General features: G+C 62.5%; 3 protein-coding genes across 8 annotated transcripts; 1 reads left to right on the top strand and 2 right to left on the bottom strand.

Moving 5' to 3' along the window:
• Positions 1-4,995: 4,995 nt before the first annotated feature.
• SLBP (stem-loop histone mRNA binding protein) lies at positions 4,996-16,039 on the bottom strand. 4 transcript variants are annotated; one of them, XM_067734839.1, is made up of 8 exons: positions 15,876-16,038; positions 15,654-15,770; positions 12,770-12,874; positions 10,349-10,408; positions 9,913-10,050; positions 9,201-9,350; positions 8,101-8,291; positions 4,996-5,930 (listed from the first exon to the last, which is right to left on the bottom strand). In XM_067734839.1, exons 1-7 carry the CDS (start codon positions 15,932-15,934, stop codon positions 8,129-8,131), a joined length of 792 nt encoding a protein of 263 aa, XP_067590940.1. In that variant the 5' UTR covers positions 15,935-16,038; the 3' UTR covers positions 4,996-5,930; positions 8,101-8,128. The 4 variants fall into 4 exon arrangements, with proteins under 4 accessions (XP_067590940.1, XP_067590939.1, XP_067590941.1 ...); XM_067734838.1 differs by having other exon boundaries at positions 8,101-8,182; positions 15,876-16,036; XM_067734840.1 differs by lacking the exon at positions 4,996-5,930 and adding an exon at positions 7,050-7,401 and having other exon boundaries at positions 15,876-16,039.
• Positions 16,040-17,497: 1,458 nt separating this feature from the next.
• Positions 17,498-22,924, bottom strand: TMEM129 (transmembrane protein 129, E3 ubiquitin ligase). Of its 2 annotated transcripts, XM_067734842.1 has the most exons (4): positions 22,297-22,917; positions 20,083-20,557; positions 19,225-19,384; positions 17,498-19,102 (listed from the first exon to the last, which is right to left on the bottom strand). In XM_067734842.1, exons 1-4 carry the CDS (start codon positions 22,499-22,501, stop codon positions 18,854-18,856), a joined length of 1,089 nt encoding a protein of 362 aa, XP_067590943.1. In that variant the 5' UTR covers positions 22,502-22,917; the 3' UTR covers positions 17,498-18,853. The 2 variants fall into 2 exon arrangements, with proteins under 2 accessions (XP_067590943.1, XP_067590944.1); XM_067734843.1 differs by lacking the exon at positions 19,225-19,384 and having other exon boundaries at positions 18,917-19,102; positions 22,297-22,924.
• Positions 22,925-23,037: 113 nt separating this feature from the next.
• Positions 23,038-34,664, top strand: TACC3 (transforming acidic coiled-coil containing protein 3). 2 transcript variants are annotated; one of them, XM_067734836.1, is made up of 16 exons: positions 23,038-23,196; positions 25,205-25,367; positions 25,529-25,671; positions 27,157-28,026; positions 28,567-28,642; positions 28,814-28,967; positions 30,818-30,870; positions 31,129-31,232; positions 31,394-31,619; positions 31,811-31,915; positions 32,522-32,598; positions 32,673-32,716; positions 33,210-33,370; positions 34,006-34,112; positions 34,200-34,320; positions 34,450-34,664. In XM_067734836.1, the coding sequence occupies exons 2-16, from the start codon at positions 25,206-25,208 to the stop codon at positions 34,513-34,515; spliced, it is 2,469 nt and encodes an 822-aa protein (XP_067590937.1). In that variant the 5' UTR covers positions 23,038-23,196; position 25,205; the 3' UTR covers positions 34,516-34,664. The 2 variants fall into 2 exon arrangements, with proteins under 2 accessions (XP_067590937.1, XP_067590938.1); XM_067734837.1 differs by having other exon boundaries at positions 31,532-31,619.
• The last annotated feature ends 32,572 nt before the right edge of the window (positions 34,665-67,236 follow it).

Consider the following 67,236-nt stretch of genomic DNA (forward strand, 5'->3'; position numbering starts at 1 on the left):
CTGTTACACACTCGACCGTTAGGAACATTCACACCCAGGTTTCTAGTGAACATCGTTTTCAGTTCTGGGATAAATGCCCAGGAGCAGTTACCGGCTCGGGTGGTAACTGTCCGAGTACCTTCCAGAGGGGCTGCGCCACCTCCCCGCCCGGTGTTCACCAGCCCTCGCTGTGTCCCCGCGCTGACGTCAGCACTGGTGGCTGGTTCTCAGCCACGTTTCCCTAACGAGCAGTCTCGCTGGACACCTTCTCACACATCCTCTGCCTGTGTCCTCTCCGTGACTTGCCTCCCTCCTCACGCCCCCTGCTCCTCCTCTAGCTGGACTGCTTTTCACTGTGACTTTGGAGAGTTCTCCTTTATCCCAGGCAAACCCCTGTCAGATACGTCCCCCGAGCCCACCGCCTGTCCTTCCGCCCTCTCAGCAGGGCCTTGCCCAGAGCAAGTCTTTGATTGTGATGAGGTCTTGTTTAACCATTTTCCCTTTTGCGGCGCATGCTTTTGGTGTCCAGTCTAAGCACTGCCTCGCCCTAGAGTCCAGTTTTCTACAAGTTTTATACTTTCGCACTTTACACTTAAGTCTGCGGTCCGTTTTAAGTTAACTTTCATGTAACAGGAGACTGAGGTGCCGGCAGACATCCAGCTGCCCAGCAGGGCCTCTCACGGCATGTCCCCAGGTGGCTCCAATGGCCCCTGTGCTTGAGGGTGGGCTGGCACCATAGCCCAAGACGGGAGCCCCGCCATACTGTGTCTGCTGGTACTCTCATCTGCTCTGGTGAAGCAAGCCCACCTGGCAAGGAGTGAGGGCGACCTCTGGCCCATGGGGCACACACTGACCACAGCAGTGGACATGGCTCCTCCCTGGTCGAGCCTTCAGATGACACCCCAGCCCCAGCCGAAGCCCTCTTTTTTTTAATATTTTATTTATTTGGCTGCGCCGGATCTTCTATATGGCACGTGGGATCTTTAGTTGTGGCAGGGGGCATCTAGTCCCCTGACCAGGGATCGAAGCCGGGCCCCCTGCACGGGGAGCATGGAGACTTAACCACTGGACCACCAGGGACGTCCCCCCCAGCCGACGCCTTGACTGCAGCCCCTTGAATGCAAGGACCCGACCGAGCCACAGAAGCTGGGGGATAAGTACCGTCTTGTAAGCCACAAGTTTGGGGTGACCTGTTCCACAGCAGCAGGTAACCAACACGGCTCGCGCCACCTGCCCACATCGGTGGCAAGGCCCTACTTGGCACTCCCGCCCAGGGAAGGGAAGGGGCTTCCTCTGCCTTCTTCCTAAGGAGCACAGCAAGTGCACCAATGGCCACCACACCTGGAAAGCCCCTCAAGATCGCACACGCCACATGCCCCTCGCAAGGCTTGGCATTCACGCAGGGGAGCGGCAAGCACTGGACTGGCTCCAGGGCCCCTCCCTGGGCAGACTGACCATCTCTGGGCCTCTGGGAAGCAGCTTCGATGCCCGTGTGCAGTGGGCGCCCACTTCCTAAGTGCCTGAGGCCCATCCCTGCCCTCCCGTCAGTGAAGGAGTTAATGGACGTGTGGGTTTTGTCGGCACCTTAAATGGGGCCTTCGGCAACCTCGACTGCTGCCGTCGCCCAGCATCATTAGCTCGCGGCATTCGTTCTCTCCTCTAATCCTCAGAGCCAGCCTAGGAGGTAGCTGCCACTACCCAGGTCTCATCCACGGGGACATGAAGGCCCCATCACACAGCCGGAAGAGGCAGAGCTGGCACCGCAGGGCAGGGCCGCATCCCACATGCCACACGTTGAATGCGCCTGCGATGTGCCAGGCGACAGGCTCTGGCTACACTGTAGAGTCGGTGCCTTTTGGAAGGTCAGTCACGGAGCCTCAGTGCCAGCGAGAGGCTTTGTTTCTTCCACCCTACACTGAGGGAGCATTTTTCCGGAAAACTTCATGTGCATCTTCGAAATGTGAGTTTTACAAAGTGGCTTTAATCCCATTAAAGCCTGCACGTTACAAAGCAAACGATGACAACAGAGCAACAAAACTCCAAAATAAAAAACCCTCAAGACTCCTTTGTTTTGTTTTGTTTTTTGGTCGCGCTGCGTGGCGTGCAGGATCTTCGTTCTCCAATCAGGGATCGAACCCGAGCCCCCTGCAGTGGAAGCACTGAGTCTTAACCACTGGACCGCCAGGGAAGTGCCCCCCTCAAGATGCTTAAACGTAAAATATACAGACTGACGATCGAAAAGGCACACGTCCCCCCTCCCCCCGACCCAGGTTCCAAGAAGACACATTAACTGCAAGGTACTTCCGGTTTGTCAAGGAGCGTCACATGACTCTACCTGAGCGGCTTTTCGAGTTTGCCTACAGGGGCAACCACGCCCCTGTAACCCCTCCGTTAACTAGAATAGCCACCCACACGGGTGGAAGAGCAGCCTTCTGCTTCAGGTGGCCTGCTGACTCACCTGGGAGGACCTGTCACCATCTTCCTCTCAGAGGCCGAGGGACCAGCCACCTGATGTCAGGATCCCGGCGGGCCGGCAGGAGAGGACGACATCACGGCACAGCAAGGAAGCGAGTTGGGGATGGAGGATGACAGCCCTGATAAGCTGCCCACGTCTGCACTCAGGAGACAGGAAAATGAACCTCCACTGGGAACGAGATCGCGACCAGCCTGGCACCGTGCAGAATTAATCATGCTGGACAAACGTAATGGAGTTCTGACACCTCTGGGTTCAATGTACGAGAGTCAAGAATAAAGACCCCTCAGTCCCAGCCGATGGGCTCCTTGTTACACTCACACGGAAGAACCAGCTTACACTAACAGCACTAAAGAGCAGGAACTCAAGTCTGAAGACCGATTTCCTTGGTGCTTAAGAGCATTGCAAGAATGTAGGTGTGAAGCAAAAGCCAGTAGCCGGGGTGATTCTTCTAGAACCTGAGTCAGATATCATGGCCCCTGCTCAAGAGCCCCTGGCTGCCCACCCCAGACTGCACCCATCACTCCCTGCTCCAGCCAGCAGAGCCTCCTCGCCCACTGCTTAGGGCCACCGCAGGCCACGCTCTGGCCACACATGATCTACGGCCTTCCCAAGGCCCCCAAGTCTCATTCTGCATCAGCACCAGCCCGACGTCCCGATCCCGTCACAGGAATAGGCTCTGATGGAGGAGTCCCCCAAACACAGCTCCTGGGGTGAAGGTCCTCTCAGTCTGGAGAGAGACGACTTACGTGCACTCTGTCCCCAGGACCCGCCACACACACACCAACATACGATGGGCCAAGCCTGGGGTAACTGCTTCGGCCGCTCCTGTAGGGGCGGGGGGTACGGGGGGAGGGCTGGTCAGGTCTCAGTCCTGCTGCATCGGTGACTCTCCACGCCTCTGGGATCCACCTGTGAATCACGCTCCCTTTTCCATGAAACGCAGCCTGTGTTCGCAGCTGTGTAGTTTCTTCAACCTGCTTCCTGACACTAGAATCTTGAGGCTCCAAAGGCCTCTTTTCATTCTATACTGCCCGTCCATTTCAGTCCCAGCTGGCAGTGTTTCTGCCAATACGATTCTTTCAAAAGCTTGAGTCTCCTGTGACTCTTACTGCGGTTCGATTCATTAGACAAGAGCCACACGCACAGGTCTCCTCAAAATAAGCCCTTCTCTGCCTTGGGCTACTGGGGGACATAAGCTTCTTAGACGTCCTGTTGTCTGATACAAAGGCTCTCGAACTTCCGAGGTCCTAACCAAGCATTTGACAGCCACGGCCTCAGCTTCACTGCAGACCCATCTCCCCCGGCATCCTCTGGGTTTGATCTTTGCTCTGAAGCCGTTTCTTCATGTTCACCTTGTTTGCCACCCAGGAAGGTGGACATAACTGAGACAACAAAGGGCTCCCCCCATCCCCGCAATTAAACAGCCCTTCCCTCTGTGTTCTCGCCTCTCGGAATGAGCCGTGGGAAGTCAGAGGCAGCTCCGAGGGTCTGCCTAGAAACCCTACCGGCCCATCCAGGCCATAGGTCAGTGTTTTCCACCACCCTGTGCGCAACAGGGCTGCCAGCGGTCACTACGCAGCAGGGGTCCACTTTGCTTCGGTTCCCAGTGTTCTCACCCGTCCTGGGCAGCCTCCTCCAGGCCCCGAGGCGTCCCCTGCCCCCCCCTCACAGCGCTTGTCTTTCTCAAACAGGCTCCAGCCCACACCAGCTGCCAAGCCTCTCCCATGTCTGAGCACTGCTGGGGTTCCGTACACCATATTCCTACCCCAGGGCCTTTGCACTTGCTGCCCTCTGGGGTGAATGCCCCTGCCCCACCCCGGCAGCACATCTCTGCTCACACACCACCTAATAGGGCATCTCCCAGCCGCCCCCTGCCCTGCTTCGCTGCCCTCCTACCCTGTAACCTGACACCATATTTGCTATCTTCTGTCCCCAAGAGCATGAGTGCAGACTTCGGGGCACCCTGTCTCCTGTGTCCCAACATCCACGAGGCTGCCTGACATACTACGAGCTCAACACATGTGTGAAGCCAACAGGAAGGGCTTCTGGCCTTTCAAAGCACCTTGGACAAAGTGACCGATGCCCACCCCTTGCTTAAAGGGAGCTCAGCATCACTTCAAGGGGGTGTCCACAGGGCACGAGCTGCCAGGGGCTATGTGCGCCGCTGTGGGTGGGGCAGCCCCTCAGGCGGGCCATCGGCCCTGGGCTGTCTCAGGACACAGGGAAAGGCCCTGTCACCCCAGCTGCCAACCAAGCAGCAAGCTGAGGCCCCTGGCTTCCTATAAGTCTGTGGGCACACACTCCCTTTAACCAGGAAGGCACATACCGGGCCCACCGCGGTCACAGGTCTGGACCCGGCTCCAGCCCAACCAAGACCCCAGGCCAGAGCTGCAAACCTATCACAATGTAGGGCTCCTCGCCGGGCAGGGCGGGGCCACAAGCCCGGGCACAACGCTCCCACCACTGCGTGCCACCCTCCCTGGGCACAAGCCAAGGGCAGGAATCACCACAGCAGGCAGCCTATCTGGCAAGGTAGTAAGTCAGTTAAAGAAGGTCCTTTTTATTTTTGCAATGTCATTCCATACAAAAGCAACAGAAACATAATAGTCTTAACAAGAAGTTTACAATTGAATATTTGAACAGAAAATCTGTACACATTATCATTTACAGCAATTGTACACAGTAAATTAACTGACTATAAAAAAATGTTCTTTCTAAATCCTTCTGCTGTCTTAACTCTTGGAGTAGTATAGGTAGAAGGGCTACTGAGTGCTATTTACAAGTACCTAATTAAGACCGTATAACTTACATAAACCCCATTAACCTACCAGCTCAATTTAATATCTGACTATTCAGTGCTCTGTACGAGGAAAAAAACCCATCTTGACATACTGACAAACGGCCCAAACCCTAACCCTTTCCATAGATATTAAAGGTATCTGATTATGAGAACACTCGGCCAGATACCAGTGAAGAAAGCCCCGTGAACATATGCTTAAACCCAAACCAGCCCTCTGACAAGCAGCAATTAACGCCTAAAAAACTCGTGGAAAACCAGTTACGGTACACTTGTCAGGCTAACCTCAAGGATGCGGAGATTAAGCAATTAAGATTGTTGCAAGACTGCCTCGAGCTCAATTTTCCTCGGATTTAGTTCCATTTACAATTTAAAACATGCAAAATGCATTCCCTATACACAAAATTAACGTTTCTTAAGAAAATAAGGCAAGAACATCAATTCACCAAGAGACTGTACACTGTGACAGAAACCCCCAGTTACAAAGGCAGGACGCATGCTTGGTGGGCCACCCCGCCCGGGGAGGCAGCGCTGCTCCCAGGGGCCTCCAGGTGGCGCCGGTTAGCTCATGGCTGAGAAGTCTTTCAAGGGTTCAGTTAAACAGGCTTCCAAGTCAAACTCATCCCCCGCATGGCAGTCCACGTGCCTAACTTTCGTAGGGGTGCCACAGTACATGTCCTAGAAAACAGAAGCACGGTCACAGCCGGTCCCTCGGGCACACTGGACTTGCTGCTGGAGGTGCTGAGTAGGGGGCTGAGCGCCTCCCAGGAACGCAGGACATGCCCAGGAGAGCATCCAGCAGATACTGACTGCCAAGCTTCCCTTCAAGCATCTGTCAAACTCCCACCCCCCGCCCCCGCCCCATGAGTGACCAAGTGACCTTTAAGGCCCCTGAGCCACAGCCGCTCACACCTAACAGGAGCCACTGTGTGGACAGGACGTGCCACCGTGGCTCGTGAAGCAATCACGTCATACCGCCGAGCACTTGGCGCTGGCGCTGGGCTGAGGACCGCCCCACCTCACCCCCAAAACGGGGGCCAAAGGGTTCAACCTGAATCTAATCCTCAAGGAGACAGTACGACAACTCCCAACTGAGGAACATCCTGCTTCATAAAAACGGGCCTGAACCCTTCCAAAGAGGTCAACATCCCGGGGGAAAGGCAGGAAGACTATTCTAAACTAAAGGAAATTTAAGAGACATGGCAATTAAACGTGTAATCCTTGATTAAATTCTGGGCCAAAAAAGAGAAAAAAAGACCTGCGACAAGGACACTATTGGGACAACCGGGAAACCTGAGCACGGCCTGGTTACGAGGTAGCCGTGTTTTACCACGGCTGCGTTTCGTGAGCACAGCAGTGATGCTGTGGTAGTGGCCGGTGCTCAGCGGCGAACGCGCTGCTCCCCGGTGCCTCGGGCTCGAGCAGTGCAGGCCCGAGCCGGGGCGCTCCGCTTCGCCACCCAGCCTTCTCTCCTGTCCCCCGAACGTCCCGCCGGCTCCCACCTCTCCTCGGCGCCCCAGGACCCCCCGCCAGGACCGCTGCCTCTGATCTTCAGGGCCTGGCCCTCGACCCGCCCGTGCAGTCGCCACCCCCTAACTTCTGTGACCACGAGCGGCACATTCAGAATCGGCTTCTTGAGCTGGGACAACGGTCACTCTTAATCCACACCAAGGATACCACCTGCTGAGATCGTCATGGGTCTTAGTCCTGCCCGTGTATAAATATCCACAAAACTGGGACCGTCCTATGGTTAAGTATCCTGTTTTTATTTATCTTGGCGATTTTCCACGTTATCAGTCTTCAAAAACAACCTGTAGTAGCTGTATTTCTTATGAATGTAATTTTGTCATTCCTCTCTCTTGGACATTAGTGTTACTTTTTTTTTTCTTTTGGCCACGTGGCTTGCAGGATCTTAGTTCCCCGATGAGGGATTGAACCCGAGCCCGCTGCAGTGGAAGTGCTGAGTCCTGACCACTGGACCTCCAGGGGAGTCCCTGTGTTACTTCTAACACCTCGAATAGTCACAGAGTATGTGGGATGCAGATGGTCCCGAAGACTGGAAGGGCACGTCCCAGGCTTATCAGGGTGACACAGATGGAAGGCAGGCAGGAAAAGGCAACTACGCACTTTCATTTTATATGTTCCTGACCTGTTCAGATACAGTACAGGTTGATCTTCTATAAAGCATGAGTTTTTCAAACAAATATTTATGAGTTCTAGTTTTTAACCTATGTTTTTACTTAATGTGCAGAATATTTCCACATGTAAGTATTGGGGCCGTCTCTTTTAAAATAACAAAGGGATCCTTTCACTGTAAACTGCTGCTGTGTATTTGGCTTGTATACATGCATAGAAGTCTGGAAGAACGTGCACCCAACCAGTAACTAGAGAATTAGAGACGAGGCAATTCTGTACATCACTTTTCATCTTTGGAGGTTTTTTCTTCCGAAAACACGTAATTTTTTAAAATTGGCAAATGTGGGGAAACCCCTAGGCCCAAAGCATTCCTCCACTTATAACAACTAGCAGATGATTCCTATACTAGCAATTCACCAGAACAAACTAGACAGCCTAAAAATAGTGACAAAGCCTGCGAACCAGAGAAGGAAAGGCCTTTTACTTTTAAATGAAAATGGTGGTACTGATTAGTTGGATTGAACCCAAAATCTAAAATAAGGCCACTACCTACGAACTCCATCAAATCTGACACCTCAATAAAGTCAGAGAAAGGGGTAAGGAGCCCAGAATCAAATTTCAGCTTAAACTTCAGTTTTCAGAGGGGCATATGCTGTCAACAATTAACCTGTAACACTCACGCGCAGAGATAAAACAAAGGAAAGGTACTTACAAAGTTATCCTGAGAGCTCGTCCGGGACTCAGAGCTGCTCTCCGCAGATTCCGTCTCCATCTCCCCGAGGTCTACAGGACGTCTGTGCGGTCAGAACAAGCACGTCAGTCACCGCGGAACAGAGCCAGGAGAAGGCAAACGCCACCACGGCCTCGCTGCCCGTGAGCGCTGACACGCATCTCCTCTGCTCCCTGAGGGACCCACCAGCTTTCAGCGACTCCCCGTGTGCCAGACGGACCCTCTGCCCGATCACCTGGCAGAGGTAAAGCAGGCCCTGCAGGCAAACAGGTCCACCCGGCTCGGAGCGCACAACCACCTGCCCGCTCTTGCCCATGGCCCACTATCTGTACACACCCACAGGCATCCTTCTAAGTAGGAGCGTCAATGACAGAGCCCAGTTGTGGGGGGAGACAGACACTGTGACAAGCCATACTACACATCATCACTCATCTGTCCAATTTCCTACCCACAGACAGAATGGGACAACAGTGACACCGGGAAAAAAATCAGTGTGTGTCTGTGAGGCCAAACTTCTTTCTAATAAATTTCCCCAGCACAAAGCAGAAACTCCAACACTTGAATGAATAAATGTGTCTCTGAGGGCAGGAGAGTCTCAGGTCGAAGAAGCTGAGAAGAGAGGCCGCACAGACAAGTCTCTCCACCTCCGCACTCAACCGGCATCCCGACCACGTGGCAGAAACTCAGGCCTGAGACCTTTCCAACTAGACACAGTTTAAAAAGATAAAAGCCTTCCTTAGATTAAAAAAAAGACCTTTCACGTTTATAGCTCAACATAAATTACTCACATGCTTTTTAAAATGTTATCTTAAAAACAAACAAACCCCACATATCTCTAGGTTTCCGAAGATGAGTCTGTCCGAGCTACAGACAGTAAAGCCAGCCCAGGAAGCACACCCCTCCCTCCAGCCTCTCCTGGAGCCCGCCTAGCCGGCTTTATACACTCGTGCAGAGAAAAAACACACACGAAGCTGTGACCACAGGCGGACGTTATGCACGATAACCTGCCACACAGTGACAGAGCCACTGCGATCACCGCCCGAACTGCAGACACGGAGGACGAGAATGCAATAAAGACATACATTTCTTGCAAATCACATCCTTCTTCCGCTGGAGGATCCCAAAAATGCAGAGCCACCTTCCAGAGTTTGATCTGCTGGTCCCACGATCGTCGACTATACTTCTTGAATTTGTTGGGGGTTTTGGGATGAATGCCAGGCTGTCGAAGGTGCCTACCGGGACAGAGGGATTATCCTGGCACACACCATCCACATTTGCAGGTGAGCTTAAAAGCACTACCTCTCTGCCTCTGCTTTCCTTCACAATCCATGCCCCAGAATAGGACATCTGCACTTCAATCCTGCCAAGCAGCTGGTATACTCTCCAAAGCTCCCTTTGTATCCTTGCGTGCGTGGGGGGAGGGGGGATGCTGCTTACACAAAACGGGGCAAGACTCATATCTTTCTCTAATGAAATCTTTACAATCTGTAACTTGAACTTTACATTTTCCCATCATGTGTTTTAATAATCTTACATTTACAAGACAGCTATGAGTCCTGAGAAATGAAATGTCATCTAACATTCTAAATTATGAAAATGTTATTTATCTTCACGTCCTTGGTTTCTCAGTCACCAACCCATCTTCTTTATTTATGTAAGTGCCTGAAAGTCATTAATAATTAATAATACACTTCTTAGCAGAACTAGGCCCAGAATCAGATTTACCACCAAAGCAACTCTTTAGACGGCAATGCCACATGACTTGACCAGGACATGCTGGCGAAACAAGACTACCTTGGGACTTCTTTAATATAGCGATCGTAGGCAATGGTGTTCTTCCCATAGTTGATCTGCTTCTGTCTCCTCATCAGGACACTTTCATCGGTCTCTAAGTCGGCTGGCAATGCTGACATAGACTCCTTCGAATCCGAACTGAAGAAAATGAAACGCACGGCACAAGCCTCACTTACAAGATCACGACGTAGGAAAACGTCTGAACACGATACAGGAGTATCTGCGCTCTGGATTCCAAACCATACTAACCCCACGACAGTCCAGGATCTTTGAATATATGGGAATTTAGTACACGATAGACACACGTTTCTAATCAGTGAAGAACAGAAAAACAGTAAATGCTACTGAGACACTTAGCATCTCACGTTCAGGTTTTTTTTCATTAATAAACTACAGATCTATTAAATTAGAAAAGAAATAATTACACAGCATTTACCTTCCTGATGATGATTTTCTCTCTCTTCCAAAGTCATTTATGAGGAGTTTCCTTTTATATCTGAGAGCAAAGTAAATGTTGCTGTTTTTAAAAAGGTATAGAAATGAACACAAAGCTTTTAGAGCTAAGAGAGCCACAGGGAACAAAGCCTCCCTGAGACTGCGGTCTGGTAAGTGGATTAAGTAACAGTAGGTGGCTTCTTTTATTTTCAACCTCCCTCAATCACCTTTGAGGCAAAGATAAAGGTTACGTGCCAAGATCATACAAGGTGCTTAAAACCACCAGGTTCTAAAAAAAAAAACTACTGCCGCCAGTTAAGTAGTGAGACCCAAATGACACAGAAATTTACATCCCTCTAACCCGGAAGGCTTTAGAAAAAAATAAACATGAGTTGAGATACAAAGCTTTTATTTCTAATACCACGATTACTTATTAATGAGACGTGTGCCTGTTGGGACCACTCACCTCCTTAGAAAGACTGCACACCTCCCCCTCCCCCATCCCTTGCGGATTTCACCGGGGATTTGCCTTCTATCACAGCAATGACCAACACCCAGCTCTGCAAAAGTACGTCACCAAAAAAGCATAGTGCAATCTAACGTGGAAACCACCTCTAGCCAGAAGCTCACGCAAGTGTCTAAAGGATGTCACGTATCATGGTGCCTCCTTCCAAATCTAAAATTCTCAACCTTCCCCAAGTTTGCTGGGGCACCCCAGTGAAGCCTGGATACCAGGAGATAATGAACCACCCCCTGAGAACTGCGAAACTAGTCCCTGAAATCATTTTCTGTAGGATTTCATTCTTTCTGGAACCCCAGTTGAAAAGACTGGCTTCAGATATGACTAAAACCCATTTTCAAATTTTCAGACCGCTGGTGTGTAGTGTGTGCTAGCCTCCTTGGCATATAGGGAGCTGAATTCTTACCTCCCCCCTTCCTGGTGGGAAGTAAGACAGACCACCATCATCAAAAGCTCACATCACTGGGGTCTTATCAAAAGCAGCAGCTTTCCATCAGAAAGGGTGTGATCCACAGAGCGGCCCCAAACAGTACTCTGGACAAGATGAGGCCTGCTTTGCAAGGTAGGACAATTTTCAGAAAGGAACAAAGAGGGGTCCACCAACAGGAAGGTGAAGACAAACAGGGGTCTCCCTGCAGCACATAAGAGCTGCAGACAGTCCCCAGCAAAAGGTGACACTGGGGGTCCAGATACACAAGGACATGATGAGAACTGTTATAACCCTTGAGCAGAACACAAAAACTGCATAGACCCAGTCAAACAGCCTACTGTTACAGCTGGGAAAAATCAAGATCTATATAAACACGAGAATTCATTCAAAACACTGAAGCCCACGGCTGTCAGCTGCAGTTCACCCTTCTACCCAGGCATCCTACTCACCCACACACATGCATTCTAATGTCTGAAAGGAATTAAGTGGTCACAACCAACCCCCACGTGTGTCCGAGCCTTTCCAAAGAAGGCAGCTCTGGGCTTCCCTGGTGGCGCAGTGGTTGAGAGTCCGCCTGCCGATGCGGGGCACACGGGTTCGTACCCCGGTCCGGGAAGATCCCACATGCCGCGGAGCAGCTGGGCCAGTGAGCCATGGCCGCTGAGCCTGCGCGTCCGGAGCCTGTGCTCCGCAACGGGAGAGGCCACAACAGTGAGAGGCCCATGTACCGCAAAAAAAAAAAAAAAAAAAAAAAACAAAGAAGGCAGCTCTAAATACCATCGACCACTGCAGAGGGGGAGGAAGCAGTCTGGCCCTGCTTCCCTGCTAACAATGAGGACATATTTTCTCATCAGAATTAAGAACAGACTCTTGGTTCAATATACTTCAATTAATTTCGAGCCACAACATTTTAACTCAACGTTCATTCCCTGGGTTGGATGGCATCTATCAAAGGGAAGAAAGGCCCCAAAACACCAGGGAGAACGTAATCCAGGGGGGTGAGCAGTGGTGAAGGATGCATCATCTGAACTGTAATGAGCTGAGGAAGAGGAAGTGGCTTGGAGTTGAACTTGAATACACAGCTCTGGGTACGACTGCAAGGGGTTCACAGACCCCAAGTCAGGGACCCGTCCCCGCATGCACTCTGGCATTTCTGAGCTGTTAGCAGCGCCACCTCCCACTTACTGCCACCCTGGAAGGACAGCCCCAAGACACCGGTTCTCAAATTTCAGTGAGCAGACTCATCTGAAGGGCTTAAGCCAGGGCTGGGCCCCACCCACCCAGTTTCCCATCCAGCAGGCCTGGGGTGGGGCCTGAAAACCTGCATTTCCAACAAGTTCCCAGGAGCTGCTGACGTGGCTGGTCTGGGGCCCAGCAGACTTTTAAAAACCACCACTCTAAGATATGCCTCAAATTTAATATATAATTTAAAACACCAGAGATAACATTTCAAACTGGCCTGAAATGCATACCTTGCAATTTCTTTGTTAACTCTAGTCCTCATTTCATCTTCTTCGACTGCACTTGCCCAGTCTGAACATCTAGAACGGGGCTTAGGGCCTTCGGGAGTGGTAAAGCTGCAATAAAATGAAAACGCACATTTGAACCATGACACAACTTTCAGTTTCCTTTCAAACCGTGCATCAGGAAATGTTCTGAGGTTGTTTGGAGAGTGCCAAGAAAACGGGCTCCAGAGAAATCTCTGCTCCATGACTTACTAGCTCACCGAGTTCCGGCAATTCGTCTGAAGCCTCCTGGGCTCTGTTTGTTAAACAACTACTGTGTGCCAGTGCAGGGGAAAGGCAGACAGAGTCAACAGTTATCATCGGCACCAAGAAGTGTACCTACCTAGTACAACTTCTTTTATTTACAAAAAGAGGGGTTTTATTTTAGAATTTTAAAAAAGATTTCAGCTAATACATTTTTAGAGCTAAGCAGAGTGACCAGCACCTAATAACTGTGGCTACTACTTACTTCTAGATGCGCACAATTAAAGGCTCAGGATCTATCACATCATAATTAAAATGGGGGGGACAAACATGTACTTCAGAGTTCTTACTGCATTGGGACTTAGTCTACAGGTAAAGGTGCCCCCTAGAGTTGGGTTAAATTTAATCTAGAAGCTCAGTTCTATCTAGAGCTCAAGGAAATCTTTAGTCAAGTTCAGGCAATTTGAACTTGATGCCAAGAACTCTGGCAGTTAGAATTGTTGCTACATCTGTTAGTTAGAGATTAGATTAGATTAGTACATTTTTACTACATTAGTACATTTTTACTTTTCCTCAACTTTCTACTGGCCATCACTGGTATATCAAAAGTGGAAACTAACTTCAACTGCATCAGTAAGCGATTTTATACATTCTAGCTGGAAACCCAATGACATGCTTTGAAAATGCAACAGCAATAACAAAAAAGTAATCCCTTTATGTAATTATCATTTCTCTCCTTATAATTACTCCACCCATAGAAACTCAAATTAGATCCGCAAAAATAAATTTGCAGTCTAAATATGGTTGGCAGGGTCTGAAATCAAGTTAATGGACAAATTAAAATGACTCAATGACTGTATGGTAGATACAGAAGAGAACCAAATGGAGGCCTGTCTAGAGTTAGACGTCAACATCCTCACTAGTGTATCAAGAGGTCCAGGTCTGGGTTTCCCGGCCGTGACAGATTCCTGAATTTCTAAAAGGTGCTTACAAACGACCTTTCACTCCATCTCATGTTTTGGTAGCTTGATAAAAACCACCTTGCGTGGAACTAAAATTCATCTCTTAGATTAGGCAAATTATATTCACCAACTCACCCTATCTTAGGACAAGAGTACTTCTGAAAAGTGCTCAAGTAGAAAACAAAGCCTATTTTACACAATGAGCTAACGTCCCTCCAAAGGAACCAGTTCTTGCACCCGTGACGATATAAGTGGCTCCACTCACCATGCGCCCCGTGTACTCCCCGCTGCCACCACAGGGGGTTGTGGGAATAAAAGCACATGCACAGAACAAAGAGCAGGGGCAACGTGCCTAGGACAGGGGCATTCCTGTCAGAAGGAGGCCTATGGGGTTGCTGTGAGCCAGAGGACACAAAGGAATGCAAAGCAATGTAAGGACTTAACACCTTGTCTGCAGCTAAGACAGAGACCACCGCAGGGCTCAGAGATACCACTGGATCACCTGTTCTTCACATCTAGCCCTAGGGCTGAGGGCCTCTGCTCCATTCCCACCTTTTCCCAGGTAATCTCAAACCCCAAATCGGGGCCTCCCCGACCAGACTGTGAGATCCCGCCCGCGATTTCCTCAACATCTTCTCCTTACTCATCTGAAAAGCTTCTTAAGCCTAATCACCAACTCCTTCCCCAGAGCAGGTCTGCTCCACCCCCATCCTCTTCACGGTGGCAAAAGATTCCACAAATGAGGAAGGTCTCCAGGCCAAAAAGCTAGTCACCCCCGAGCTCCTCCCAGCACCCACCCCTAAGCCATCAGTAAGCACCTGAACTTGGCAGCTGTCCCGGCACCCCTCGCCCTCCTCTCCTCGTGCTCGCACAGGCCCTGGCGGGGGGCTCTCCCAGGGACCCCCTCCCATCTCACCCCGACAGAGGCCCTCCCTGACCAGCTGCCCTCCACCGGCGCCCCTGCGCGTGCCCTTCAGCCGCTCCCGTCTCTGCCGTCCCTCCCGTGTCAGGGTGCAGGCAGAACGGAAAGGAGATCTAGGTTGACGCGGCATCCTGGCCTCCCCAACACACTGCTCAGCCTAGAAGACACCCAAGTGAGCGTGCAAACACGTAAGGGCTGCGACCAAGGCTCGCCGGAAGGGAAGCGCCTAGGGAGCGTCAGGGCGGAAAGGGGCGGGGAGCCGAAGTCCTGGTTTGCATCCTGGCGCCCACCTTCTGTGGCTCTGCTGTTGACACCCAACTTTTCTGAGCTGACTCTAGAAAGTTCCAAGTTCGTGGTGGCCCCCATGCCGTCCCTGGAACACAGGAGGGCTCGCTGACTGAGGCTGAGCCCACTTCCTGTTGACGCCCATCACTGAGACGCCTCTCGGCCGTACTGTGAGGCACAGGCGCCGGGACTAGTCAGGGCTGGTGACCAAGGGCGTCCCGACGAGTCAGGGCTGGTGAGGCAGAGGCAGCCCGACTAATCGGGGTAGTGGGGCAAGGGCACCCCGACTAGTCAGGGCTGGTGACCCACAGGCATCCCCACTAGTCACGGGTAGCGAGACAAAGGCACCCTGACTAACCGGGATGGTGACCCAAGGGCGCCCCGACTAGTCGAGAGTTGTTGGTGACCCACGGCACCCCCTAGTCAGTCAGGTGCGGGGACCCCCCGCTCCGGACCCCGACGGCCGCGCCGGGCCCACCTGTCGGGTCTGCGGTCGCCCGGCGGCCTCGAGGCGCCCTCGGCGTCCTCCGGCTTCCGGCGCCTCCCGTCAGCCGTGCGTTTGCGTCCGAGGCTCCATCTTGAGGCGGGCGGCGGGCTGGCGACGAGACATCACGTCAGGGCGGGGAGGCCCGGGACCCCCGCCCGAACCCCGCCCGCCGCTCCCCAGCCCGGGAGCCCCCCGCGCGCGGCCCGGCCTCACCTGGCGTCGCCGTCGCGGCGGCTCCCGCACCCGTGGGGACTTCGCGGCCGGCAGGCCATGGCGACGCGGCGGGCGGGATTGTGGGGGACTGGGGTCCGGCGGTGGCGGTGGCAGCGGCGACTACGGCGACTTCCCCTTCTCGCGACGCCGACTGAGCGCGCCCCGCCCCCAACAGCCTTTATGGGCCGCGCCCCGCCCCCCGGGCTCCCGCGCGCGCCGGGCCGGTCGAGACCATCGGGCCCGCTCCGGGGGGAGCCTCTCGGAGGCGCGCGCCCCGCAGGCCGTCCAGGCCGGGCCGGGAGCCGCGAAACAGCTGCCCCGCGTGCTGCCATCCAGGAAGCGAAGGGGCGCCGCCGGGTTGACTGAGGCGAGACCCTCAAAAAAGGTTGCCCCCTCCGCCTTGGAGGCGGCCTGGCCGCCGCGACCCTCGGACGCTGATTGGCCGCGTCTTCGCGGGCGGGGATAGGGGTATTGGCGGGAGATTCGGACGCTGGCGACGCGGGCGCGCCAAGGGAACAAGGGACGCGTCTCCGATTGGCCCGGCCCCGGTTTCGGGCGCTCTCCGATTGGTCGGTTCGGCGGGAACTGTGTCCGCGCTGGCGGGAACCCGGAACCCGGAAAGGGAGGCAGCAGAGCAACTTCGGGCTGCAGTCTTCAGGCACGTAAAAGCCTGCGGTGACTCGCTGCCCGCGACTGATGCCCGGCGCCGCGAGCCTATGTGAAGTTCCCGCCGCTGAGCTCACTTCTGCCTCTTTCAGAGCCGCCTCCTGCGCTAACCGCTCCCCCACCCCGCACACGGCCCACGGGCCCTCCGTGACCCCCACCGGGTACCCCACCCGTTGGGGCCCTGGGCCAGTCTCCACGCGTTAAGTGGTGATGCTGTGTGCAAAAGAAGTAAAGAGAAGGACTGAAGTCGAAAGAACGTCAAAGATCTCCGGGATGTAGAAAATTCGAGACTGTGTTTTGTTTGGTACGCGGGCCTCTCATTGTTGTGGCCTCTCCCGTTGCGGAGCGCAGGCTCAGCGGCCATGGCTCACGGGCCCAGCCGCTCCGCGGCACGTGGGATCTTCCCGGACCGGGGCACGAACCCGTGTCCCCTGCATCGGCAGGCGGACTCTCTACCACTGCGCCACCAGGGAAGCCCTACCTGTGTTTTTTAAATGGGTTGCATGTACCACTTTTTAAAAACGTTTGGGGGCCAGCACCAATATAAGAGAGCAGGAAGCACGTGCCGTAGCTCCCCGACCTGAGCTGCTCTCCTGGGCCACCCAGGCATCCCATGGGACACCCAGGCATCCCATGGGACATAGCGGAGAGCTCAAGGTTGGAGGCCTCGACGAGCAGGGTCCACCACCTTGTACCACCAGTGTCCCCTGTACCTGGAGCACCTGCATGCTGACCCCCCTACAACCCCCAGGACCCTTCAACGAGGGTGCCCTGGAAATGGGCTTTCTGACCCCAGCTGGGAAACCAGAGGAAGATTCCCGCATAGTCTGCCTCCCTTCTCTTATTCTGAGCAAAACGTGCATATTAAAAGCTGCCACTTCTAAGATGGCATCTCCCCAATTGTTACCAAGGTTTGAGTATCAGGAAAAACAAAATATTCCAATCAAGAAAATATATAAACTCATAGTAACATTTTATTAAATAGTGTATCACCTCACTACAATAGACTTATCTTTATAAAACTAAGTAAGTTTCTTTTGTAGAAAAGATAGCCCCAGGCCTGGCTCTCCCTTGCCAAGGTTTGCAACTCCAGGCTGAGGCTGGGCATGGCTCCCGCCTGCCCCTCTGATGGCCTTCGTCTGTGGGCACCCCCGAGGACCACAAAGCTGGGCTTCTCGCTTCCAAATCCCTGGCTTTGGTGCAGCCTTGGGTGAGATGGGCCAGCTGAGTCCATCTCCCCTGCTTAGAATGACCAGGTTTAGGGGGCTTAGGGCCCCTCCAACAGTCCCGTTTGTCAGAGCTGTACCCAGGGACCTGGCACTTGCCTCCCTGCTCCCCTCCTGCACCAACAGGAATTGGGAAGACAGCTGCCATTGTCCTGACTGCTGGGCACTTCCCTTCCTAAGTGGGTGGACCCTGCGAGGTATGGCCAGCCCCGTGCTGAGTCCCAACAAGCCTGTCATCCGGATGTAGGACGCTGCTGTGGAGCATGGTCTTCAACTCAGTGCCCTCGCTAGCAGGAGTCTGAAACTTGGCCCTTTCCCTGGACTCGCAGGAGCAGCAGAAGGCACGTGGTTACAGGCCCCTCCAAGGGGTGGGCGGCCCCCACAAGCACGCGGCTAAGAGAACGGCAGCTGAAAGCAGCCAGCCCCTGATGGGAAGCCCAGGGTATCCCTGGGCAGGGAGCAGGCAGGGGCCACCCACCTCCCCAGGAGTGGGCTCTTGGCTGCCCACAATCACCAGCAGACCCTGGGCAGCGCTCTCACCCTCCACCAATTAGCTCTGCGCCAGGTCCTCAGAGCAGCCTCCGTCGGGGGAGTGGAGGGTGCCAATGCCACAGGGCCAGCAGCCGGCTTGGGGACAGGAGCAGGATAGACTGCAGTCTCGGGCAAATCCGAGTCTGTCGTATAACTGACGAGCAGTTAAGGTTCATGTGCCCCATACGTTTAAGGCAAGTGGCTTAAGTTAGGGCCATCTGGGGCAGACGACAGGGTCTCCCAGAACACAGCTCAGGGGGCCCCAGAATGCTCTGGAGATGGACCCAACACCACGTTCTGCGTGCCCAGCATCTACCCCCTAATTTGGAAGCACGAAGAGTCGGGGAGACAGAGGCGCTGAGAACCCATCCCGCTGCCGCAGACAGAACTTCAACAGAAAACTTCTTTTTAAAACCAAAACCCCAGCCCTACTGCAGCCTCAGCCCTTCTGCACCGGTGAGTCGCCACACAGGGATGAGCCACCCATGACAGCCCAAACCAGGGCCCAGAGGCCCAACTACTCCCCAAGGCAGTGGCGGGGTCCCTCTGGCGGGCTCAGCGCACAGCACATACATCCAGGATGCAGAAGCGCGCGCGGCAGGTGGGGCAGGGCACACGGCTGGCCAGCCAGGTGTCGGGGCGCTGCGGGTCCTGGCGGCTGGCGAACCACTTGCCCATGCAGGTGAGACACCACATGGGGCGGCAACAGCACTGCTGACACTCGCCCTCGTCCGCCTCCTGGCAGGTCTTCACCAGCCTCACGCTGGCCCGGGTCTGCATGCAGCCGATGCACGCCTCCAGGTCCTGCAGGCGGCCCAGGCGGTCAGAGGGAGCCCCACCAGGCCGCCCTGGGGGGCCCCCACCGCAGGAGACGTGGTCCATGGGGGCCCAGCTGGGGAACCCGCCACCCCTGCCCAGCCCCCCACCTGGCTGCTGGGGACCGAGTAGGCCGGGTTGACCTCCACCAGGGAGGCGAAGGTCTCCAGGAACAGGTCGCCCAAGCTCTGGTGGATGACCACGTTGGCCGCGCTGCGGATGGGCGCCCGGAGCTTCTCACACAGCTCACCATACTCCGTGGAATTCAGCCTGCACGAGGTGTTTGCTGCTGGGTGGGGACCACCGGGTGCGCCTACGGGGCAGGGCCGTGGTTCCCAGCAGGCTGGCAAGGACCCCGGGGCGGGCAGAGAGGCCAAGGCTGCGCCCCAGTGCCCAGGGCGCCCACGACCACACAGACGTGGCAGCTCAGGCGCAGCCCAGCAGCCAGCAGAGAGGGCCCTGGGGCCGGAGCCCACAGACCCAAAGCTGCCCACTGGCCCCCCACGACGTGGGAGGGCAGGAGGGCGGGAGGACTGTAGCTGAGAAACAGAGCGCCTAGCCCTCGGCAGGGTCAGGCCCAGGGCATGTCCCAGGAGGGGCAGCGCAGGCCCGCCGCAGCCTGAACTAGTCGGGAACACCTGGGCTCAGGCCCAGGCCCCAGAGCCGAGGGAGCTACCAAGCCTTTGTGCTACACGGCGGCCCCCAAACATCCCCCGCGTGCTCCCCCCAACATGCTGTGGAAGACGGCTCAGAGCAGGGTGTGCAGAAAGGGGAAGCGGAGAGTACCTGAGGGGGGCCGGGGGGATGGGGGCGCTGAGGGAGGGGCACACTGGAGGGGCGGCTGATAGGACCAGCTCCCACCATCATCACCTCCTGGAGCAACTCAAAGACCAGAACTTGGGCGCTGGCTGGCCACACCCACCCCAGCAACCCCAGCCTCACCCCCACCCAGCCGCAGGCCCGCCTACCGGATGTCGAAGGCCGGCACGGCAGGGTTGGCACTGGCCACGCGGATGGTAAGCAGCTGCACGGGCAGGTTCGAGTCTGGGGAGAGGTCGTGCTGCTGGGACTCCGTCACGGTCAGGTGCACGTCCTGCTGCTGGGCCACGCGCACACGATACGTGGTCACCTTCATCACCCACGTGTCTGTCACAATCACACGGGCACCCGGCGCCCCCGTGGCAAACTTGTCGATCCGCCGGAACTCGGTGTCCACAGAGGAAGCGACGGCCCGCCAGCCTGACTGCGGGAGGGCATAGTGGGCCAGGGTGCGGGCCAGTGGGTGGTGGGCCCACCGGTCCCGGGACCAGTAGTAGATCAGGGTGCAGGCGATGGTGGGCAGTGTCAATGCCAGCAGGAGGAAGCCCCGCCAGGTCTCCGGGGCCTGGCTGGGGGAGTAGAGCCGCTTTTCTGAGGCTGCGAAGCACATGCCCACGTAGTAGCCTAAAAGGGACAGGGCAAACCTCAGCAGAGGCTGGGACTGCCACACTCATCCTCCTCAGATGGTACCCACCAAGGTCCACAGTGCTGTTCCTGACCCTCCGGGGGCATGGGGGGGCACACTTCCTTTAGCCCCCAGGCCTGGGCACGGCCCTCTGCCCTAGTCGGCCCCCAGAGCAAGACCACAGTGCCCCAAGGCAGGTGGGCCTCGCCCGCCTCTACAGCTGACTCACCTCAGTCCTTGCCCTGTCAGCAGGAAACATTTTTATCTTACTACTTTATGTACAAATGACATATAACTACCAGAAATAAAACGAGAAAAACCTAGAAAAGCAAAAGTAAATACAAGGATCTGGCGTCACCCAATGCAGAGCTGCCCACTGGCCCTCCTGGGGCCGGATCTTGGCCTCTGGACCCCACCTGCTCTGAGGAGGCAGATCAGAGCATGGCCCATCCCAGAACTGGGATGTCCTGCACCAGACGGTAAGCAAAGAATGACAGGAGCATGTCACAAGGACACAGGAGCCAGCTCCAGGGCTCCTGCTGGCCAGATGGGGGCCAATTTGCATGTCGAAATTAATGAAGTAGACAATGACCTGCAGCACAGATTTGAGATTGCGAAAATAATAATAAATGTTGTTGATCGAGTTGATATGCTTTAGGTAACTCATCGTGTGGAAATAAATAACACATCTCTAAAGATTCAAAGGTATTTCAAAACAAATTAAAAAAAACAGACTCCTTGTTTGGCCACAAGGCCAGGCTCCACCCCATTTCCTCCTCGAGCGGCCCGGCCCCCCTAAGTCACTCGGCTCACCTTCCAGTTTCCCTGTCCATCACGGGATGGTGGTGGCCCAGCCCCCCACAGCCTGGTGGGAAGATGCAGTTAGAAGCTCTATAAAGCTGCAGAGATCCTTAGTTCCCAGGGCGGAAACCCAACACACGACCCTCAGGAGAACCCAAACTCCTCGTATGGGAAGCCGGCTGACAGGCATCCCTGCCTCCCTGGGGGCTCAGCAGAGCTCGCAGCTCACCACATCGGCCCTGCCTCTATGCTGGCGTGGCCTCTCCTCTGCCGCCTTCCACACAAAGCAGGCAGCCCCCACGCACAGGCCAGCCTCAGCCCAGCCCGCTCCTGGCCACTTTCCATGCCCTGCTGCCAGGTGGAAACCCTTCCCTGTGTCCACCGAGCTGCACATGCTGCTGGCCACCGCCACCGCCCTACTTCTGACCCCAAGTCCTCAAGAGAACCCCACCCAGTACCCCATCCAACCAGCCAGCCTCCCAGAAGCCAGCTATCACCTGGATCACCACCCAGCACAGCCCCTGACAACGTCTGAGCATCCCCACACACACGCCTTCCCTGGCCTCTGCACCTGTGACACTCCCAACTGGCGTCACCCTCTACCTGCCTTTCCCGCACCCACCGTCCAACGACTGGGAAGGGTCACCCCTATTTGCATCAGTTAACTCATGCCCCTCTCCCGGGAGCTACCCCCCCATGTGACAGCTCACCACCCGCCCCAGTGAGCAAAGCATCCCTTCCCCCAGGGTTGAGCCCGCCTTTCCGCCAGGTACCTGCAAGAGACAGCTGCCGCCAGCACCGTTCTCCCCACTCCTGGGAGCACACGGGCGCTTGGCCCGCAGCCCGGGCTCTCCCGCACGGGCGCCCTCCGCCGTCCCTCCCCACTCCGGGGTCCCGGAGCTCGGTCTCGAGCGCCGCCCACGCCCGCCGAGCTCACCTAGCGGCAACAGCGAGTGGCACAGCAGCGTGGCGGCCGTGCGGCGCAGGTGGTAGGGCACGAAGGCGGCGTCCTCGCTGCCCAGCCAGCCCGACAGCAGGTTCTGCACCGTGAGCCCGGCCGAGTGGAACTCGGTGGGGGTGAACACGAAGCACACGGCGAACACCACGTAGGCCAGCGTGAAAGTGACCTCAGGGCTGTCCATTGCGCCGCCGTCGCCTCCGGAACGCCCTCCCGGCGAGACCCACTGCCCCAGCGACAACAGGCCGCGGCGTCCGGGTCCGGAAGACGCGGGGCGCTCTGGGAAATGGAGTCCCCACCCTCAGGCCACTCGCGGGGCGCTCTGGGAGACGGCGTCCTGCGGGGCACTCTGGGAAATGAAGTTCCCGGTCCCCTCGCTCGGCCAGAAGTTGTGAACTGCCGCGACAGTCCTCGCGAGGGTTTGGATGCTCCTCAGGACCCGCCTTGGTGGCGGTGCTGCACTTGGCCCCACTGCACAGCTGGGGAAACTGAGACTCGGGCGAGCGGCTCTCAGGCCCTGACCTTCCCGCGCAGCCCAGGCGCGTCCGCAGCAGAGCCCGAGATTCCCGGGCGACGGCGGGCCCCGCAGTCACTGCCCGCCCGCGTACGGCCTTTCCTCTACGCCCGCCTAGCGAGCTGCGGTTACCGAGAAATCCGGCGACCGCCGCGCCCAGCGTGCCGTCACCCCGGAAGCGGAACCTCCTCGTGGGCGTGACCTGTGACTCGACCTCCCATTGGCTGGCGGCGCCCGTTCGTCCCGCCCCATCCACGCGCTGATTGGCCGCGCGCGCCAACCGTCGGTATTTGAATCGGTGGCGGGCAGAGGGGCTCCCGGACTCCTCGTCTCCCGCTTCCTTGGTTCCGTGCGGCGGCCGACAGGTAAGGCGGTGGTGGGGTCCGGGCTCGGGGCTCCGGTCCCGCCTCTGGCCTGGCCTCGGGTCTCTGCCTGCCGTGCTGGCGGCCACCCTGGACGTGGGCCTACGCCCCCTCCGGCTCGTCCCGCGGCTCCGCCCTGCCCGCCGTCTGGGCCCCTCCTCAGGGTCCTCTCTCGACTGCCTTCGTCCCGCCCGCCCGGGCGCAAACGGAAGCGGAGCCGATAGGCTCCCGCCCCTGCCTCTAGAGACGCCTGGTGGCTCCTATGTCGCCCTCCAGGAGGCCCCTCCGGCCCGCTGCGCCGGCCTCTCCTCTCCCTATCCCGGTGACCTCGTCCAGCCGCAAACCGCCCGTGGCTGTGACCTGCAGAGACACGTCTCCGCCTCTGAATACCCGCGGGCTTGCAGCTCTGCGCCAAAGGCAGGCCTCCTAGTTCCGGCCCCTCCTCTGGGCGCAGCCCCACCTGAGAGCCTTCACCGACTCCTGCAGCACCTGACTCCTGACGCACCTGCTTTGGAAACCTGGGCTCCACGCTCCCCGCCCCGCTGATTCCGGAGAACCCGCTCGCCCCCGGCCACCAGCCCTCCTCCCCGCCTGGCCCGGGTCCCTCTGCTCAGGAGCCCCCTCCGTGGCCCCATCATTATAGAAACCAAAGCCCTAAAGGCTGCTGTCATTGCTCTCCCACCTTCCCCAGGCGACGGGGGTCTTCCGACTTGATGTCTCCCTTCTGTGTCCTCCAGCCATCCAGCCCCCTTTCCCGTTTTACCCCGTTGCTCAGGCCAAACCTAACAGTGACGCTTGGCTTGGGCGTATCTTGCCCGCTTCCACGCTGCAGGTGCGGGCTGCTCTCGAGCCAGGGCAGACCACTCCACCCTGGCGCGGTGCCAGAGCTCTGGCCGCCCCCTTCCCTGTGAGCCCTCCCTGTTCACACGCAGCGCCCTTCCAGGTGGCTCGTCACCCTGACCTCCCACGCTGAGCTCACCTCTTTTCAGGACACCCTTTCTCTCCCTGCCCCAGCCACCTTGTCTCTTCCAGGCAGTCCCCAGGGCCCCCACTGCCAGCAAAGACCTGTAGTGCCCCGGGCAGGTCAATGCCCAGTGCTCTGGTGTCTCCGAAGCTGGGAACGCCACGGTGTTGGCCATTATGAGGGCTTCGGAAGGAGGAATGGGATTGTTCTAGAACCTCCTGGGCCCCACTGGAGGCCGCTGGTGCAGAAGCTCCTCGACTCCCCCCAAGTGGCTCTGCACCTGCTGCTTGTTCCTTCCTCTAGCTCCTCCTCTGAGCCTCGGCCCTCCTGACGCCCTAGTCCAGTCCTTGTTTCCCAGCCCCGTGGGTGGACAGCAAGCTGCTGTGCCCTTCTGCTTCACTTTTTTTTTAATTCTCTTTTTTCTTTCTCCTTCTCTCTCTTTTTTTATATTTTTGAAATAGCATTTTATTGCATTACTTTTTCATTTATTTACCTTGGCTGTGTCGGGTCTTAGCTGCAGCACGCAAACTCTTAGTTGCAGCTTGCATGCGGGCTCTAGTTCCCTGACCAGGTATCGAACCCAGGCCCCCTGCATTGGGAGCGCAGAGCCTTACCCACTGGACCACCAGGGAGGTCCCCCCTCCTGCTTTGTTGTCCACTAACTTGGCAGCTGCTCCACCTCTGACGCTGAGGCCTGTGGGGAGGCCCAGGCTTCCTCTGCCCCTTGCAGTTTTGCCACAGATCAGCTCCTATCTGTCTCCCAACTTTTACCCACAAAGTTCGAGTTATTTCGAGCACTTGGGTCTTCCTTCTTGCCCTGTGGGCTGAAAGCCCCTCTAGCTCTTGCTCCTGGGAGGTGGCAGCTCCCCCAGAGCAGGATGGGGACGGCCTGGCAGAGGACACACTGCCTGAGGTGTGACCCACCTGTGCAGGAAGGTGGACGTCCTCCTTGCAGCACTGTGGGTTCAGCTGTCACTTTCACATATGTGCGTCCAGACAACGCGGTGTCACTGCCCTACTCCTGACACAAAACTATCTGCTTTTCAGAATGAGTCTGCACGTCTTCAGTGACGAAAATGTCACTGGTGACAAAAGTACAGAAAACTGCGACTTCCTGTTTTCACCACTGGAACTTACCGGAAGATCATCTGTTCTCCGTCTGTCACAGAAAGAAAACGTACCACCTAAGAGCACAGCCAAAGCTATGAAGGTAAGCACGTCTTGCCTCTGCGTACTATCTACCGTGCGTCACACATGAGGTCACCTGCTTTCCTGGTGACTTACTGAGCTGGCAGGGCAGGGCATGGTGCTGCCAGCGTGGTGCTTGAAGACTTGAATTATTGAACAGGTGCCCTCCTCCCTCCCCAACAGGTTACTTTTCAGACACCTCTGCGGGATCCGCAGACACACAGGATTTTAAGTCCCAGCACGGGCAGCAAGCTTGAAGCTTGCTTTGCTCTGGGCGACACCGTTGGATTAGAAAACTGTCATCAAGTCTGGACCCAGAAAGAGAAGTAAGTATTGGCACTGTTTGATGTACTGCAATTTGTAACCTCTCCGATGGACTTGGCAGGAGAAGGCTGTTTCACCCGCCACATCCGGTTGGGCTCCTCCTGGTCTCCGCTCTGGGTCTGTGTAGTGTGCGGCCCAGAGCACCGCCAAAGTCATTTGTTGTTGGAAAAGTGAATAATAAAACAGGAAGTTTAAACTTCACATTCTGCTCCTCTGTTGTGCTCTTGCCAACAAATTGGCCTTGGTTTTGTTTCTCTAACTTCATGAAATGTCCTGGCCGAATCTCCAAGGAGGGACGCTCTGTGGTTTTGCTTCTTTTTTAGCATTCCACTGGGGTCTCCTGCTTGCAGGTCCGTCTCCTGTCCTCAGCGGCAAGCCCTGGAGAAAGCTTACAGATAGCTCTTACCGCTAAAGGCAGAGGAACCCGTGTGTTGTGTAATCTGACCAGAACACGTGTGGCCTGACGAGTCAGATTTGAAACACTTGACTTTAACCAGCAGAAGCTTCTTTGCAGCCTCGCCTGGCATTAGGTGGTTGGCTTGCGTGAGGTGGTCGACAGTGTGAATGCCAAGGCTTTTCCTGCCTCCGTCTGGAGACGAGGACCCTGGCGGTGGCCCTTCACCCCCAGATGAGGCTGAATTAACCCAGCTGGCGCCCCCAGGGACCCTCTACATCCAGAGTGGGAAGGGGCCTCACTGGCACATTTCGTTCTGACTTTTGCTGACTTAAACTGTTCAAATCTTGCTTTTTCTTTTAAATGGATTTCAAATGTGCAGAGAAAGGTATAAAAGCAAAAGGTCACTAACATACCCTTCACCTCGCTCCAGTGAAATGTCCTTGTGCCGAGTATCTCCCCATGGCTAGAAACTCCTCAAACCGGAGTCTCCCCCTCTCCCCAGGTTTCCTTGCTACTTTTCAACTTCAGTTTTTTAGTTTTCATTTTGAGATTCAGCTGAGTGAGATTAGAGTGACTCAAATACTGTTCTTTTGTAACAATCCCCAGGAGGGAAGGGAAACCCAGCCGTTCAGATGCTGCCTCCTGGCCCCTGGGTCTGAGCTGCTCCAGCCACAGAGCAGGGCCATGGAGGGGCCAGGAGGACCCGGGAGCTGGGCCCTGCTCCTTGTGAAGTCAGCGTCCTTGACCTGGCCTTTCTTTCTCCAGCGGGAAGCCTGACCCTGGTGTGCCCTGACTGTCCCTGGCCGCGTAGCTGGTGGTCCCCAACCAAAAGGGGAAAATAGGCCGGCGTGGAGGACCTCAGCCTTGGGTGTTGTCAGTCAGGTTCCTCCTCTCTCTCAGTCACCTGTGTCTCTAGGTGGCCCGCCAGCACTGAGTTGTGGGAACGTACTTGTGAAGGTTAATCTTGAGGAGAGGGTTGGCCAAATGCTCTTTTTTTTTTTTCCTGTGTTTAGCTAATGTTTTCACGTGGACTAAACTCTAACTAAAAACCTAACTGGTTCTTTAGTGCTAACTCCGTCTTTCTAAAAAGCCAACAGTTCACCAAGGAAACAGACACTAGAACGACCAATGGAATTCTCCAGAAACCAGCAGTGGCCGATGCCAACCCCGCTTCAGAGGACATGAGACCGGCCTCTGACGACAGGCATCGCAGCGAGCCCTCCTCGGCTCCCCAGGCCTGCCTGGATCCTGCAAGCTCTTCCCAGATGCCCGAAAGTGTTGAAACCCCAGAGGCATCTCCGGGACAAACGTCAGGCAGCCCTGAGCCCACCCAGGAAGAACACGTCCATCCTCATTCCTTAGAGAAAAGTGCTACCTCTACCTCCACAATTCTAGAAGACCCTCCCGGGATGGCATCCCAGGACAGAACAGAGGACCCGCTGAGAGCCACAGGAGAAAACTCGAGCGGGCTCCCTGCGCCCTCTGCCGGGGCCGCTTCAGCTCCTGGTACCCACCCCGGCGGAGCCCGCGGAGCAGAGCCCCTCATGGACCTGCCTAGCGAGGCCCCAGCTGGCCCCGTGGAGGCTGGAGGTGCCACGTTCCCCAGTCCTCAGAAGGAGGAGGCCGAAGGGCAAACGGCCGACTCTTTGAGGAGTGAGCCCGTAAGGCTGGAATTTGACTTTTCTGACGGCACCATCAAAGGGCCGCCCCCACTGAGGAAACGAGGGAAGACCCCGGCTCTCAGACCTCCCTCGAGGAGACCAGAGGCGAGGCAGGAAAAGGAGGAAAAGGCCCTCGTGGAGGCGGGCGAGGGTCCCGATCCCCCTCCCTGCGGGTCCAACAGCCTGGACCGGGACAAGCTGGACGACCCAGACTGTAACCCCACCGGAGGTGACGGAGAGGCCCGGCCCCCAGAGCACCCCAAGAGCGGGCCGGCCACAGAGACCTCGTCTCCAAGCCGGTGAGCACGGGGTGGCAGTGGTGGGCACGAGACCAGAGATGCCACCTGCAGCCCTGAGCAGGGGCCCCAGGGCAGCTGCCACAGCTCTTGGGGAATAGCGGGGAGGGGGTGCCCACGCTGTCTGAGATGCGTTCCCTGTGATGCATCCGGAAGGTCTAGCAAGATACCTAGCCGAGAGCCCCAGGATTCCCGCAGCGCAGCTCGGGGGAGCCGTCTCCCGGCGTGAGCCCCGCCTCCCCGGGGACGCCGCTCAGGGGCCGAGGGTGCGCCCAGCCGTCCAGCATCGGCTGCTGTTGCAGTTTCCTGGTAAAAAGGATAAGCGGATCCTTGTGGTTTGCTTTCTCTTGAGTTGAGATGACCTCAGAGTGCCTTGTCTGCTTCTGAGGAGCGATGCTCTTGCAGGTGAGGTTGGGGGATGGCTTTGCGTGGCCACCCGGCTGGGTCTCAAGCCTGGCTCCTGGGCGGGGGGGTGCTGGTGGCAGCTCGGTGCAGGACGGGGGGAGGTGTGGGGCGCGGGCCCTGCTGACCCCGTCTCTTTAGGCAGGTGCCCTTGGCCTCGGCGGATGACACACCGGCGTTGCAGACCTCGGCAGGGACCGCAGAAGCGGCGGGCGAGGTACGGGTGTGGGCGGGCGTCCTCATGCTGTTGCCACGTCTGCGGGTCGTCATGGGGCAGAGGCAGGCCGGTGGTGCCCGGGGCTGTGGGGTGGGACACGCTGCTTCCCTTGCTCCCCCCACGCCCACTCATCTTGATGAGCCCCTGCGGTGACCCCAACCTCCCTTCCAGGAAGGGACCACAGACGCTTCGGGGGCATCGGCTCCAACCAGCAGCCCGGGCAGCGAGCCACCAACCGTGCCCACTGACCCCATACCTGCAACCCCCCGGGGGCCGGAGCCCGGCCTGGACCTGAGTGGGGAGCACTTCTGGGACCCCGCCGAGGGTACGTCATTCACCCGTCCTCGAGGCCGGGGTGCTAGAACCGTGTTCCATGGCGCCCGCAGGCGGTCATCGTGCGGGCAGCCCCGTCCCCTGACTTGAGTGATTCCCATGGAAACTTCTGGTTTATCAACCATGGGCGTTTTCAGGAGAACAGGAATAAGATCTGTGATATTAAAAATATATATATTTTAGGCCAACTTAGAAAAACAGGCAGCAGGCCTGACTGACCCAGGCGGTACAGATACAGACACAGGAGGCAGCGGGAACTCGCTGAATCAAAGTGCTGTTTAAGACGAGACCCCGTAGAGATAAAAGGAGAAGCCCTGCCCATCCACGCACCCTGGATGAGGGGGTGGAAGAGTCGCAGGTCTGAGCTGCCTTCAGTGAGGACTTCCAACTGAGGTGCTTTACAGGACAGGAGGCAGCACGCCGGGATCTCAGTTTTGGTTACTTAAAACCCCCAGGCCTAGAGAAGGCAGGAGACGAGTGTAGGGTTTCTGTGTGGCAGGGCCATTGTGGTCCCTGTGCGGGCGGGACCAGGAACCGTGGATCAGCTCCACTGGGGCAGCCTGCTCCCCGGCCAGGGACCCTAGACACGTGACTCGGGGTTTGTGTCCTGTGATGTTTCCAAGTCCCTCGTGTCACATTGTGTGAGGACTTCCTTTTATGGCTGAGTAATATCCCCCGTGTGGATAGACCGCATCTTGTTTCTTTCTTTACCAGTTGATTTCCACTCTTTGGCTCGTAGGAACGAGGCTGCTGGGAACACTTACGTACACGTTTTGTGTGAGCGTACGTTTCCCATCTCTTTGGGGCAGACGTACCCTGAAGGGGACGTGGTAACACTGTGTAACTGTTTGTTCCGTGCGGGGTCCGCACCCTCTACTCTGCCCCCGCATGGTTTGAGGGTCCGGGTCTGCACCCCACTGTCCCGGTGGGTGTGCAGTGCAGTGTCGGCGTTTCCCTGCTGACTGACATTGACCTTTCGTGTCTCCTCTGGAGGAGCATCTGCTCTGCTCCTTTGCCTGTTTCTTAATTGAGTTGTAAAGATTTCCCGTATAACCTAGGTAAGAATTCTTCTTTGGATACATGACTCACAAAAATTCTCTTTCTTTCTTCATTTGGCTCATCGGGTCTTAGTTGCGGCACTCGGGATCTTCATGAGGGCACCCGGGCTCTGTAGTTGTGGCACGCGGGCTTAGTTGCTCCGCGGCATGTGGGATCCTAGTTCCCCAACCAGGGATCAAACCCACGTCCCCTGCAGGCAGATTCTTAACCACTGGACCACCAGGGAAGTCCCTCTCTCCACTTTCTCGATGGTGTCCTTGGAAGCACAAACGTTCACTTTGCAGCCCAATCTGTTCTGCTGCTGCTTGTGCTTTTGGGGTCAATTCTAAAAAATCACTGCCGAATCCAGTGTCATGGAGATTTGCCCTCGTGTTTCCTTCCAAGAATTTTATGGTTTTAGCTCATATATTTAGGTCTTTGATCCGTTTTGAGTTAGTTTTTGTCTATGGTGTGAGTGACCCTTAGGTTTTTTAAGCAAAGGTCATATTATCAGAAATTAAAGGACTCTTTTAGAGTGGTTTTACACAGTGGTTCTCAACCGGGGCGATTTGGACCCCAGTGGACGCTTCTGGTTGTCACGCCCCCAGGAGTGCTGTCAACACCCTGCGGGACACGGCACGGCCCCACGGAGCCGTACAGCCCCAAGCGTCCTGAGCCTGCGGACAGCAGCCCCGCTCTGTAGCAAAGGGCTGTTGGTCAGGGTGGGCGGGGAGGGTGCCGCTCCGAGCGCACAGCCGAGTGCTGGCGGTGGGATGCGGCTGGCAGCTGGCGCCTCCTTTTCAGTTCTAGGCACAGGGGCCGAGGTGGATTACCTGGAGCAGTTCGGGGCGTCCTCGGTAAGTTCCCGGCGCCTTCGCGGCGGCCTTTCCTCAAGTGCCAGTCTCAAAAGGGGCTCTTTCTAGAACAGCCCCGGGCCGCGATTCCTCAACTGCGAGCGGTATCCACCTCTGACCGGACGTGGCGGACGGCCCGGCTGCTTCCGCCGCTCTGCCCCGCAGGCCACTCGGGTCAGGGCGGCTCCCGGGCGCGACGTGGGGCGGGGCGTGGAGGCTGTCGTGTCGGGGGCCCCGGTGACCCTGCTTCCTTCCCTGCAGTTTAAGGAGTCGGCCCTGAGGAAGCAGTCCTTGTACCTTAAGTTTGACCCACTGCTGCAGGACAGCCCCCGGGGGCCGGCGCCTGTGGCCCCGGAGCCCAGCAGGTGCGCTGGGGCGGGCGGGAATCCGATCCACGCAGGCCGTGTGACGATGGGAGTGCCCTGCCGCAGGGAGGGGGGCAGAGACAGTGGCCGGGCCCCAGCTGCCCTGGCCGAGCTCGTAAACAAGTTTGTAAGCGGGTCTGTGCTCTTCTGTGCCCGTGCAGCCCCTCCGACAGCAGAGGTGGGCAGCCTGATAGGCCGCATGGCCCATGTGTCCCGAATATTGACCCCGTGGCCCTGGGGGAGAGTCTGGGCCGACCCCTACGCACGCAGACAGCATGCGTGTTCTCTTCTGGTCTCAGTGCACGGGGCACAGACGCGCATTCCTCGGGAAGCCCCCCGGAGGCGCAGCTGCTAGACCTGGACTTTGCAGGAGCCCCGGACGTTCCCGTAAGTGGTTCATCCCCTCTGTGGTGTAAAGAGACACTTGTTCTAATGGCCCGACTTTCATGTGCTGTGGATCTGAAGGCTTAAGGGGTCTGTTGGGCTGAGGGGGGCTGCACTGTGCCATCTGGGGAGCCGACGGGGCAGAGAGGAGTGCCAGGGGAGCTTGCGGCCCAGCTGGTCTCTGTCGCCTGCAGACGCTCGGCCCAGCTCCTTGTGACCTCGGACCCAGGGCTCCGCTGCTGCCCGTGGGGCCCATTGTGGACGTGTTGCAGTACAGCCAGAAGGACCTGGACACTGCGGTGAGGGCAAGGGGGGGTGAGGGGAGGTGCCCAGCGAGCGGCCCCCACCTGCTGGCTGCAGCCCTGGGCGTGGCACCTGCAGGCTGCTCTGAAGAGCCTCGGGGAGCGGGGTGGCAGCTCTGCGCGCTGGCCTTTTGCTCACACCGTGCAGGCAGGGTCGCAGGCGGCCACTCACCGACCCCCGAGCCAGGCGCCCAGGCAGCTGAGTGTCCTGCGTTTCCACCCAGTGTCTCTTGCAGAACCTGTTCACAAGCGAGGGTCTGGGTGTCCGCTCTGAGCTGCCCAGGGGGTAGCGGCCCCCAAGTCCCCTTGCTGCCTTGGTGATGCCCTGGGTGGCGTCCGCTGGTCCCCTCTCAGGGAGGCCTGTGCGCCGGGCCACGCTGGGCCCAGGAGCTCCTGGCCCCTGCCAGCCGTCTTCAGGTGGTGTCCTCTCTGCCGCGGGGCTCTCCCCCGCAAGCTGCTCTACCGCTCTGCCTGTGTCGGGAGGTGTCCCACCCGTGCACCCACCACACGCCGACCCCCCAGCACTGCAATGTCTGCTGAGTGGGGCGGGAGACCCCAGCACGGGAGGACACTGGCGCCAACTCAGGTGTGTGGTCTGCACAGGTTGGGGCGACACAGAAGGAGAACGAGGCGCTTAGGGTCAGGTGCACGGCGCTGCAGGAAAAGATCCTGGAGATGGGGTGAGTCTGCGTGCTGGCTGCCCAGGACCCCACGACGCACTCTCGGGGCTCATGGCATCTGCTCTCCTCCACAGGAAAATCATGGACGCGTTTGAGGGGACCGTGTACCAGGCGATGGGTGAGTCCCTGGGCTGGGGCAGCTGGCAGTCAGGGAGGCCGGGGGGTGCTGGGCCCCGGGTGCTCATCAGCCCTCAGGTTGGCCGGGCCCCGAGTTGGCATCCGGGGCTGTGGCGGCGAACAGATTGGGTCCCTCCATTGGGCGCTGCACCCGCGGTCTGACCCCTGCCCTCGGGGCCGTGCGTCCAGCTGCAGTCTCCGTGGGTGCTGGGCACCGGGTGTGTCCGGGCTGGGGCTGGAGGCCCTGAGTGTGGGGTAGGTGTGGCCTGGGCTCTTCAGTCAGGCCCTGGGTTCGTTGTCCGCTCCCTCGGCTTCCGGGTGGAGCTGGTGTTGAGGAAACAGCTGTTTTCAGGGCACTTGGGGCCCCCAGGTCCTGCCCTGGAAGGTCCCGAGAGCGGGGCTGGTCAGCGCCCCAGGGGGCCCTCCTAGCGCTGGTCGTCTGTGGCGCCACCTGCTGGCCGCCCGCTGATCCCGGGCGCTGGCCTTCCTTTAAGAGGAGGCTCAGAAACAGAAGGAGCTTGCCAAAGCCGAGATCCAGAAGGTTCTGAGGGACAGAGACCAGCTGACTGCAGACCTGCACTCCACGGAGAAGTCGTTCTCCGACCTCTTCAAGCGGTTTGAGAAACAGAAGGAAGTGATCGAAGGCTACCGCACGGTGGGTGCCCGGCCGGCAAGAGGCCCCGGGGACGGCGGGGTCGGCATTGTTGCCAGTGGGGCAGCGTGACAAGCAGGGACGGGGAGAGGCTGGGGGCCTTGCAGGAAGAGGGGGTGAGCTGAGCCTTGGTGTTGAGTCTGGGAAGAAAGGAGAGGCCCCCCCGGGGGTGTGGGCCCAGGCTTCAGCCCTCCTCCTACCTGCACTCTCAGCTCTCGGCTTTGTTGCCTACTGCCGGACATGCGTGCCCACGAGGCTGTCCCTGTGTGGCCTGTGCAGAGACTGCTGTGTCCCTCCTGGGGCAGCAGGAGACCCGGCCCCCAAAGCACAGGGCTGGGGGGCAGGAGGGCAGGGGCTGTTCCGTGGACCTGGGGCCCGGCCTGCTTTCCCCTGAGGTGCCTGGACATAGGGCTCTTGTGTGCCGGACAGGGTCCCCTCGGGGGCGGGGGGTCAGGCCCCGCATCCGGAGGCCTCCTGAGCCGCGGGATGAGAGGAGGCCTGGGGCTGTGTGAGTGCTGGCGTCTCCGGAAGGAAACGGGAAGAGCTCTTCCCCTGTAGCCTGGCCCACTGCTGCTCCACGAATGACCCAGAGAGCCTGGGCCCTGAGCTCAGGGCTCAGCGTCTGCTCTTCCTCCCAGAATGAAGAGTCGCTGAAGAAGTGTGTTGAGGATTACATAGGCAGGATCGAGAAGGAGGGCCAGAGGTACCAGGCGCTGAAGGCCCACGCGGAGGAGAAGCTCCAGCTGTGAGTGTCAGGCGGGAGGGTGCAGGAGGCTCCCTCGGGAGGGGTCTGGTCCCCCGTGGGCTCAGCCCAGCCCCTCTGCTGCTCCAGGGCGAACGAAGAGATCACCCAGGTCCGGAGCAAGGCCCAAGCGGAGGCCCTGGCGCTGCAGGCAGTCCTGAGGAAGGAGCAGATGCGCGTCCACTCGCTGGAGAAGGTCGTTGAGCAGAAGGTGGGCACAGGGGACCCACGGGTCCAGGCGGAGTGGGGGAAGAGCAGCCCTCCTGGTTCTAGAAGCTCTGGGCCTGCTCCCAGCTCCGAGCGCTGGGAGAGATCTAGGGATTTGATTCTCCTCCTTCAGACTAAAGAAAACGATGAACTGACCAGAATCTGTGACGACCTCATTTCCAAGATGGAGAGAATCTGATGTAGCAGCCCCGACCTGTGCCGTCCCCCCGTCTGTCTGTGTGTCTGTCTGTGTGTCTGCCTGTCTGGGTTTTTCTTCTCTGTTAACCTCAACTCGTTTTTAAACTAGGTTGCTTTAGGAAGAATAAATAAAGTTTCCCTTAAGTCTAAGCAATAGAGCTCTCCTGGTCTTCGTTAAAGGGACAGTCTCTGGCTGAACCGACCACAGCTGCTGTCCCCTCTGTGCCTTTGGCCCTTCCCTGCCCCTCACCTCACAGCTGCCCGAGGGGTAGGCGGGTGGCTGGGCGGGCAGGCAGCCCCTCCCAGGGGTCAGCCGAGTGGGCTCCGGCCCCACCCCATCTGCCTGGTCGGCTCTGTGGTCAGGGGTGGGGGCTGTGTCTCTGCCTCGGCCACAGATCAGAATCCAGACACACTCAAGTCTTCGAGGAAGAAAGCCAACCAAGGCAGCCGCACGGCAGTTGGCTTTGTGTCACCTGGCGAGGCCGCAGCCCCCGGTAGTCGAACACTCACCGAGATGTTCAGGGTGTTTGTAGCCATGCCAGGTTCACGCCTGCCGTGGTAGCACCGACCTGTCCTCGGCGGTGTGGAGGCCTCCTCCAGCCCACAAGGGAGGAGGGGTCCGTCTCGGGACCAGCAGCTCCCGCCTGGGTTTCCAGCCTGCCCCCCAGTAGGACCCCACAGTCTCCTGAGACAGACCCGAGAAGACGGAGGGGGTGAAATGTTCGAGGGCAGATGGGTCTCCTCTGGCTGTCTCTCTGGAGAACCCTCCATGGACAGACATTCGAAGCTCCTAACAGAAGCTCTGCCTCCAAAGGCTCAGAGGTAAGAACGTCTCAAAGTGGGGGGTCTGTGCACCCCCAGCCCCAGTGGGCTGCATCTCAGCCCCTCAGGGCCTGCTCCAGAGGAGGGGCCCGCAGTACATGCTCACTGGACCCTTGGACACTGGCTGCAGCACTGTCCTTATCATGGTCCCTTGCTCACTGAGGGCAGGGGGGAACGCTTGGAGGGTGGAGGTGAGGCCCTGGCACGGGCGCAGTGGGGGCCAGACAGCCCCCGGGAGACCCTCTGAACTGGGCAGGTCCCCGCCTGCAGGGCATCAGGGGACCCTGGACACAGGCGGGCAGAGAGCTGGCCAGACTGGTCTCTGAAACTCTGAGCCCTGGAGCCATTCCTCAGTCTGCATGTCCACCCTATTCCTGGGGGCTGCTGGAGCAGGCAGAGGGCACCAGTCCCGAGGGGAACCTCCGACACAAGGGCGCTTTCCCCTCAGCGAGCCCCCACACCAACCACTGCCTCCACCCCAGCCCCATACCAGAGGCCCGCCCCCCTCATCCGCCCCACCCCCCGCATCCGCCCCCCAGCATCCCTAACCCCGCATCCGGGCCCCTCGCATACCGACCCCGCATCCCAGCATCCGGGCCCCCGCATCCGCCCCCCCTCGCATCGGCCCCCCGCGTCGGCCCCCCAGCATCCCGGCCCCCGCACATCCCGCCCCCAGCATCCCAGCGCCAGTGAGGGACGGACCCGCGGTGGGCTGCAGCGACAGGCTGGCCACCACCAGGGGTCGCTGCCGGCCACGGGCTGCAGCACGGGGACGGGAACCTGAGAACAGTCCCACTGAGGAGCGCCCCCTCCGTGGGCCCCAGGGGCACCCAGCGCATTTGTCCTCAGCACGTCAGAGTGACAAAAGGCCAGGCAGGAGCCCAGGCTCCAGGCCCCCCACGGCCCCCTGTGCTCCAGCCCCACCATCTCCCCTGTCCCTGTGGCACCTCCTGTCCGGCCTCCTGGGACCCCTCTGGGTCCCCCAACTGCCCCCATTCTCAGTACAACTGCCAGAGGGTCATTTTCTAACCAGAGTCCCACGCGGTCCTCGTGTGGCTCCCGGCGTCAGGGCCAAGCCCCCGGGTGGGCCAGCAGGACCTTGCCGCAGGGCCGTCACCTCTCTGCGTAAAAGCCACTACTTGGAGGAGCATCCTTTGACACCCCCGACCCAGCCAGGCGTGGCTGGGGCACTGGCTCCGGGGGCCCCCCACCAGCCCCGCCCAGGCCAGCCCCAGGACTGGGCCCTCCGGAAAGGAGGCTGGAGGCCCTCGAGGCCTAAGTATGCGTGCTCTTCTTACGCAGAGGCCTCCCCTCAGCCTCCTGCAGGCAGGCCCGCTGCCCGTGATGACCGGCTTCTCTGCTCAGGGGTCTATGATTCCTCACCACGCTGGGCCCCCTCCCCAGAGTGACTCAGGCTCCTGCTCTCCGTGTGCCGCCCCCAAACCCTGGAGCCCCTTCCCCACTCCCACCCCATGCCACGCCTCTCTGCATAGGAACCTCCATTTCACCCCCTGCCTCAGCACAGCCCCCATCCTGCTCCCGGATAGGCACCCCCCATCTCACTTCCACCCCAGACAGAAGTGGGACACACTCCCACCCGGGGGGAGTTTAGAAGCTGAGAAGCTACCAAAGCCTGCGGAGGACGTTTCACAGATAAAGACGCTGAGCTCACAGGGACCAGTGGCCAGCAGCGGGATGCGGGTGTGGGCAGCCCCTCTTCTGCCTGGGAGGAGCCACAGGGGCCTGGGTGGGCAAGGGGCAGGATGGGGCCTGCAGCTCCCGGGCCCACCCGCCACCCCGCTGCAGCTCCCCGGCGTCCTTACGTCCCTCAGGTGTGCCTGGCCGAGAGGGCATGGTGGCCACACGGCTGCAGGGACGCACTGCTGTTTGGGGGGTCAGGGCTGCTCTGACAGGGCCTGGAGGGGCAATCTCCACACCCAGCTCAGCCTGCCTGGCCTCTCTGGCCACTCCAAGGGCCGCCCAGGGCCCCGTCCCCAGCTGGGGCCTCTGAGCCAGGCCAGGCATCTGCCCAGAGAAGGCCACAAGGGGCGGCTGGCCACGCTGAGGACACGGGCCGCCGGGCAGCGTCCTGGGCCAGGAGCCTCGTCCTGGACAAAGGGGCCTTGTGTGGCTGAATGGGTGTTTATCCTGGAGGCCGAGTCAACTTAGGGCTGCGAGGCCGGGTGGGGGCCCTGGCACTGGGCTCCCGAGGGTAAACATGACCCGAGCCGGGCACGCAGCCGCGGCCTGGGCTTCCGCACCCCTGCGCCCCTGCACATCGCCGCCGCGGGCCAAGGGGCCTCCTGCCAGGGCGGGGACGGCGGAAACGGAGCTGTCCTGGGGCCGCGGCCCAGGCCTCCTTGCTGAGCGGGAGGGAAGAATTATCAGACACAGGGTCAGCGAGCCCCTCCCCGCGGTGTGGTGGGGACCTGGAACCCCACTGTTAAGGAACAGATGTTTGTGTCCCCCCAAAATTCACGTGTGGAGGCCCTAACCCCAAGGCGATGGAATCAGGAGGTGGGGGAAGATTAGGGCTGGTCCCCGTGATGGGGCCAGTGTCCTTACGTGAAGAGGAAGAGACCAGACCTCTCCACCCTCACTGTGAGGGCACAGCGAGAAGGCGGCCGTCTGCAGGCCAGGAAGCAGGGCCTCGCCCTGAAGCAAACCGGCTGCCACCCTGATCTTGAACCTCCAGCCTCCAGGACTATGAGAAAATAAACGTCTGCTGTTTCAGGCCCCCAGCGTGTGGTATTTTGTTGTGGCGGCACAGCAGACTAAGACCCCCGCCACCACTGGGGCCGCCTAGCCCGAGGCCCCCCACTGCCCGCCTGTCCTCACCGCGAGCTGGCGCCCCACCTCATGAAGAAGCCCAGGTCTGCGGGGCACCACTGCCCACCCCTACCCCCGAGAGGGTCCACCTGGGGCCACCCTGGTTGGTCTCGGTCCTTTCAGTGGGCTTCGCCTGGGCCTTCTGTGGCCAGGGGCTGCCAGCCACATGGCTGAGTCCCCGGGGGGGATGGGAGCGCGGGGGACTGGCCAGAGCAGACGGACCACCGGGCTGCCCCCCGAGCCCCACCCTCCGTGCCCCCGCCTGCCGGTCCCCCGGACTCTCTCCAGCCACAGCCTCCCCCAAAGTCAGGTGACGCTTCCACTCAGTGACCCCCAGCCAGGGCTGAACCCCAAACTCCCCTCAGCCCTTCCTAGTCCTAGCAAATAGGGCTGCGGCACGGCCAGGCAAGGGTGCAGAAGGTCTTTCTCAGGCCAGCCACCCCGCCCTCTGGGAAGGACCCACGGGTGGCATCTGCGCCCGTGTGTGCCCGTGTGACCCGGGCATGCAAACCCGGAGCCCCGCCCACTGGCCCCTTGGGCCGCCCTGGGTGTGCCGGGCTCATCCTACGGGAGGTCCCAGCGGGGATGGCCCAGCAGAGCCGGGGCCGCCCGGGAGGCAGAGAATGCTGGGGAGCAGCCGGGCCGCAGGGGCTGCACGAGGTCAGGGCAGGGGCACCCTGACCCGGCTGAGGCTCTCGGGGGCTGTGCTGGGCCGTGTCCGCTGGCACACCTGCGGGGCTGGGCGTGTGGGGACAGGTATTCACTTCCCAGCCCTGGCTCCCGGCCCCAGATCCCAGGCCCCCTGTGCTCCCCTGGCCCGGCTTTCCTGACCCCCAGGTTCCACGACGCCCCCAAGCCCCGACCCAGGCTGTCGTGGCCGCCTGGGAGCCGTTGAGAGCAGGCGGCCTGCAGGGGGCGCTGTGGGGCCGGCCTGAGACTCCGGACTAGCATTGACCACGTCGTCAGCTCCGTCCAGCCTGGCCTCCTGAGCCCGGGTCTCCCGGACCCTCACCGAGGGGCCGCCTCCTTATTGCCCTGCCCAGCTTTTGGGGGTGCCTGTCCTCCCCTCCCCCCCTCCTCTGTCCTTCAGACCGGTGTGCCTGGCCCAGTACCCAAGTTTGTGGAGGGCAGGCCCAGCCACTACAGAGGGGCCAGCGGGCAGGGCCCCGGCCCAGGGCAGGTGGGGGGCTGGCCACCCCAGGCAGCATCACCTCTGGGGGTCTGGGCAAGCCCGGGTGGGGCTGTGAAAACGTCTACGGCAGGACCTGCCCCCGCTGCCTCCTCCCCAGCCCAGTCCCTGTCCGGTGGTTTTCTGGGCTACCCCACGGTGGGGTGGATGCCGCACCCACCATCCAGGCACATGGAGTGCTAGACTCGCGGCCCTCACTTGCCTAGCACTCCAGGAGTGGGCCAGACTCCACGGAGAAACTGCCCCCGCCCCAGACCTGGCACTCGGGTGCTCGTAGAGAGGACGGGCGGCCGGACGGGCACCCAGAGCCTCCCTCAGCTTCCCCGGCTCCAGGGCTCCTGCCCGCAGCGGACGGGATGACGTGACGTGTGCCTGAGGAGTGGAGGGGTGAAGGGGCGAATGAATGAGCAAGCCGGCAGGGAGGCTGTGCCTGGTGTGGGGGCAGCCAGGTCCCCACAGGTGCTGTCCTCTGAGTGCCCCGTCGTGCTGGAGGACTGTCCCTCCCCTGTCCCCCTTTCGTGCCCTGGCTCCCCTCTGTCCACCCCTGGTGTCCACTCCTGAGTGGGGGTTAGGGGCGCTGACCAGGCCCACCTGGCTCAGGGTGGAGATGGGGGCCGGGGGACTGTGTGGAGGGGCACCGTCAGGTATTCTGACGGGGGCGCGAGCATGAGACCCAGAGCCCGGGCTGGACCTGGCAGGAAGCGCCCCTGTGTGGGGCAGGGGGCTGCCTTGGGTGTCTGCGGGTGGGCGGCTGGACAGCACGTGGCCTGCTCTCTGCCCCCCACACACCCCGCTCTCCGTCTGGACCGGGCCTGCCTGAGGGCGCGTTCCGGCAGGAGCCACTGCGTGGGCAGAGTCCAGGGAGGGGTCTGAGGCAGGGAGGGTGAGGGTCCTGCAGAGCTCCGGGGTCACAGGGAGCCCGAGGCATCCCACAAGAGGGCGCCCTCTCCTGGCGTGCCGGGCCTGGCGGGGTGAAGGCCAGCGAGGACAGTGCCCCTGGCTGGGCTGCAGTGTCTTGGCCTCCCGGCTGTGATACAGCAGCAAAGGGGCCCCGGGGCTCCCACCAGGGCGCCTCGTGACCTGCCCAGAGCGAGGCCGAGGCCGTGCCCGCCCCCTCCCAGGGCCCAGGGGGAGAGGTGGGGCAGGGGCCGTCAGCTCCGGGTAGACCCCCATCCAGACCCCTACCAGCCACCAAGCCCGTCGTCGCCAACAGTTCGTGAGGGGTGGGACCCTGAGACTCCAAGGCTGCTTCCCACTCTTGGCCACTCGTTCCTTTATTCACATGACAAACATGTGCTGAGCACCTTCTCTGTTCCAAGCACTCTTCCAGGCCCTGGGGGTCAGCGGGGGACAGACTGGTCCAGTCCCTGTCCTGGTGGAGCCGACCTTCTGGCTGGGCCGGGGTGGGGGGAGCAGAGTGAAGGAACAGACAAGCAGGTAGGGAATGTGTCAGGGGAGGGGGTGACGGTGCCACGGCAGGGGGACAGAGTAGGGGGAAGGGGAGTAGCTGCATCATGGCGGCAGGGGGTTCCAGGCACCCCTGCAGCCAGTGAGGTCCAGCCGCTTCTTCACAGCGGCCCCCGCCCCGTCCCTGCACACCTCTGTCAGGCTTCCCGGCCTGGGGTGCTTGCTCTCCACGCAGGCCAGCGGGCAGAGGGTCACTGGTGTGTCCAAGGCCAGAGCAGCAGGCAGCACAGGAGAGGGGCCAGGGTGGGCTTACCTCCACCCGGGGCAGGGCGGCTGGCCAGGCTCAACCACAGGGCACAGGCCACCCCCACCCCAGCTGGCCCAGCAGCTCCTGTGCCCTGGAGAGCGGTTGGACTGGCACGGCACTGCCCCTCACCCTCTCCACGCTGCACGGAGGTCACGGGCCAACGACCTGCAGGCTCCTTGGGCCTGGAAGGCGGCCTCACACCAGGGTCCAGCCCACCCACTGCAGCCACTGACGACCCCGCAGCACAAAGGCCCGGGAGGCGGGCTTAGGGGTTCCCTTCACTTCCCATGAGCAGAAGGCAAGGAGTGCGAAGGCTCCCTCCAGGGCGGCAGGCTCGGCGTCCAGGCCCGGCCACCCCGCGCTGCCCAAGAGGCCCAGGCCGGCCACTCAGCCCTCCTCCCGGTGGGCGCCCCGCTGTGGGCCGGCCCAGTGTCCGGGGGCTTCCCCGAGGGGCGGGCGTGCCAGGCAGGGACCTGTCTCCTAAAGGCGGTATCTGACGCCCCGCCTGCCCACCGCCAAGAGGGTGGCCGTGTCCCCTGGGGAGGCCGCGCCCAGCCCGAGAGCCGCCGGGCCAGGCGGGTGCGGCCAGGTGTGCGCCCGCCCCAACGTGCCCACCGCGCCAGGTGCTGGCTCGCCCGCCGGGAGAGTGATCTCATCGCCCCCACAGGGGACGAGACTTGCCCGAGGTCGCGTGGCCATGTCCCCACCCTGCCTCATCACCCGCCTTCCTCCACTTCCTGAGGGGTCCCGAGCCCACGCGTCCTCACGCGGGGGCAGTGACAACCCAAGCAGGGCCCTGACCAAGGAGCCGAGGGCGGTGGGGCGGCTGGAGGGCACGGTGGGCGGGGGCACAGGCTCCGTGGCACCCAAGGACGCAGCGCCCCGCGGTGCCGGGGGCGGCTGCCTTGCCTGGTCTGGACCCCGGAGGGGGGGCCACCCGAGCGCTGGGCGGAGGGAGGGCCAGGAGGGCGGGCCTTATGGTTGCCGTTGCCCTGCGTCCTGCCGAGCAGGAAGCGCCAGGGGCTCTCCCCGCGGGCTGCCGGCCAGGCCTCCTTGGCACTTCTGGGAACCCCCTCTCCACAGGCTAGGAAAGCAGGAATGTGCCCTCGCCCTGAGCCCAGGCTTGTCTGGCCCCAGGCGCCCCACCAGGCCCCGCTGACACGCCTCTCCTGGCCAGGGACAGCTGAGTGAGGGCAACTTCCTGGAGGAGGCGCCCTGGGACTTGCCAGATGCCAGGGGGAGGCTGGGGGCGAGGACTCAGTGGGGGCTGAGCTTGGGCGAAGTGGGAGGCGGAGGGCGCCGGGAACCGGGCGACGTGGCTCTGGGGCCCAGGCCGGGGCTTCTCCCTCCAGCTGTCCCCTCCTCCATGCCAGGCTCTGGACCCTCACACTGAAGTCCCCAGGCTCCTGACCTCCACCTGCGGGAGGGCTCGTGTGGTCCCTCCAGGCCAGCGGTGGTGACAGGGACAAAAACTGGGCAGGCCAGCTGTGCCTCCTGCTCCTGCCTCCAGTCCCTGCACGCAGACCCTGTGCCCGCACCCCCTCGCCGAGCCCTCACCTGCCGGGGGCTCTCAAAGGAGCCCCCCCCAGAAATGCTCAAGCACTTCCTGCTCAGGAGCCCCCGGCAGCCCGAGAAACTCCGTCCCCACTTGCCAGGGAGGCCCGGTGTGGGCTGGGCGGCCAAGACAGTGCCCTCCAGGCCCAGCCCATGGAGATGCTGGGAGGGCAGTGGGGACCCCGGCGCAAGGCCGCGGGCTCTGGCGCAGGACTGGGGGATGCGGGCTGGGAGCAAGATGGGTGCCGGTGACTGAGGGTCTCTGAGCCCGCACAACCCCGGGTCAGGGGCCGGGTGGCACGGCCGCACAGGCCGTGCGCTGCCCCACCCCAAACCTGGAGCGACGGCCCGTCCCGGCCACGTCCAGCCTGCGCTGCTTGGACGAGGTCCAGTGTGCTACCTGCCCCCGGGGCTTCTTCCCGACAGGAAGAGCCTCGGGGCAGGAGGGCAGGGGCCACAGCCAGGCCACAGCCGGTCGCCCATTCCGTGGCTGAGCAGGCAGTTACACAGCCTGGGCGCCCGCACTGGCGGTCCCGGGGCCAGGTTTCTGGGGGGCCCGGAGCTGGGCAGCTTCTCCGGCCCTTGCTCCTCCCCCGCCCCGAGGGGCTGTGATGGCAGAGGCTTTGGGCGAGGCTCTCCAGCATCCTCCGGGCCACCTCCACCCCATCCCCAGGCCAGGGGGGAGGCAGGCGGAGACTGGGCCTGTGGCTACCTTGCGCCCCTGAGGGGAGCCAGCCTGAGGGAGGGGGAGGAGCCCCCCAGGGCCCAGCCCACACCTGCCCCTCGGGCTCCACCAGCAGGGGCCACCACTACCCGAGGGTTCGTTGGGCGTTTCTCAGCCCCTGGACCCCTGGGCTGGGGGAGCAGCGGGCCTCGGCCAGGCGGGCACAGCTCTGAGGCCTCCTCTCACCCCAAATCCGCCCTGGGCCACACCAGCCTTGGGAACAAGATGACCCTCGAATCTCCCAGATGGGTCGCTTCCGGGGTGGGGGGTGAAGCCTGGAGGATGAAGAAGCGGGAGGGAAGGGTGCTCCTGGGGGGGACAGGATGGAGCTGGGGTCTCACTACCCACCGCTCAGCAGGACATCCTGTCGGCGAGGGCAGGCTCCTTGCCTGGGGCCTGGGAGCAGCCGGTACAGAGGATGCCCTCACGCGGACAGGACCCCGCGGGACAAGGGGCAGGGTCACAGTGAAGCCCTGGCCTGGCGGGCCTCCGAGAACCCCCCTGTGGGCTCTGATTCAGGCACTACACAATCTGATGCTCCAGGCCCAACGTCAGAGCGATCCCGTTTCATACCCAGCCTGGATTCCTCCCCAGACAAGGAAGCAGCATAAAAACCCAATGTATTTTAATTATATCTTTGGGGGCCACGAGCACAATCGTTTCCAGATGGGGACCCCGTTGGCAGCCGCTCTGCTCTGGGCCTGGGGTGGGGGGAGGAGGGAGGGCGGGCCAGGCCCCTCTGGGGTGACGGTGGTCCCGGTGGCACAGGGCTCACTGTCCATTCACTGCCCGGATGGATGGGAGTAGCCATCATCGGTCATGATTTCCATTCTATAGATGGGGAAACGGGGGCTTGGACCTGCTGGGTGCAAAGCCTGACACTGAGGGGTCGGTACCCTGACCTGGGGGGCCTTCCAAGCTGGGAGCTGCAGGGGTGGGCTGACCCAGAGCCTGGAGCGGGGGTGCCAGCAGGAGCCCAGCGTGTCAGGGCCGTGGGCCGTTCACCAAGGCCTGGGGTCAGGAGGGGCCTGGACCACGCTGCCCAGGAGAGGCCATCTCCTGGCTCCAGAGCGGCACGGGCCTCCCACACATCTCCAGCAGCCTTCTCGGCGGGGAGCGAGAACCGGGGCACGGGCGAGGCGCAGGCTGGCCAGGACCTGGCCGAGGGCACTGAGGGGCAGCGGGAGGCCCAGCCCCCAAGGGCAGCGCGCGCACACGGTGGGCCGTGAACGAGCAGGTCGCTGGGCACTCGGCGATGGGGCTTCGGAAGTCTACCAGCTAATAAGATTTGCCCGCTCGGCCTGCCTGGCTCTTCCTGTGGAGACGGCGGCCAGTGTCTGCCTGGAACGCCCCACTTTCTCCCGTCTGGCTGCATCTCCCACCCCAGCTCAGCCCTGCCTCAGTGGGCAGGGCAGCCACGACCCTGGCTCCTTGTGCTGTGATCAGGCGATGGGCAGGGTGGCGAGGGGCCTCGAGGGGCTGAGAGTTCATTTCTGCTTCTGTGTCCGCCTGTGCACCCCCAGCCTCACCTGCACTCGGCTGGTGGAGACCAGTGGCTCTGGGCTAGTGATGGCAGTGAGGAGGGCGGGAGGCAGACAGCCCTCACCCTCCAGGGTGTTGGTGATGACCAGGCTGGCCCACGCTGGGAGGCAACCAGCCCATCAAACCAGGGGCTCTGGAGCCGGAGCCATGGGTAGTCAGTCCCTGGCTCTACCAGTGCCCGGCCTGTAAAATGGGCACCGGGCAGAGGGTCCCTCCCAGAGTGTCCAGGAAGGTGCAGAGGGCTTGCTGTGGGACCCTGGCATTCTGGGCACCTGCCTCTGCCTCCTCTGGTCCTGCTCTGACCCCCCACCTTCTGCCACAGCCCATGCCCCTAGAGGTGACCCAGCCTGGCCCGACTCCTCACAAGCCCCCCCAGAGGCCCAGAGTGGGAGACAGGCTTGGTCTGGGGCCAGGGACTCGGGAAAACCAGGTGAGACTGCCCAAGAAAACGGTGCCCTGCCTGCTCAGTGACCTTGGGGCAACCTGAGGGAGCAGAGGCTGGCAGGGTCGAGGCGGGGACCCTGGACTGCGCCTGCTGCCAGACCCCGGGGCGCCCCCTCAGCAGACGTGACGTTATCCTTTGGCCTCGCACCCGCTGGGAGCGGCAGCGGCGGGGACATCCTCGGGGCCCACTGGGCAGGCGTGGGCGCTCCTCCGCGCTGGGCTACCCCGGGCTGACGACTCACCACCTCCCTGCCCCAACTCTGCTCCCGGCCGTGGACTCTGGCGGGGACTCTGGCCTCCTGGCCCTTCCTTCCCCGGGACCCCCGCACTCACGCCGGCGGCCGCCTCCCAGCGCAAGGCCCGCCCGGCCCAGGCAGGGGCCGCGGCCATGCTCTCCACACGCAGGATGGATCAGGCCAAGCTTGTCTTCCCCGGGGACTCTCGCACCTTCCTGACAGCTCAGAACGCCATACGTGCTCATCCTGCAGAGACTCAACCTTCCACCTTCCGTCCACAACTGGCCCCCCCAGGTGCCCACCGGCCGCTCCCGTCTCCTCGCCTGCAGTGTGCGCTCAACCACCTGCGCCCCACGCGGCTGCACAGACCTACAGACTCACCAGCGCCCGCGTCCCACTCCTCTGGCCTCCACTCCGTCACTCTGCATCCTCCCACCCCGCCACTGGACCCGTCACCCATCGAGGATTTCCCGGTTCCATCTGTCTACTTGACACACGCTGGCTGACCGTGCCCGCAGCCCCAGGCACAGTTGGGGACCAGAGTTTCCACCCTGGTGGGGAATCCGGCAGGGGCTTCCGTGGGCAGGCAGCGCAGACGGCAGGAGTCAGGTGAGACTTGTGGGCCGAGAGCAGGGTGGGAGACCTGAGGAGGGAGTGGCGAGAGCCAGTCCTGGGACGGACGTGGTGAGTGCCTGCCGTGTGCTGGGAGAGTCTGGGACCCTGAGGAAGGTGCTGAGTGAGGGCTCACCTTGGAACGGCTGGGCCTGGGGTGAGGGAAGGGGACAGTGTCCCTGTCTGCTGAGGGGCCCTGGGCAGGCCTGAGAGGACCCCTCCTGCCTGTGTCTGCCTCCGGCCCCAGCGTGGGGTGGGGGACCACACGGAAGGCCCCAGCTGGAATGAGGGCAAGCGGCACAGACCCCCGACCCAGCACCGCAGCCTCGGGTTCTGGGAAGGCCCGGGCGGGACAGGCCTGAGCAGGCGCCAGGAAGGCAGGCGCAGGCGGCAGGCTCACCCCCTCCCATCCCGCTCCGCCCGCCCCCCCCCGCCCCCCGCCCCGCGAACATGAGGACTGACATCGTCATCCACCCCCCACCCTCCCCCTGCCCTGAGCCGCAGGCCTCAGGCCCTCCTCCAGCTCTGCCATCGCTCCCTGCCTGGAACCTGGTCCCCCGGCCCCGAGCTGGAGCCCATTCCCAGAGCCACCTTTCAGACCGGGCACAGAAGGAGAGATTCAGTTTGAAGGGGTCCCCCGAAAACTGGATTTCGAGGGTGCTGGCTGAGGAAAGCTTCCTCCCCTTAGGAGAGCTGAGCGGCCCGGGGGGAGGCAGTGGACACCGGGGGCCTTCCCGTGGGGTGCCCGGGAGAGCTGAGCGGCCCGGGGGGAGGCAGTGGACGCCGGGGGCCCTCCCCGTGCGGCGCCCGGGCTGGAGCTGCCAGCTCGCGTGACCACAGGGCACACGCGTGGCTGCTACGTGGACACGCGGTGGAGTTCAAGGCAGAGGTGGGGTGAGGAGGCCCTTCTCGGCCTTCCTCTGCTCCCAGGCCCGCATGAGATGGAGCGGGGAAAAGAGGGTTAAACCAAGGACAACTCAGGAACACCCACTGCCTGAGCCGGGACTGGACCAAAGTCCCCAGGGGAGCAGAGGAACCCGCAAGGCCCTGAGATGGGAAGTGGGGTCCTGGCGAGACCCCAGGACCCAGCCCAAACCAGGCCCATTCTCTGCCCCTCGTGAGCACGGGGGAGAGGAGAGGGAAGCCCCCCCTCACATGTGGTCCCCCCCAGGCCACAGAGCAGCTCCCTGGGGAGAAGGGGGCCCTGGGACCCTCCTGGCCGGCTGGCCCTGCAGGGGCTCTGCAGGGGGCTGCTAGGGCCTTTGGAGGCCACCAGGCTTCTCACCCCTGGGGAGGGTTGAGGCCTGAGAAAGAAGGGCCCGTCCAGGCCCCCTGTGCCTGGCCCCAGGGCCCCACCCCAGCCAGGACACCGCTGTGCCCCTCTCCCCAGGCGGAGACACACCGTGTGACTGAGGCACAGATGAACTTCCCTGCCCAGGGCCCTGATTAACGGCAAATCCCAGGAAGTCCCCGCCCCATCCTGAAACCCCATCTGCAGCCTGGCTCGCGGGGCGGTGATCCCACCCATCCGGGGCAGGCCTGGCCCCAGAGGCCACCTCCACTGGTACGCCCAGCCGCCCTCCCCCGAGGCCCCAGCCTTCCCCACCCAGAGGGTGTCATGCCCACTTTAGGGACGAGGAGACCGCAGGGTCCGGGGGCCGACCCTTCCTCCATGGGCCTTCCCCACCCCAAGTTCGCTCTGAAACAAGCGAAAATGGCCCTGGGGCCACCTGTTCTTTGGAGACCAAAGAGGGGTCCCAGATCCTGCTGTGGCTGGGCCAGGGCCCCGCGAATGCCCAGGGAGCTACCGGGCTCCCGTGGTGAGGGCTTGGTGAGGAAGCTGACTCCTGGTTTCTTGAGACACGCCCCGTCTCAGCCTGCGGCCCCGCACCCCAAGGTCCCCACCAGGCTGGACTCATACCTTGAGGTGGTGGGGGGCTGTGCAGGGAGGTCCCGCGTGGCCCTGTAGATAGAGACTGGGGAGCCCCCTCCTCTCGGGTAGGCGCGACGGGCAGAGACCAGCCCACCAGGGAGGCCCCCAGGAGGAGCGGGAGGCCCCCAGGGGATGGCGGTGGGGGGACATCAGGACCAGCATTGGGGACAGCAAGAATGGCAGCTGGGGGGCACGTGGACCTCCCCACTTCCTTCGAGTGAGGCGGCCCACCCACCCATCCCGGCCAGCTCCTAGGGCAGCACCCCCAGCTCAGACCAAGGCTCAGGGTGTGGGGCTGGAAGAGGGTCGGGGGTTATATGGGGACAGTGCAGCCCCGGCACTGGGCTGTGGAACAGACGGGGACACTGAAGCAAAGGGGCCTCGGCTGTGGTCCCCACGGGTCAGCAGCAGAGCTGGGACGGTGCCACGACACCTGGGCAGTAGAGGCCCCACGGCAGGGTGGGATGGGCTGGGGCAGGCACCCCTGACCATGGTGGGGGACCCCGAGCCTGGCCGGGGTCAGGGGGCTGGTTGGGCTGCGGTGGCCGCAGGGTGTGGCCGGAGCAGCCCTCAGCTGGCCAGGGGACGTGCGTGGCGCCAACGGGCAGATGACTTAATCACAGGCTGGCTTTGTCCATGGGCGTCCGCCCCCCTGCCCGGGTCCTCCGCCAGCCGCACGCCCCCACCCCCGCCCAGCTCCTAGCAACCTTCAGTGGAGCGTGGGCAAATGTGAGGGGGCCAGGGGCTCTCCGCCACGGGCCTGGGAACAGCCCAGGGGTGGCCAGGGGTGCGGCCCGGGTGGATCTGTCCCAGGCCGGGCTTGGGGGACGCCTGCCCAGCCTGGCCCATGCCAGCCCCCTAGGAGGGCATCCTGGGAGTGGCTCCGGCTGGCACCCTGGCAGAGGAGGCTCCAGGGCAGGGGGCTTTGTATGCTGTACCCCCCACCCCTTCCTGGGCCCCCACCCGACCGATCCTGTCAGAGCCTTAGAAAGTGAGACAAAGGCCCGGGAGGCCCTGGGAGGGCTGGAACCCAGGCAGGAGATGGGGGTTTAATGACCCAACTATAACGGTGGGAGTGGAGACAGCTCCTTAACCCTGCCGGGCCCTGGCCCGGGGCCGCCCACACTGGCCAGGCCCCCATCACTGACCCCATGAGACTGGGAGTGAAGTAAAAAAATCTCTTCTCCAAAGATACCCGGGTCACAGATGCCGCATGCCCGGGCAACCCGTGCCCAGCCCCCTGCCAGAGGCTCTGGGTGAGACGGAGGCCCCGGACCGCACCAGACAGTAGCCAGCAACACCCCTCCGTCCTGCACTTTCAGCTTTCCTGCTGCCTGACCTCGGATGAGGGGCCGAACCCCAGCTGGGCATCACCTGCAGCGTGGGAACTGCCCTCCTCCCACGTGACACCCCCCCAGCGCACACAGGTGGAGGGAAGTGGAGCCCTTCGTGGACCAGAGCCGCGGCGTGACACAGTCGAGATGCCAGCTACCAGCTCATTCCACACCATTCAGGGGCCTCTTCGCCACCGCCGCCTCGGTTTCCCCACCTCTAAGATGGGCACATGAGCAGGGAGGAGGCTGGGTGTGGGTGGCTGTCTCCGACACTCCTTGGTGAGTGACGGGCTGGGGTCCTAGGCGACAGGGGTCCTGGGGACATCCTGACAACCCTGTTGTTGTCCTACCCAGCAGAGAGAGGCACTCAGCAGAGTGTGGCCTGCCCATGTCTCCCCGGTGCTCCGCCACTGAACCGACCATGAGGGCCAGGTGGACACAGGGCAACCGGCGAGGAGGGCCTGCGATGGCCCGGGAGAGTGTGGAGGGGGCCAGCCGGGTGCCCTGGTGGTTAGAGGGTGACCAGACTCAAAGAGGACTCGGGGTCAGGCCTGAGAGCTGGGACGGGAGCCAGGACCTGAGCTGGGCAGGGCTTGGGGTCAGGAGCTGGCTGTGACACTGTCAGGTTGCCCAGTCAAGCTGTCCACTGCAGGCCCAAGTGCAGACATGAGTAGGGGCACATCGTCTATGTCCACGTGCCTGTCTGTGTGTCCTTCTGTGCACGTACCGTGTGTGCACGCCCGTGGGCCTGTGTGTGCCGACCCAGAGCTGGGCCTGGGCCCCCAGACACCACCACGGTAGGTCTGTGTGGCAGAAGTATGTGCCCGTGGGTCAGGGGCAGCAGCCCCCTTTAAAAGGACCGGTCACAGCTCAGGTCCTCCATTGGAGCCCCTGAGTTCTGCCCACTATAGCACGCCCTGTCGCCAGGGTCCTGGGCTTCAGACTGTCTCTAGGGCCCCCCAACCCTCTCAGGGGGGGCCTGGTCCCGTATGGGCACCCTCACCCCTTCCTCCTTGGGCTGGGGGTCCTGGGATGGGCGGGGGGCCCTGCACAAACCAGCCATTCAGTGAACACACCATGAGTGAAGCCGTGTCCCGGCTGCGGGCAAGCAGGCCCTGGACCTGGAAGCTTCCAAACAGGACGACGTTACCGGGACATGATCAAGTCCCTCTCCTCTGGGCAGTCCATATTCCTGGGAGGAAACTGAAGTCCGGCAGAACAGAGGAGTGATGCTGCCCTCACAGTGGCCGCCTGGGTCTGCTCACCCGTGGACGGGGCAGGCCAAGGGGTCTCGCCGTCCGGGCGGTGGCCGCGGGCGCCCAGAGACACAAACAGCCTGGCTTGTTTTCACCCCAGGGTTCCGCGGGGTTTCCACACATCTCAATGGGGAAGGCGGCTGGGCGGCCGGCCGGCGGGGGGGCCGGGATAAATGGCCCCAGTCATGCAGCAGCAGCCCAGCGCTAGTGCGCAAAGTCGAAGCTATAAATTACCCAGCCGGGCCAGCGCCACCGCAGCGGGCGGGCAGGGGGGTGCGGCGCTCCGTAAATCGGCCCTTTCACCACTGGAGGCCGCGCACGAAAGAAAAACTTTGTTTTATTAAAGCAACATCAGCGTTGTGGCCGCCCGGCCAGGAGACGCCGACAGCCAGGCTGGGCACTGGGCGGGCGGGGGGCTCTGCCGCACCCCAAGCCTCAGAGAAAGGCCCCTTCAGGAGGAACCGGCTCCAGCCGGGGGTCCACGCGGCAGCTCCCCGGGCAGCCTTGCCCGCCCTCGCCCCCCAAGCCCTGAGACACGGCCCGGGGCCCCTGTGGTTCCCTGAGCCGGCCTGCGCCCAGCCAGAGGGGTCTGCGCCCAAAGCAGGAGTCCTGGGCAAGCCGCCTCTCGGGGTCCGGACCGGGCGAGGGCGGGAGGGGAGACACTGGCCCTGTGCTCGGCCCCTGGCGGGGTCAGGCCCCACTCAGAGGCGCGGCAGCACCCGCGGGGACCACGACCACAGGCCCTCGGGTGTCCCCAACCCCCGCGAGGCCTCCGTCCTCTCCTGGCTGCTCCAGCTCTGGGGCGGGGGCAGCCAGGAGGCTGTGGGAGCTGCCTGGAATAATATTTAGGCAATTTAAGTGGAAATGAATGGGAACTTGGGGCTTATCTCCATTCCCTGCACGGCCAGGAGGCACGGGGTCCCGCAGACCCTGGCATGGTGGGCAATCGGAGACCCGGGGGTTGTGAGCGGGGGCTTCTGCTATCACAGGTCACCCCTCGAAGGGGGCCCTTGGTGGCCTATGGCCCTGCCACCCCAGGTGCTTGCCCCTGCAGGGGCTCCCCCGAGTGGCGTCCTCTGCCCACCACCTACTGTGCTCCCAGGCTCCTCCGGAGCCCCCCAGAGCACCTGTAGCCCCACGAGCCACAGTGGGGACTGCAGCTTGAGGCCCAGCCTCCCCCCGCGCCCCGCCTCTCTGCACCGCTGCTGGATGACAGGGCTGATCTGCCTCTCCTGTCCCTGAGTCCCCACGCAGGACAGCGCCTGGCTTGTCCGGGGTGAGGGGTGGCAGCGTCTCTGGTGAAGGTGCCGCTGGTTTTGGTCCGTGCCCTCTGGGCTTTCCAGATACCTCGGCTGAAAACAGGGCCTGGTGGGCTTCCACGTGAGCTGAAGCCCACCTCTCTCCAGAGTCCCCATCAGGCTGCAGGGACGTCCTCCTGCTTCAGCCAGACGCCTGCGCCCTGCACTGCAGGCCTGGCCTAGGACCACCTCTGGCTTCCCTGACCCCTCTCGTCCTTGCAGCCTGCGGCCTCCTGACCCACAGCCCTGGCTCTCAGGTGAGCGCACGTTCTCAGGGGCACAGACAGCTGGATGAAGACGGGGCCCTGCAGAAGGAGGGGCTGCCAGGACCAAAACACGTGCCGGGCAGCTTCTCGTCTCCAGGAGCCCCAGAGAGGGCCGGGCAAAGCTCCAGGGACAACCCAGCGTCCCCGAGCCCACCTGCCAGGCTTGGTTCACACTGCCCCCTCCTCTCACCCTCACACCCAGCCCAGAGGAAGCCCCCCTGAATTGACCAGGCCAGAATGGGGCGCCGAGGCTCATACTGACCACAGCCCCCCCCGGGCCTTGTCCCCGTACCCTGCCTTCGGGGGGATGGCGGAGGGGAGGTACCTTGCCGGCAAACCCCATGGTAGGCCTGGGTGTGGTCCCCACGCTGCAGCCCCACTCTGTGCCGACCTAGGCCGGCATGGGGCAGCCCGGTACCCGGATGAGCACTCGTGTGCCTGCCTCACTCAGGCGCCTGCCTCACTCGGGCCTCACTTATTCTCTGTGGGGATTTGGAAATGGGGGGGTGGGCTCCCCAGCTGAAGAGATGGGCTCCCCAGGGGTCACACAGCCCTTTGCAGGTGCCAGCCCTATGGGGCACCAACAACTGACATCTGCCCTCCTCCTCTGGGTGGGGGGTCCCAGGAATGAGACGTGGGGCCGGCTCCCCAGTGGAGACAGACCACGGCGTGTGAGTACAGCTTCAGGTAGTGATGTGAGGGCAATGAGGGGTCAGGAAGGGCACCCTGGCGAGGGCACTTTCGGGTTGAGCCCTGAATGATAAGGAGGAACCAGGCCTGAGGGGCCAGAGGTGCCGTGGGAGCTTTGGGGCACAGGGCTCCAGGGACCCTGGCCTCGTGGGCACTACAGGGACTTGGCTTTGACTCAGAGGCCCCAGGAGCCACTGCCGATGCAGAGGACAGAACCGAGGCTGGGCAGGGGTGCCAAGTCCTATCAGGGTGCCAGGGGAAGGGCCTGGGAGGTGGCCGCACCCCCAGGGACCATCCAGCCCCCAGCCTGCCATCCAGGAGACAAAAGGCCTTTGCCCGTGCAGGCCCCACAGCGTCCTTTGAAGGCTGTGGGAATGCCCCCAGGGCAGTCAGGTGCCAGGCACCGGGAGGGGGCTGCTGGTGCTGTGGCTGTGACCCAAAAGGTCTCCTGGCTGAGCCCCGCCACCCTCCCGAGGCCACACTATCATGCCCTTGTCCTGCCTGAGACGCCAGCAGGCAATGGGGCTCAGGATGTACCACCCTCCTTGACCCAGCCGCCAAGAGCAAGCCCTACGATCAGTGCCTCAGTCTCCCCATCTGGAATGCCAGGAGAGACAGAGGTTCCGGCAGCACGAGGGGCAGGGAGGCGGGGCAAGGCTGCTCGCCACACAGCCCTGCAGGGTCGGCCTCACTGACCACCGGGGCCCGGGAGGCCACTCCCTAACCTCACTCTCAGGTCCAGGGTCCAAGGACGTGTCGTAGAGCCCCCACCACCACAACACTAAGTGGTCATCAGAGACTCCAGCCAGAACTGGTGTGCTAAGCCTGTTCCCTGCCCTCTCTGAGACAGCACTGTGACCCGGGAGGGGATGCCCTGCCCCGGGAGCGTGGGCAGCCTCCACCGTCACTCTGCTCTGACCCCCTGATGGCCTGACCCGGGCTGCCACCAGGGATGGGGGAAGACGCCACGGACCTGTGGGAAGGGGCGGGGCCTGTTGCTCCCCCGGGCTGGGCCGGGGCTGGAATGTTTGCATTCACTGTTTGCCTGACGGGGGTGCCTGCGGCCCCTCCTGGGGCACCCCTCCCCTCGCCTCGCCCGGGGGCCCAGGCCCAGCTGAATCTACAGCTCGGGTCAGCTGGGGAGGAGGAGGGACCCTGTGGCTCGGATGGGGAATTCCAGGCCGGCTCTGATACAAAAGGGTCCTCCTGCCTTCGGCCTGTCTCCTCGCCACCTCCAGGCCCCTTCCGTCCCGTGGACTGGGAGACCCCAGCCCAGAGAGTTGCTCAGCCGTCTCCTCCCCCCGCCCGGGGCTTCCCAGCCCGGCTCGGAGATTATGCAAATCCCCGCCGGCTCCTTAATTAAATCCCTAACGAGGCGCTGGGGCCGGGCCAGGGGCGGCGCTGAAAGCCGGGGTCACGCTCCGGAGGGGCCCGGCCCGTCTGCGACGTGAGGCCCCCGCGCCCCTCCCGGGCCTGGGAACCGCCGCGCCGCCGGAGGGGGCGGACCGGCCAGCCCTCCCCGCGCCCGGCCAGCCCCCTCTCCCCCGCCCGCCCCCGCCTCGGTCTCCCCAGCTGGTACGGGGCGGCCCGGGACGGCCCTTCTCCCCCGGGGCGCGAGGGCTCCGGGGGCGCGGACGCACCTGCGCCCCGTCTTGCGGGCTCGGGGTCCCGGGGCCGCCGGGGTCGGGGGCGGGGCGGCCGGGGCAGCGGCCCCCGCGCCCCCCTTTCAGACTCCTGTTGTTGGGCCAACAGCCGGAGCCGCGGCCGCCTGAAAGGCCGGGATTAGCGAACATTAGCGGCCCTTTGAGCGGCGCCCGGGGCGCCCCTTCCGCCGGCCCCGCCCCCGCGCAAGCCGGACCGCGGGCCGGAGAAGGGGCGGGGGGCGGGGAAGAATTGGGGGAGGGACGCGGCGAGATGGGGGAGGGGCGGAAGCGGGGGAGAGATGGGGGAGGGGCGGGGAGGGAGACGGGCGGGGCGGGAGCGGAGACGCCCCCGCCGGAGCCTAAGGGCCGCCAGCTCGCCCGCGCTCCCCCTCCCGGCGTCCGGCCTCGGTCAGGGCTCCGGCCTGGTTTGGAGCCGAGGGGCTGCCGGGGCAGGAGGTGGACCTGGGTGCCCACCCCGCGGAGCCGCCGTTCCTGCTCAGCGCTGGGGCAGGTGTCGCCGACGGGGAGGGTCCCCCCTTATCCTCCGTGGCTACCAGGAGTCGACGGGGGGAGAGCCCCAGCCATCTTCCAGTCCCAAGCAAAGCCTCTGGCTGGCGGAGGGTCCCTCAGTCCCCACGGAGCTCGGTAGAACTACCGCAGGGCCGTTCCCACGCCCACCTCCAGGCTCTTGCTTCCAGCGTACTCCCACCACCCCAAGAATTGCCTCTCCCAGCCGCCTGCCTGGATTTTCCAGGACTGAGCTCCCCGCCCCTGGGTCCCTGAAACCTTCCCCTACTGGAGTTCCTGCCTCCGCGATCACATGGCTGGGTTAGCATCCCTCCCCGGGCACCCAGCTGGGCTCTCAGCCTTTTCTCTGAAAAGAATTCTTGGGCCCTGGGGTCAGTGACTCCTGAGGGGGCCAGAGAGGAGGCTTCAGAGTAGAGAGGACACTGTCCCCAGATGGAACTCGGGGAGGACATGGTGGCTTAGTGCCGTCTACCTGCTAAACCTTATGCTGGACACCTGACTCAGGTTAAATTACAAGGAGGTGTTACTGTTATCCCCATTTTACAGATGAGGACACTGAGGTGCAGGGTGGGGAAGCAGCCCCAGGCCACACTGAGGAGTGGGCACTTGCCCCTCAGCCCCGTCACCCAGGGTCTCCTCCTCGTTCTACCCAGCCACCTGCCTGTCTGGGGCAGCTCTTGGCCCAGGGGCCTAAACATCTGCCCAGCATGACGGGGGCCTGGGGTGGGGGTCCTGCCGCCCCGGTGTGTGGCCTGGACTGGGCCTCCCCTCTCTGAGCCTCCGTTCCTGCCCATTGCTGGGGGCCAGCTCAAACCCTACCCGCTTCCTGGGACCTGAGCACTGGGACCCGCAGAGGTACGCACGCACACACATGCACACACAGGTACACGCAGGCACATGCGGCGCAGCAAGCACCCCCGCCCTGGGAAGAGTAAACATTTTCGCAGAGGAAGCAACAGGCATGTCTCCCAAGAGAAAAAATGTGGCCAAACCAGACCCAGGCGGCCTCTAGGCCCCGCTCTTGCCACCAACCCCGAGTCGGGATGGCCCCTCAAGTCTGGCGGTAAACGCTGACGCCCTCCGCCCCCGCCCTGCGACGGGCCAAGCACCCACATGGCGGCTGTGGGGCAGGCTGTGGCGCTGGGGAGGCGGGCACGGCAGGTGCTGGGGTCCGAGCGTGCCCTGCACGTGGGCCGCTGTGAGTCCCTCCCTGACCCCACTCCTCGAGGGCTGACTCTGGGGGCCTATAGGGCCCCCAGGGCCACCCCGTCTGCTCCTGGGATCCTGCCTGAGAGAAGCCCCGGCCACCAGCATCGTGGACTTGGGGCTCCGCTGCCGTGTCTCCCTGGGCACCCCCCCCACGGGGCCCCTGGCCCCAGATGGCGCAGAACCAGCTTCGGGCAGGCGTGGGGCCTGTGAGGCTTCATGGGGCCCCCTGAGCTGCGGAGGCCCGAGACAGAAGCTCCCCGGGTCCCAGGCCCTACTGGGATGACGCTGAGTCCCGGAGGCCGGCTTTTGCTGGCTGCGGGGGTTTCTGATCGACCCTGAGCCCTTGGCCTCTGGAAAGGCAGGAGAGAGGCAGGCCCCCACCCGCCAGGCCAGGACAAGGACGGGCCTGGCCAGATCCTATGACTCTGGAGAAACCACACGGAGCCTGGGGTTTGCAGCGAGAAACCCGATCAAGTAATGACAGGGTTGGCGCGGGGGTGACCGGCTGAGGGAGCCACCGCACCGTGGGCCTGTCAGCAGCAGAGGACCCCCGGGCCCTCCTCTTCCCACGGACAGCGGACGCCAGAAGCCAGGCCCCCCGCCCCCCGCCTTTGCCCTCCTTGTGCCCTCCAGCCTCTCGGCCTGACCACCTGCCCGCCTGGGCCAGCCCATAGCAGGGTCCCCCAGGAACCTTCCGGAACTTCTGGAACAGCTCTTCCGGAGTCCACCCCGGGGGGGTTGTCCGGCAGAGGGGAAGCCGTGCCACTGCATTGTCACCTGCACCCCTCCTTGGGCCGGCGGGGCCCCTCTGTCCCAGCCTGAGCTGCCTCCAGGCCCCAAGGCTCCGAGGTAAGGGCCTGGGACAGAAGGAAACCCAGGCGAGGTCCAGGGAAACCAAGGTCATGGTGTCCTGCAGCCGCCTAGCCAGGCCTTCGGGCAGCTGCTGGGAGGCCGGGGCGGGTCCCCAGAGGGTGCTGGAGCGGCTGGCAGCTCACTCCCGGCTCAGAATCCAGATCTACTCGTGAACCTGCTCTCCCCGCCACCCTGTGAGAGACCATGTCAACCCACCTTCCAGAAGGGGACACCGAGGCAGGCCCCGGCGTGCGGCCATTCCCCAGCCCTGGGCCCTGGGCACGGGGCGCACACTACACTCTGCCGGCGGGCGGGCGGGCGGGCGGGCAGCTTTAATTACCGCTGGCTGCGCCCATTGAGCCGCGCTAATCCGGGCCGCCGCTGCGGGCGGCTCGGGCGGGCGCCCCCTCCCCCCGCGGCCCGGGCACGGGGTCCCCGGGTTCTCACGTCCTGCCGGCCCCAATTAAAGCGAGCTTGGCGGGGCTGCCGCTGTGCTAATGAGCTCCGCGGCCGCTGGGCTTCGCGCCAGGGGGGGCGCAGGGGCGGGGGGGTGGGGCGGAGCTGGCTTGGGTGGGGTGACTTGGGACCATTCCTGAGGAGAGGCCGGGGACTCCCTATCTGTGCCCACCTGCCAAGTGGAGCTCCATGACCACCCCCACGAAGGAGAAACACCTGACTGCGGGAAGGCGCCCTCCTGGTGCAAGTCCCCAAGCCCCCGACTCGCTGCCCCCGGCCCCCCCGCCCCCCACCCTCGCGCCGCCCACAGCCCACAGCCCGTGGGAAATGCTCTCAGAAGTCAGGATGCCCAAGTGCGGGGCAGGAGCCAGGCAGGGGCTGGGGTCCACAGGGATTAGTGGTGGGGTTGGTGGCCTGACCAGGTCATACTGCCCTGAGTGCTCTATCCTTCACCTGGACAGCAACCTGGGGCAGAGGTGACAGAGGTGCCCACCCAGGCAACTGGCTGGTGTCTGACACCTTGTGCGGCTTAGACTGGGGCCTGGGGGCAAGGGGCCAAAGGGTCCAAGGCCCTGGCACTCCACGCTCTGCAGCCCAGGGGAACTAGAGGGGCAGCGGCAGGACCAAAGGAATTTGCCAGAAACTTCCAAGGCCCATCTGGGGTGCACGGTTCAGACTGGGTAGGGTGGCCCTGGGAGGTCCCTGGGGGCTCTGTGGGTTTTGCAAACCTCCTCCCACCCAGGGCTTCAGGTCACTAGGGAGCGGTGGCCCAAGCACGGCCCTGGCTCAGAGCTGAGGCCCTCCCCTTGGTGATGGGGGTCCTGGTACGGCACGCGGCTGGGGGGATGGGATGGTCCCTGGCCAGACTGAGTGCCGGTGGGCTGTGAGAGACGGCTGGGGAGTCGCCACCCCGTTTGCCCCCCACCCCGGCGTGCTGTGTGACCTCAGAGGGGCGGCCTCTCTCTGGAGGCCAGGCTGGGTGTGTAGGAACCCTGAGGTCTGGGGCTGCAGGCCGGGAGCTCTCCTCCCTGCCCCCAGCCTGCCAGATAGGGGGCTTTCAGTGCTGGGGCCTCGCGGTCTGGCTCGCCGTGCGGCCCGCACTCCCACTCCCGCCCCAGCCAGCTGCGGACCACGGCCACAGGGCCCAGACTTTGCAGGGGGGTGAACGGAGCCTTGGCAGGCAGAGGCCTCATCTCAGCCCACAGAGGCCCAGAGAGGAGTGACAGGCAGCGCGCGGGTTGGTTAGGAGCACAGGCCTCGGCTTCCCGGCTGGCCAGCAGCACGACCCTGCTGACCCAGCCACTTAGGGTGGCCCCGGGGCCCCAGAGCCTGATCAGCAAGTCCTACCACCGGCTGCCGCTGCTCCCTCTGTGCTCACAGGCGTGCAGGCACACGGGGGTGTGCACGTGTGAGCGTGTGGCCCCTGGGCAAGCAGAGGCCCAGGGCAGAGTCGGGGCTCAGTGGAGAGTTGCGGGCAGCCGTGGAGGAGGCCGAGAGCCTGTGCAGAAGGCTCTGGAGGCCATGCGATGCCCCCGTTTGCTGGGGGAGCCAGAGCCAGGCAGAGAGCCCAGGATGGGCCCGGGCACCGGGGCGTTATCAGAGCCAGTTCTAGGCCATGCCGAGCATGCGCACCCAGGTGCGTGTGCCAAAGGCAACGATGGGGGACCCGCAGGGAGAGGCCAGCCCGTCTCACAGGGCGGGAAACTGAGGCTGTGGGGGTGCTGCAGCCACTCAAAGAGCCCCTGCTCGCAGGGCCGAACTGGCGTCACGAGAGCCCGGGCGGTGCCCACGGGGGCCATGCTGTACCTGGGCTGGGCACCCCGAGCCTCCCCTGCCTTCCCTCTCCGGCCACTTCACTTAATCTGGGTTTGGGGCCAGTCAGGTGCAGGGGTGGTGCGTGTTCTGTAGACGAGGGGAAGCCCTTGGACCCCCTGCCCCATGCGCCTCCAGGAGGGCCCCTCCCTGCAGTCCCCTTGGGGCACTAGGATTCGGGGCTCGCCACTCGTGAACCAGAAGCGGGTTGAACCCCTGAGTGGAGGTGATGGGAAGGCGGCAGGCTTCCCATTTCCCACTGTCCCTCCCTGGGGCCCTGGCCCACTGTGTCCACCTCCCTGCCCAGCTGGATCCCGGTGCCAGCCCTTGTTCCCTGGACAGCCGGTGAGCGCTGGAGGTGCTATCTGTGACAGCGGCAGAATGGGCCCGTCGCACCCAGGGCAGGTGTCGGCGCCTGGGAGGGGGCCAACTGGAAATCCAACCCCGCCCGCCCCCCCACCTGCTGCAAACCTGGCCGGCGGTCCCTGGAGACTAGACTAGCAGGACCCTTGTCCCGGCCCCTCCCGGGTCGATCTGTCCCAGATCCAGGCGGGGGCTGGGCCCAGGGGGCCTAGAGTCAATTCCAGGGTTGGGTGTGGGCTGGGGAGAGGCAGTGGGAGGGGACGGGGCTCTCAGGTCTCAGTCCCCCATTTGCATGGAGAGGCCCCCACTCTCAGTACCCGAGTTGGGGGGGTGCAGTCTCAGATCCCAGCTCCCTTCCTGCTCAGATGGCAGCAAGATCTGGGTCAGGATGGGGGCCGGGAACAGTGGGGCACAGAGGTGTGGGCTTACTGCTCTCACACCTGTCTCCCCCGGGCACCCCAGGCCCAGACTGTCCCCAGGGGTGACCACGACGGGCCAGCTCGCACTCTGCCTGCCAGGCCTGTGGCCAGCTGTGGCCTCCGCCTGGGGCCCTCCTCTGTCTTGTATCACCCCTGCTGCCCACCCAGGCACTGCCCCTTCGCTGACCCTACGCATCTTCACTTCTGAGACCCCGGCCCAGCTGTGGCCTGCTCTGAACCCCTGACGCCAGGCTCTGCCTCTCCGGCCCAACCTCCCGGCCCTCACTGCCCGTCATGGGGGCTCCCGGGGAAGGCAGCTCCACCTCGGGGTCCCGTGCATGGGGAGTGGGTTCTGATCCCCCGTGGCTGAGTGAGGGCCGTGGGGTGGTGGGCCCGGGGATAGAGTGAGGTGTCCCTGGCGAGGGGCCCCGGCCCATGGGGCTTGTCTTCCTGGAGCCTCCCAACCTGCCTGGGCGTCTCCATCCCCAGGGGCAGCCTCCCTGGGCCAGGCTAGAATGCTCGCAACTCACCCGGCGTCCACAGCCCTGCTGCCGGCCCCTGGGTCCAGCCACCTCCCTGGCCACCTGGATGGCACGTCAGAGTCTTCCCTGCTTCTCCACACCCGCAGCCGACGAGGGGACAGCCCTCCGTGGGGTCTTGCAGCCCCAGCTGCATCTTCTGCTCGGGGAGCCGCTCCCATGCCTCCCCTTCGTCCCCAAACGTCTCCCCCAACTTCGGCCACACGCCCAGTGGGGGCTTTAGGGACACTGCCCCCCAGGTTGACCAAAGGTCTCCCCTGGGCTCAGCTGGCTCTCCCAGACCTGCCTCCAGGACCCAGGGCAGCCCCATGCGGTGGGTCCCACTGGCTGTCAGTCATTTCTAGGCCCAGGGGACACCCGCCTATGGCCCACAGTTCAGCTCCCACACCCCCGAGAGCCCCGGCCCCCTTGGGCTCTGGGCCCGGATGCCAGTCTGAGCACATCAAAACCACCCGGCTTTGGTTCTATGAAGGCGTCTCCCGGGCCAAGTCAGGGGATGGGCCGAGGCTGTGGCTGAAGGGGGCAGGCTGGGGCTCCAGGGGCTCCGGAGGGTAGAGGTCATGGCAGGACAGGGCCACCTGGGACCCTAAGGAGGTCACCCAAGGGACGGTGCCCACACTTCCCCCATGGCCCCTGGGGTCTGAGACGGGTTTCTTGGCTACGCCGTAGCCAGCAGCCAGGCCCTGGGGTGGACGCAGGGCTGACCATTGCTGGAGGGAACAGCTGTGCACGTCAGCACACCACACGAGAGCGGATACCCTCGGAGAGAGAGCGACCGTGAGCATGCAGGTCTAGGGGACGCTGGTGCGCGAGGGGCTCACCCCCTGAGGTCCTCGGACGGGCCCATCAGCCTCAGCGTCCGCGGGGGTGCAGGGGTGCTCCAGAGGGAGCTGGCCTCTGGGACTTGATTGGGGGCTCTGGCCTCCAGCAGGGCAGCCCAGCGGGGCCTGAGTCCCAGGCTGTGCCCATGCTGAGGGCGGTCAGCACTCCCAGCGAGATGACCGCCTCTACAGGAGCAGGTCCAGCCAGGGACCTAGGGCCTCTTTCCCTGTCCTCCTCCTGCCGCCTCCATGCAGCCTGCCCACCCGGAGGACACGGTCACAGAGGCTGAGGTCGAGGCTGGAGTCCAGCCACCCTGCGCCAGCCGGGCCCAGACAACCCCCATGGACAAGATAGACAAGTGGACCCTGGACAGAGGTCCCAGGCCCACACCGCTGCCCTCACCCTCCGCCAGGCCAGCCGGGTGACGCTGATGCCGCCTGACTCCTGGCCTCCTCTGCCTGTGAATGGGTCGTGTTTGTGTCTGGGACAGGCACCGGTGGGAGCAGTGCCTGGGACGAGGTGGCCAGTGCTGGGTCAGCATCACTGGCTGCCCCGGGGCAGGCAGGGGGCCCCTCCCACCCCTTCCCCACCCCCACTGGGCCACGGGCCCAGGCCCAGCCTGGGAGGCAACACGCCACCCACCCCAGCCTGTCAGCCGTGTTTCCCCATCCAGCCACAGACGCTTCCACCAGGAAGCTCTCCAGGACGAAGATGGCCTCAGTGTCCCAGCTTTGTCCGGCGGCCTCCAAGGCCCTCGTCCGACGTCAGCCCTGAATCTGAGCAGGCACGGTATGTGGCGGGGTCCTGACCCAGAGACTCCATTCCACTGGGCAGCTGGAGAGGCCGGCAACGAGGGCTCAGCCAGCCGGAGCCCCTCCCTCCCCTGCTCCCAAACGTGCTCCCGTCTCTCGCCGACACCCACAGCTAAGCCAGCAGCACTCTGGGCTCTGCCTTCAAGATGTTCCAGGATCTAACAAACACCTCTCACTCTCGAGCGCCTCCTGACCCAAGATGCCTTCCCCTCCCTCTGGGACCATGCACTCACCTCCTCACTGGCCCCAGAGCCCTCTCCTCCCCACAGAGCCCCAGGGCTCCTGTCTTACCCCAGTAAAAGTCATTACAGTAACCCCCGGGCCGCCGCCTCCCTCCCTGTGCCGGCCGGGCCCCAGCTTCGGGGCCCTTGCCGTTTCCCTGCACACCGGGGTCAGGCGACTAGCGGTCAGGGACCCGGCCGAGGGCCCTTTGCTCAGTGTCTGCTCTCCCGCCCTCAGCTGGGAAGGTGAAGTCTGCGCGGCTGGCCGGCCCAGTGGGCGCAGCAGCCATGGGCACTAGGATTTGGTCTTCATTATTCTCCCCTGGGTCTGTGTCCCCCGCTAGCGGGTGTCCGCCCCTCTCAGAGGGCTGGCGGCCAGGCCTGGGGCTCTAACGCTCCGGGTCCCCCCCGCAGGCTCTGCTCTGGCCGCATGCCCCGCCCCCTGGCCCCCGGCCTGGACCACTCCCCCACAAACACACACTAGACTTTCCTCAAACACAACTTCATTTCCATTTGTGCCATTGATTGTCTGCGCGGACAAAGGCCCCTTTCAGGGACGTCAGAGGTTCAGCAAATAAATAAATGAATGAAGTCTCAGCGGAGGAAGAGGTGGTGAGAAGGGGCTGGGGGGCAAGCCAGCATCCTCCGTCAGCCGGCCCCGCCCTTGGAGGGAGCCCAGGCTGGGGACAGAGAAGATGGTCAGCAGTGCCGGGGGACATGCCCGCCCAGCCGGGGGCCTTGGGCTGCGTTTGGGGTACAAGAGCGAGGAATCGGGGGTGTCTCGCACAGAGGGCTCCACAAAGGCTAGGGGCTGGCTTGGTCTGGAGATTGGGGTGTCCTGTGGGGAGGACAGGATTGGAGGCCCCCGGCCCGGGTGATGAGAGTGACAGGCTCGCATGTGGTCCCCTGTGCATCCCCGCAAGCCGGGTGCTACCCTTGACTGTGTACCTTCCTGGGGTCCCAGCTTGGACCCGGAGACAACCCTTAGTGCAGAGGAGAGACTCGGCTGGCAGATCTGAGCTTCGTGATTCGGGGGCCCTCACATGCTGCCTTTCCAGGGTGGGAGACCAGAGAGGCATCCCTAATCCTGGGACTGCCCTCCTCCCCCCACCCCCACCGTAAATCTGGAGCTCAGGGGACATGTGACTGTGCACCAGGATGCTGGCCAGAAGGCGACTTGTGCACAGAAAGCTGCAACTGAGAGCGTGGCCCTGAGCCCTCTGCCCTCCTGCCCGGACCCCTGAAGCCCTTGCAGCGGGGCCCAGGAAGGGCGAGCGCTGTGTTTCACAGAGGGGCCTGGCTCAGCCAGTCTGGGAGAAAGCAGCCTGTGCGTGAGGCCCCCCGAGGCCAATAGATGCCACAGTCAGGTCCCAGCACTGGCAGGGACGCTGTAGGGGGTCCTGCTGCCCCGCACCCCAGGACAGACAGAATTGGAGCTGGGAGGCAGGCAGAGAGGGCTAGAGGGGTCCAAGAGGGCTGCCTGGAGGAGAGGGCAAGGAAAAGGGCTACAGGAGAGAAGGGGCTGGCTGGCTCAGTGGGCTGCTGCTCCAGTCCAGGCCGGGTCCAGGCCCCAGGGCAGCGCTGACTCCTGGCCATTCTGGGGACAACAATGGCCGGCATTTAAATTCCAATCGAGTCGGCCTGAGTGGCCGCGGGCGTGAGAACGGGAGCCCCTACCCCCCGTCTGAGCCCCGCCCGCCGCATTCCTGCCTCCCCGGAGATGGCCGTGGCCGGGCGTCGCCAGGGGGCCGGACCGCAGCACTCAATGGCCAGGGACAAGGGGCCATTGAGCGGTGACGGGCGGGATTGAGCCGTCAGCACCCCTCCACTCGGGACCCCCCTCCTCTGTCCCAGCCCCCTCCCAGCGCTACCAACGTCAGCTGCTGGGATGGACCCTGCTCACGCCCTCCTGGGCCCAGAGCGGGAGTGGGCTGGGACCCACTGACCACAGGCCTTGGTCCTCTCACCCCCTCCCCGCCACAGTCAGAGAGCCTGCATCTTAATCGGATCATGTCACGCCCCTTCCTAGAGCCTCAGGGCTGCCCTGTGCCCCAGGGAGCAAAGGCCCACTCCTCCTGCATCCACAGGCCAGCTGCCCGCCCGCCCCCAGCCTCCGCCCCTTCGCTGCCTGGAAGCACCCAGTAGGCCTCCCCTGCCCGCCCGGCCTGTCACCTGCTCTCGTCCTGCCCTGCCATCTCCCCTGTGTGTACCGACTCGTTTCATGTCTGCCACCCCACACTGCCAGCCCCACAGGTGCTCTGCGCCCAGCACCTGTCCCCAGCCCGGCACGCGGGGTGTCCACACGTATCTGAGGAATCCAGTTTTCAGTGCAAACGGGCTGCCGGCCACGTCCCCAGGTCCCCAGACGGGGCACAGTGCCCTCGTGCAGCCCTGCGGAGGGGAGGGCGAAGAGAGCACGCCGGCGGCCCCGTCCTGGCCCCCCTTGGGCGCTGAGGGCTGAGGCCCATCCCGTCAGGCAGCCCAAGGCTGCCATCCCCTCCTTGGATGTGCCGTCCGCCCGCGGAGGCTCAGAGGCCAGGTGCTGGCCGAGCGGTGCCCATCAGCGTCCGCCTCCAGCCAGACAGGGTCACCAGACGGGGCCCTGGTCCTCACGGTGCTCGGCGGCTGGCCACGGCCTTGCCTTCCTCCTGGCCGTGCCAGGGGCCTTGTCTCGGGCCACGGCGGGAGGATGTCAGGCAGGCTGCCAGGGAACCTGAGCCCGGGAGGGGTGGTCCCAGGGGGCGTGGGTGACCAGGAGACACAAAGCGCTGGCTGCCAGGCCCCCGCCCGGAGAGGACTTGGGAGCCGGAGAGAGGCTGGCGCGGTGCCCACGGGCAGCACGGTGCGGACGCCTCCTTCCGCCCTGCTTGGGAAGATGAGCTCACCCGCCTGTCTCCTTGGTGTGGGGGAGCTGCCGGGGGTCCAGAGAGAGTGGAGGTACCCTTGGCCAGGATGGGCGCCCTGCCAGGTCTGGCGTGTATCCCACGTGGGCACAGGGAACCCCTCCCCCAGACAGGTGTCAGGGAACCCCAGGCAAGTAAGGTGTGATGGTTCAGGGGGCAGGGTCTGGGCTTCGTGGGTGCCTCCGGGGAGATACAGAGGGGAGGTTTCCAGGCAGGCATCCCCTCAGGCCCCGGCCACACTGACCACATGGACCACCACCCCTGGGGCTCCCCAGAGTGGCCTGACCACGTCATCCTCACCCTCCAGGCCTGACCCAGGGCCGAAGGGCCGAAGACAGGATAAGGAACCCTGCTGCTGAGGACCGCTGCCTGGGCCACCACTGGCCGCCTGCACAATGCAGCCCACACCCCAAAAAAGCCCTTCCAGCCTCCAGCCTCTGCCCTTGCCCTGAGACCACCCGTCAGCCCCTCCTCAGCTCTGGACGCCCCCACGGCTGCCATCCCGCTGGAAAGAAGCCAACTCCCCGGCTTCCTGGGCCCGCCACCGCCCTGCCCCTCCCCTGCCCCGCCACACCCCTTGGCCCCAGGCCCCCGGCCCTGCGTCGGTCCCCCAGCCTGGAGCTCTGCTCCCTCATCTGTGGGCATCAGCAGTCAGCACCGTGTGTCGCCCTTCCTTCCGGGCTGCGGCCAGAGCCCCACACTGCCCTGAGCACCTCAGGGCTCGTCCTGCAACCTGCCACCCACGTGACTGTCCAGCCCTGCAGGGCGGGCCTCGGTCTACGTCGCTTGTGTGAGCCCCCGGGGCCGTAAGCAGTGCTGGGCACACAGCAGGTGCTCAGGGGGTAGTTACAGAGTGAATGAACGACTCCTAATTCCCAAGTTTGGAGCTGAGGCTGAGGCAGGAAGTGTCAGGGAGTGGAACAGAGCAGGCAGCTCTCAGTGCCGCCTGTGAGTCCAGGCCTGACCCATCGCTGCCCCCTTGTCCGGGGGACACCGAGGCCTGCAGCAATCACCTCTGCCCTCACCATGCACAGGCAGCCCGGCTGTCCTCACGGGCCTCACAGGCGCAGGGACCCCTCACCAGCTCTGTGGTTGCTGTTGTTTTTAAATAAATTTATTTATTAATTTTTAAAATATTTATTTATCGTTGTCTGCGTTGGGTCTTCGTTGCTGCACGCGAGCTTTTCTCTAGGTGCGGCGAGCGGGGGCTACTCTTCATTGCGGTGCGCGGGCTTCTCACTGCAGTGGCTTCTCACTGCAGTGGCTTCTCTTGCTGTGGAGCACGGGCTCCAGGTGCGCGGGCTTCAGCAGCTGTGGCACTTGGGCTCAGTAGTTGTGGCGCACGGGCTTAGTTGCTCCGCGGCACGTGGGATCCTCCCGGACCAGGGCTCGAACCCGTGTCCGCTGCACTGGCAGGCAGATTCTTTTTTTTTTTTTCATTTTATTATTTTGTTTTTAATTTTTATTGGAGTGTAGTTGCTTTACGGTGTTGTGTTAGTTTCTGCTGTACAGCAAAGTGAATCAGCTCTACGTATCCATACATCCCCCCTTTTCTGGATTTCCTTCCCATTTAGGTCACCACAGAGCACTGAGTAGAGCTCCCTGAGCTGAACAGTAGGTTCTCCAACGGTTCATTTTAGTTGTTAGGTTTGAGCAGGTGGACTCTTAACCACCGCGCCGCCAGGGAAGCCCCACCAGCT

This window comes from Pseudorca crassidens, chromosome 4 (assembly GCF_039906515.1).
Source record: "Pseudorca crassidens isolate mPseCra1 chromosome 4, mPseCra1.hap1, whole genome shotgun sequence".
NCBI classification, from domain to species: Eukaryota; Metazoa; Chordata; class Mammalia; order Artiodactyla; family Delphinidae; genus Pseudorca; species Pseudorca crassidens.

Coding starts and splice junctions, on each gene's coding strand:
- SLBP (XM_067734838.1), bottom strand. CDS start 15,934: ATGGCCTGCCGGCCGCGAAGTCCCCACGGGTGCGGGAGCCGCCGCGAC. Junction 10,409..12,769: donor GTTAACAAAGAAATTGCAAG/GTATGCATTTCA, acceptor CTTTGCTCTCAG/ATATAAAAGGAAACTCCTCA. Junction 10,051..10,348: donor AGAAAATCATCATCAGGAAG/GTAAATGCTGTG, acceptor CATTTTCTTCAG/TTCGGATTCGAAGGAGTCTA.
- TMEM129 (XM_067734842.1), bottom strand. CDS start 22,501: ATGGACAGCCCTGAGGTCACTTTCACGCTGGCCTACGTGGTGTTCGCC. Junction 20,558..22,296: donor CCACTCGCTGTTGCCGCTAG/GTGAGCTCGGCG, acceptor TGTCCCTTTTAG/GCTACTACGTGGGCATGTGC. Junction 19,385..20,082: donor GTGCCGGCCTTCGACATCCG/GTAGGCGGGCCT, acceptor CACCTCGTGCAG/GCTGAATTCCACGGAGTATG.
- TACC3 (XM_067734836.1), top strand. CDS start 25,206: ATGAGTCTGCACGTCTTCAGTGACGAAAATGTCACTGGTGACAAAAGT. Junction 30,871..31,128: donor AGCAGTTCGGGGCGTCCTCG/GTAAGTTCCCGG, acceptor CCTTCCCTGCAG/TTTAAGGAGTCGGCCCTGAG. Junction 32,599..32,672: donor GAAAAGATCCTGGAGATGGG/GTGAGTCTGCGT, acceptor TCTCCTCCACAG/GAAAATCATGGACGCGTTTG.